We start from the raw sequence: 60,948 nt of genomic DNA on the forward strand, positions 1-60,948 counted from the left end.
GGTGGCATGGCACGAGGGGGCGCTTTGGGAAACAGTTGGTGGATTATTCGGTCTGGCCCTGCCTCTACCCCTGGACACCGCACTGCCTCTTGCAACCTGCCCTGCTGCTGCCCTTGCCTCCCCCTCTGAAGACCTGTCCTCAGTAGGCGTAGCAAACCAGGTGGGGTCAGTCACCTCATTGTCCTGCTGCTCTTCCTCCGAATCCTCTGTGCGCTCCTCCCTCGGACTTACTGCCCTTACTACTACCTCACTGATAGACAACTGTGTCTCATCGTCATCATCCTCCTCACCCACTGAAAGGTCTTGAGACAGTTGCCGGAAGTCCCCAGCCTCATCCCCCGGCCCCCGGGAACTTTCCAATGGTTGGGCATCAGTCACGATAAACTCCTCTGGTGGGAGAGGAACCACTGCTGCCCAATCTGAGCAGGGGCCCGAGAACAGTTCCTGGGAGTCTGCCCGCTCCTCAGAATGTCTCATTTTCATGGAGTGAGGAGGCTGGGAGGAAGGAGGAGCAGCAGCCAGAGGATTCAGAGTTGCAGCAGTGGACGGCGCAGAACTGTGGGTGGACGATAGATTACTGGAAGCACTTTCTGCCATCCACGACAGGACCTGCTCACACTGCTCATTTTCTAATAAAGGTCTACCGCGTGGACCCATTAATTGTGCGATGAATGTGGGGACGCCAGAAACGTGCCTCTCTCCTAATCCCGCAGCAGTCGGCTGCGATACACCTGGATCAGGAGCTCGGCCTGTGCCCACACCCTGACTTGGGCCTCCGCGTCCTCGGCCGCGTCCACGTCCTCTAGGCCTACCCCTACCCTCCAGCATGCTGTATTACCAGTAATGCAGAAACAGTATGCTGTAATTAAATGTGCCGCTTATTGGCCTGTGGTTGGAGGCTGACTTCGCTTACGGAACGCCAGGAAATTATTTGGCGCAAGCCTGCTGTAACACTTAGCTGGCTGCGTATGATTTTGAACTACTACACCCAGCACAGACAGACGCAGAACACTGAGCACAGTGACAGGCAGGCCAAATAGATTTTTTGCCCAATATTTTTTAGAAAAGGCCCACTGCCTATATTCAATCAATAATATGTCTTCTGTCCCTGCCTAACCACCACTTCTGTCCCTAGGGTATGTGACTGAACTGCAGAGTGTTGCACTATTAACTGCAACAGAGCGGTGATTTTAGAGCCCAGACAGAGCCAGGAAATTATTTGGCGCAAGCCTGCTGTAACACTTAGCTGGCTGCGTATGATTTTGTTGTAGAACTACTACATCCAGCACACACAGACCCAGAACACTGAGCACAGTGACAGGCAGGCCAAATAGATTTTTTGCCCAATATTTTTTAGAAAAAGCCCACTGCCTATATTCAATCAATAATATGTCTTCTGTCCCTGCCTAACCACCACTTCTGTCCCTGGAGTATTACTGCAGGGCGCAATGCTCTGCACGGCCGATATACCAAAAAAAAAAAATGTGCAACACTGCAAAAAGCAGCCTCCACAGTACTGCACACGGTTAGATGTGGCCCTAAGAAGGACCGTTGGGGTTCTTGAAGCCTATAATAACTCCTAACACTCTCCCTATAGCAGCAGCACCAGCAGCAGCACTTTCCCTCAGCTAAGTGAGAACGCATCTGTGGCGAGCCGCGGGAGGGGCCGATTTTTATACTCGGGTGACACCCGATCTCGCCAGCCACTCACTGCAGGGGGGTGGTATAGGGCTTGAACGTCACAGGGGGAAGTTGTAATGCCTTCCCTGTCTTTCAATTGGCCAGAAAAGCGCGCTAACGTCTCAGAGATGAAAGTGAAAGTAACCCGAACATCGCGTGGTACTCGTTACGAGTAACGAGCATCTCGAACACGCTAATACTCGAACGAGTATCAAGCTCGGACGAGTACGTTCGCTCATCTCTAGCAATGACGTAAAAAAATAATAATTTCCAAAAAAAAGTTTTTTATTGTGCAAAACTGAAAAAACCTGAAAAAATTTATTTTGGTATTGTCATCATCATACCAACCCACACAAAAAATGCATCATGTCATTTATGCTTCACGATTAGCGCAAAAACAATGGCAGAATTGATGTTCTTTTTCTCCCTCAAAAAAAATTTATAAAAGTTTTACAGTACATTATTATCTTATGTACCCCAAAATAGTAGCAACTCCAGTTCGCATGCAGAAAAACAAGCCCTCATTTGACTGAAAAATTAAGAAAAAGTTATGGCTTTCTAAAAGTGGGGATGAAAATTACTAAAAAGTTGTTGTGTCCTTATAGCCAAAAAAGGTGTGTACCTAAGGGGTTAATGACAGTAATGGCTAGCCGTACAGTAGGACAATTCTCTAGAAGTGCTTTACTATATAAACATATTGCATAGCTGGTGGGGATTTTTGTCATTCTTGTTCTGCAGCTCTTTTGTAATTGTATAAAACAAGTAGTGAGTGAGAAGTTGGCAGTAATCTACTAATTAATGTGGCAATGCCTTTGTGTGCCATGTAGCATCAGCATTGTGCTGTTATGTTTCCACCATTGCCATTTTATAAGGTGCTGTTGGCAAGCAATAAATGATAGGATGCCAGATGTTTAATAGAAAATGAGAATTCTCACTGCGTGAGGCAGTATGTCTATCATCACATGTATTCAGGGCATTGACAACACACAATACATGTAGCAAGATAAATAACAGGTTCACACAATTTTTTTGGCCTCCATTTAACGAATGCACCAGTGTATACGTTAAATGAAGGTTGTGTTATAGTAATAATATATGTATTCTATCAGGGGTGTACCTAAAAGTTCAGGGGCCCGGGTGCAAAAGTTAAGCTTGGACCCTTCCCCCCATACCCATACCTAAATCGTGCTGCATTCAACTGCAAAGCGAATTTCCGTAGATGATCTAGCCCCTCGGTGTAATCTTTGCAAACATGATGTATTTTCTGCACTACATGAAAAGTTGTTTGTAACTTTGTAGGCCACTCTCATACACACACTACTTTTTCGTTATTAGTGCGGCGTCTCGAGCAGCATGCTAACTGCGGTATAACGCTCTTGTTTTTTTAAATGGGGTTATTCAGAAACACGGTGTTTCTAGTGACACAATTTTCGAGAGCTGTCTGTTCCTATTTTTCTTTTTTGCTTTTTTAATGCACCTCCTCACCCATCACAATGATTGGGTGCATTAAAAAAGCTTTGCCAAATGCTGTACCATATGTCAAAAACGCCGTTCAAAATTTAGGAAAAAATACCACGATTTCTTAACACATGTGTGAGAGTGGCCTTAGAGGTGTATTCATGTTTTTTGTTGAACTTTTCAACCACAATTAAGAAAAACACATAAAGAAAACTGCATGCAGTATTCAAAGACCACATATGTTTTTAATAAATTGCATACACTATTAAAAAACCGCATGTGTTTTTGATGCGTTTTTTAATTGTGTGTAAAGTCTGCAAATATATACAAGGAGATGCATAACTTATATCAGTCGCAGACAGATAGATAGATAGATAGATATGAGATAGATAGATAGATAGATATGAGATAAATAGATAGACATGAGATAGATAAATAGATATGAGATAAATGCGATAGATAGATAGATGAGAGAGATATATAGATAGAAAGATAGATGAGATAGATAGATAGAAAAATGAGAGAGAGAGAGATGAGAGATAGAGAGATAGACAGACATGAGATAGATAGATGAGATAGATAGATAGATGAGAGATAGAGATAGATAGATGAGAGATACACAGACAGATGAGAGAGATAGATAGATATAGGAGAGAGATAGACAGACAGATGAGAGAGATAGATAGATGAGAAAGATAGATGAGACAGAAAGCTGGATGAGAGATAGATAGATAGATAGATAGATAGATAGATAGATAGATAGATAGATAGATAGGTAGATAGATAGATAGATAGATAGATACCCCGGACTACTTCTCTGTTTGAGGAGAGCAGCAGGGCAAGGGCCTCTGTACACTGTCAGTATTCACAGCAGGCTGATGACATCACTGCGCTCAGCTCCCGGCCATGGCTTGCTATGCATTGGCCGTCTGCTTTCTGCCTCCTCCTTCTCCTGTGCTTCGGCTGGTCCCTCCGTCTGCTGCACCACAGCAATCACACCGCTGGCAGTGCGACCAGCTGGGAATATAATGTATGTGCACTTGTATATTGCAGAAGGCTGCCTCTGGGCTCTCTCAGCACAAGGGCCAGGTCGCGATTGCGATCCCGGCGACCCCTGACGGTACGCCTATATATGCGCTTGTATATATATTTTTTCAAATGTTTCTCACATCAGCCTATGCAAACATGTATATCAAACTACTAATAATCACTTGACCGTGAGTATGTATGCTTGTGTGTGCTTCTCATGCTCCACCCCTGGTGGTGTCATTGCTTCGCCCCTGGTGACGTCATCACAGGTCCTACAACATATATAAAACACAGAGCCTGACTGACAGAAGAGCAACACAGTTAAGGCTCTTGGAAGGGCAGGACAAATATAACAAAATGAGAATACGACTAAGCCGTTATTATTTCAGACACAACTCAACGGTCCTGACAGGAGACACTGACCTACTGCCACCACAGAGATCCAGTGGGCTAAAAAGACCTGTGGTGACATCACTGCTGTGGAAGGAGCCATGCTGCAGTTTGGTAGAAAGTACTGTATACTGAATAAGCTGACAGCAGCTACCAGGGCTTGTGACTATGTCACCATCATGTGATCCCCTGTGTGGGTGGAGTCATAGATCATATGACCAGGGGCTAATCACTGTATCCTGCAGTCTGCTGAGCTGGTGATGTCTGGAAATCAGCATGGATGTAACACAGCTGTGTGTGTGTAATGTGTCAGTCAGGATGCATGTAGTAGAGCTGTGTATGTAATGTGATGTGTTTGTAATGTGTGGGGTCAGGATGGATGTAGTAGAGCTGTGTGTGTAATGTGCTGTGTGTGTAATGTGTGAATCCGGATGCATGTAGTAGAGCTGTGTGTAATGTGTAAGAATCAGAATACATGTAGCAGAGCTGTGTGTGTAATGTATGAGAATCAAGATGGATGTAGTAGAGCTGTGAGTGTAATGTGATATGTATGTAATGTGTGGGGTCAGGATGGATGTAGTAGAGCTGTATGTGTAATGTGTGGGGTCAGGTTAGATTTAGTGAGCTGTATGTGTAATATGTGGGGTCACCGTGCATATAGTAAAGCTGTGCATGTAATGTGTGGGGTCAGGTTGGATGTAGTAGAGCTGTGTGTGTAATATGTGGGGTCAGCATGGATGTTGTAAAGCTGTGTGTGTAATATGCTGTGCATGTAATGTGTGGAAATCACAATGGATGTAGTAGAGCTGTGTGTGTGATGTATGAGGATCATAATGGATGTACCATGTAGCACAGCTGTGTGGTGTATTGCGCTACCAGAAACACTGGTACTATAATTTCCTAATAATTACTAGTATATATATAGCCATTTTTTGAGCCATAGCCATTGCGTCTAAATGCACGGACATCCTGCAGTTTTCATGCACGATTCGTTCCTCATTCAATTCTAGTTTTCTAGAATTGAGCGATGAACTTTTATCAGTGGTGCAGGCTGCTATCACAGTCGGCAGCGCTGATAAGATTCTTTCAGCTTGTGTCCTGCTGGTAGTTCACAGCGGGACGAAGCTGTAAGCACGGAGAACAATGCAACTGTCTTGTTTGTATCGTTCGCCGAGCGATAGCGGCGGTGTCCCGCTCTGCCTGCAGAGCTGTTTAGTAGCTAATTAGCCACTATAGACTATGCAAAGATGATCACTCAAAACTGTTGTTTGAGCGATTTTTAAGCGATCATCTTTCAGTGTAAATGGGGTCTTAGCCAATTATGAATTGTTATAGCTTTAGGGGTATGTATTTCTATTGCTATGTCATTTGGAGTATATATGTACCAAGAGGCTATCAATAAATCAGAAATGTACTGACATTAATATAAGCATTGTGTCAGTCTCAGTGACTCTGCATGCATGCACTTCTCAATAACTAATTTGAAGTGAAGTCAGAGGGATATGAATTTTTCCCATAACGGTTGTGACAGATGTCTAAGAATGGCATCCATCACCTATAGATTAATATCTGTTTAACAGATCTTTTTAACGGATAAAGTGTGAGCTTTTCATGCAGAATCTGTTAAACGGATGTCATTATAGCGCATGAATGACAGATTCCACTAACCTGCATCTGTTTAATGGATCAGTCAGCCGTAGGTTGTTATTGAATCTGTTTAATGCATGCAAACTATCGAAAAGCCTATGATGTATCCATTAGATTAATGCCTGGAATGGATGCCCTACAATGCTATGCATCATTCATAGACTAATATAGTATTCATGTGACACAACTGCACAGGATGGAAGAGCTTAGTCTACTAGGATATTCCATCCTCTTTTGTCAATGGCATACTAATATATACCAGCCAAACGGAAGCCAAAAGGACATTCTTTTGAACTCTTACAAAGGACCCCTATGGACACATATAGTTTAGAAGTTTTCCCAACATAAATTATACAGAAATCACACAATGTGAACCCAGCATCAAAATATAATTTTACATCTTCGAATATAAATGCCTTAAAGGAAACCCGTCGTCATGTTTGCTATCTAAACCAAATGTAATATAAGTTATTTTCTTGATTAGGTGCCGCCATCTTGAGACATCAGCATTGACACACTTCTTGTGCAGTATGCTAATGCTGAATACACAGTCGGATGGGCGGATCAGCTCCCTCTCTGGTTTGGGCTCTGTCCCACCTCCATCTTGTAAACATGCCCCCTAGAGTGGTGATTGACATCTCCAGCTCTGACTGTTTGCTCACCAAATTTTCAGCGCATGCGCCATACTGAGGGATTGAGTGACTTACTCTTGGGGGTAGCACATCATGAATGGCATCACGCACATTAACCTCTCCCTCAGTGCAGCACCCCCGTTTTTGTGAGGCAGCAAGAGAAGTGGCGCATACAAGCAGGATGACCCCCAAAATACTACTTTATTCCATATATCCCAAGTTCTGAAAGCCCTCAAGTATTCAGGTAAATATCAACATAAAACTTTCAAACTTACATTGTCACCAAAACTTTTTTTCAGAATCCAGCCCTAACCTACGAAATTTTCTTCTGTACATAATATAAGTGGAATATTATCCCTGCCAATGAGAAGAAGTGCACCCTTAAATCTATCTGAATTTTGTCATCTGACTTTTAAAGGCAACCTGTCATCAACTAAGTTATGGTGCTTATGGTTTAGGTTACATGGAGTCCGAGCAGCCTCTTGACATACTTGCCCTGTCGCCAGTCATGCCGTGTTCCCCAGCAACGTAAGCATGTTCATAGCATGCATTGCCATTCATCTCTATGACAGGTTCCCTTTAAATGTTGCTCTTCTGTGTCACTCCCTCCACTATTTACTTTGCCAAACTTGGCTGTTTCCTACATTTCCTCTTGATATCATTCTGCATATAATGGCCATTCTGCCAATGAATTTCTCCTCTGTACTGTATCGCCTCAGTTGCTGTTGCAATACCAATTCCTCTTGATTGAAAATGACCCGTATTTCTTGCTTTTAACTCCTATACCCGTTTATATTGATACATTGAACTCATTTAATTTTATCTTGTTTTTTTAAGATTTACCATATCTTGTTGTTGTATACAGCGCCATAATGATAGCACTGTGTCAGCAAATATTAAGAACTTCCAGAAAACAAAGAGAAAAACATACAAGTACAGAGTTAAGGCCCATTTACACGGAGTGATGATCCCTCAAAAATCACTAAAGAGTGATCATTTGAGCGATCATCATTGCGTCTAAACGTGCGCCCATTGTGCACTTTTCATGCACTGCTAGCTGATCGTTAAATTCAATCCAACCTAAAAATCGTCATTATTATGCACCTTATCAGCAGCTCTCCACGGGGAGTACCGATAGCATTGTTTCTCGTCGGAGAACAAAAGAACTGAAAGCAGATAAGAGCCCTCGGGCTATTAACTGCTTTCAGCTAAGGCTTCATTTGCACACTAATAAGCTGAGTAGCTACTTAAAAGTTTATGCAAAATGATGGCTCAAAGCTGTCACTCAAACTGTCGTTTCAGCGATCTTTGAGCGATCATCGATCCGTGTAAATGGGCCTTTTTGTAGGTGACATTTTAAAATACTGTATAAAGTAACCCAAACTGGATTTATATGTTAGATTAGATTTGTCCTGTAATATGAATCAAAATAGGACAGGCTGCGATTTTTTTTCCCCCATGGGTGAAAACAGCTGTCAAAGTTTTACGCATAAAGAATATGCATGCAATACGGAGCATAAATACGCCAGTGTGAATGAGCTGGATTCACATAGGTGAGTGCAAAATTGGTCCGAGAAACTCTTGTAAAATGTAATTTTCACTGCAAGTGCAATACGATTAGCAAGAAAATCATATTGCTGAACATGCGATTTACATGCATGTTTTTCACGTGCATGAAAATCTTTAATTTTAAAAATTGCATGGCACTCACATGAAACTCCCATGTATATATGAATGCAATGTGATTTTTAACTTGTCCATAGCAAATAATGGGCACATTTTCTGCGATCTTGTGTCTCGCCATGCATACAACTTGTATTGGTATATCGCCCGTGTAAATCCAGCCTTACATGATAAAAATTGGTACTATTTGTTGCGTATTTAAAATCCCCATAGCCTATATTATTGGTGTATATTGCACACCAAAATAGTACATAGCACATAATACGCACTTAAATAAAAGCTGCAGGTGGGAGTAACCCAATAGAAGACAATGGGCTATTAGCACCGCACATTTGGGCTTAAAATGAATGCGTGTTTAAGCCTGAATCAATACTATGCACAAGAAAAGATAGGGCTTGCCCTGTCTTTCCCGCTTGCTGTTAATACCGTGTTTCCCCGAAAATAAGACAGTGTCTTATATTAATTTTTGTTTAAAAAGGTTTAACTTTTTTACATGTATAGCTGCCTGGACACTATTTAAATTGACTTTTTTTAATTAACTGTTAGCAGGGCTTAATTTTGGTGTGGGGCTTATATTTCAAGCATCCTCAAAAAGCCTGAAAAATCATTTTGCATCCTCAAAAATTCTGGAAAATCCTGCTATGTCTTATTTTCAGGGGATGTCTTATTTTCAGAGAAACAGGGTATTATGTGCTGGAGAGATAGGGCAGGACCTATCTTCCCGCAATCTTTTTCAGACTCCTGCACTATGGTATGGAGTTTGAAAAGCTCGAGTTGGGGAAAAAAAGTTTATGCATAACTACGCTCCGTACCTGGGAGGGTAGTTGCGCATATGGCCGTCTGAAATCGCCCTTATGCACATGAAAAATACACATTATTACACTGATGACATATGCTTGCGTAAACGAGCCTTTAGGGAGAGGTCTTTGGAAGCGTGGCAAAAGATGTTTCCATTAGGACTCACTCACATTGGCATATGTGTCCCATGTATTATGTGCGTATTTTTCACATGTCCCCCCAAAAATATATATATGAATACATCCCAAGTTTGCCTGATGCCAACTGTTCCACAGTGCTGCTGGGGAAATGCTGTATAGACAGATGTGAGAAAGTGGAGCTTTTTAGCACAAATGTACCTTTGGAGGTAATAAGAACACAAAATCTCCCACTGTCGGGGGGGCAAGCTGCATCCAACAGGCAGTAATAAATTTCCATACCTGATACAATCCCCTCTAAATTACCAAAAGAGCATGTCCATCAAGCCCATCCATAATACCCAATATGCAAGTTCCAGGATTGAGACCAATATCAGCAAGATATATGTTCTTAATTATCTCTAGTACCCAATTCCAAAATTACGCAATATTTTTAACAATATTTTTATTGACTTTTTGACAAATTTGTTCAATAAAGAAAACAAAGCAATATTTGAGTATAGACATATGAATTTTGATAGAGTCATAGGTTTCATGCACTTTTACACAGTCCCAGACCATATGCATTAATTCTGCACTATGCATGTAACATTCCGGACAGTCTGAGTTTAATCCAATACCCGTGTTAAACAACAGTAATGGAGTACAATAAACTCTATGCACTAAAGACAATTACAATACTCGTTAACTTTCAGATAGAGATATTATTGGAATCATTACCAACTGCGGCCCATTTATTTTCACTAATATGGCCTAAACCTTTTTCCAATTTTTCCTTTGCTTTTATTGGGAATTGCTGTAAATACTGTAGTACGAAAGCAGCTGTCTGTATAAATAAAATATTACACCCTTTGTAGCTCCAGAACACCAAAGAAATGTCACCAAAATGTGTTGAACTGTAAGAACAGATACAGACCGAGCCTAAGCAGAATTGTAATTGAAGGAACTGGACAAAATAGCTATGGAGAACATCATGAAGCTCTCTAAAACTGTTCAAAACTATAAACAAATTTAATGTCCAAGCGGGATGTACAGGATCCATAACTTTGAGATACTCACACAACCACACACATGTTAAACACCAAAAGAAAGTGAACTAGTAAACTGCAAATGGGACTCGCGAGCAGACATGATACAATGACTGACAAACACCCAAAACACTCACCTAACATACCTGCACACATAAACAGATGGAATTGCTACAATACAAGGTATTGGTTTGTATTTTGGCCAACGTACTTAAGCTCATGAGCCTGCCAACAAGGGTCCTCCTTGAGTCGTGGGTTCCTACTCTAAACAACAACTCCGTGAGTCCTGCCTGCAAACGGGGCAATGGTCCCAATAGGGATGGCTCCATGCTTGAGCCTAGAGGTCTGGCTCAGCAAAGATGGAAAACAATCTAAGCAGAACAGGACACAGTTCACACCAACACACATGGGAATGCATACCACACGGAACAGGACTGTTCCCACCACATGTCCTGTCACCAGCACAGACAAACAGAACATGTCACTGTCCACATCATACAGAACAACACACATGAATGCAAACACAAGGGTACTGGTAGGGGAAGGAGGAAACCAGCATTCCCTAGCCAGAGGGGCTGGTATTTATGTGCAGCAGACCGGTGGTGATTGGCTGGCTGGAGAACTCCACACCCAGCCAGCTCAATGATCCTATACCTCTGGCAGTGTGCTCCCATAGAACTACAGGTCCTAGGAGCACAACCTAGCAAAAAGACTCGCAGAATGTACCTGTTCCAAAAAGATTACCCCCTCTTCTCCTATGTTGAAAATCCCACCAATCTAAAACACTCTAGCAATTTAGGGTTCCTCCAGAGGGGAATGTATATAGTAAATCCATCTAGTTGCTAAATTCTACTTAGATGTATTCCATAATTTAATCATTAAAATAATTGTCAGATATAATCCCTTTTTTCCTTCTTTCATTCCCCTCTCTACCATTCCACTCCACCCCACCCCATTTCTTTATCCCTACCACTTCCACTGTTACAATTGAGATGCCAAAAAGTATATCTCAAAGTTTGAATTGCCAACCCAATTGCCAACCAATGTTGTGACATAACCTGGAGGGTTGTGCTTGCAAGGCATCCCAGAAATCTCGAAGAACTGAAGCACATTTGTAAGTAGGAATGATCCAAAGTGTTACCTCAACATTGTGCAAATCTTATTTGCAGGTATAGGAAATATTTGGCGGAGGTGATTGCTGCTAACGGAGGTTCTACAGGGTAATAAATTCAAGGGTTCACTTACTTTCCCTACTTGCACTGTGGATGTTTATTAAATGCCACAATAAAGACATGAACAGCAGGATTGTTTGTGTGTTGCTCAGTTTAGTTGGATTGTGTTTGCCTATAATTGTGATTTACATAACAATGAGGTCCCTCTCACACATACCACTTTTTACTGGGATGAGTGCGGCACCCCGAGCGCCGCACTAACCACAGTACAACGCTCCCATTAATTTTAATGGGGCTTCGCAGACCTGGACTCGACCGCAGCATTTCTAATGCCACGAATTTCAAGCGCTGTCTGTTCTATTTTTGTATGTTTTTGTGTTTAATGCACCTCATCACCCATCACAATTATGGGGTGCATTACAGAACACTGTCAAACGCTGTAAAATGCCATGATTTCCAGCGGCGTTCTCTGAACGCATGTGTGAGAGTGGACTAAGACCACATTTTATTAGTAATCAATTAAAAAAATCCAGGTAAAGCCATATTTACACGCAAAGATGATCTCACAAAATTTGTTCAAAAGATAGGATGATTGACAGTTTAAGCGATCATTTTACGTAAGCTGCTAATGGACACTAGTGTCAATTAGTAGCTTATTAGCTTCATTTGCATGTAAATGAGCCTTCCTGAGCTATATGCAGATAACAGCGAGTGGTCTGTTCTCTGCATACAGCCCCTTTGTTCTGCTGCGGGACTGCAGCTGAAAACAATGTTATCAGTGCTTCCGTGGAGAATCACAGCATGCGGACCCTGCTATCATCTGGCTGGCCGAACAATGGATTTTAAGCTCAACTAAAAAGTAAATGATGTTAGCATTTACACGCAACGATTATCGCTCAAAAGACATTGAGCAAATTTTGATCGATAATTGTTGCGTGTAAACGGGGCTTAATTCCAAAGGGTTCACATACTTTTTCTTGCAAATGTACCTACCTGCTGTTATGGCTTATTTCACCTGGGGGTGGGGGTGTATTGGCCACTGTTTCCTTTTTACTACCTGCTGTAAACTAAATAAAGCAAGTATAGCATAAGGTATTGTTACATCCATAAACATGTTTAACATGGATAATTAAGATGGAGAGTAAGTGACCATTGAAGCCCGGTAGACGTGTCACATTCTGTAGACAACCATTTTGCTGTCCTTTTTCTGCACGTGAACTAATCCTGTGCACAAGTGGCTGTTATCTCAACCAGCAGAACTTCAGGGGCCGCTGCATCCGTGACAGACCTATGGAAAATATATCATTGCTTAGCAAGTACTTATATCTGCAGAAGGAATTAGTTATTTTATCAGCTCGGTGGTGACGCACAGAATCTGCTGTCTAAAATTAACCCTTTCACAATTAAGCTAACTTCTGACCCTGACCCATGTCTATTAGCCTGTGACGAGCCAAGCTAGCAATCTACTGCACACTAATTAGGGGCAATAACCCCAAAACCGTCTGTCTGTGCATGGTTATCTTTTCCTTCTGGAGAAGACTCTGGCTTTGGCTCATATTCCCAGTCATTGATACAAAGCTTATGAAAGTTCTGACATTGACTTGCAGGAATGCTGCCTTCCAATAGGTGGGGATGCAGAGGTATTGCTCCATCTTTCCATTTGCATATTTCCCAGAGGAGCATGGATTGCCTTATAAGTCTCCTCACACCTTCTAGGTGCTCTCCTTAAGGAGAAACGATACCCTTCCTGACCCACAATTAAGCTAAATAATTATCAGCTGAGTTTTTCCTTTTCTTCTCTTTACAGTTAATATAACACATACCATACAAGATGATGTTTTACAGCAAACAACAAGTTGTATCGGGGTATTGAACAAGGATATCTATGCTTTTATCATCTCACTCTTTATTAAAAGCACTCACCTCTGTATTTTGTGCTGGCAAATAAGTAAACTACCATCCAAGCTCTACCCAAAGAAATTCATAAGGTCCATAGATGGTGGCTAAGTGCCTAACCGGGAAAGAGTAGAGACCGTGGAGATCGGGGAATGGTGTTGTGAGAAGATCCCTACCTCATATACCGGCCTGACTTAGAAGAGGGGAGATGGAGCCAGAAAAAACTTTAGGAAAATTCTCTGTAGGCTCAGAAGAGGCTGCTGTATGTTGTTGGGGCAAACGATAATGTGATCAATGGACTGGAACAGGCATCTCTGTAAAGTTAAAGTGACTCTGGTTTTGGGACAAAACTTTGTCCTGAGACTAGAAGGAGACAGCTATCTTACTTGCTATTGTTGGCTGCGCTCCCCTAGCCATATGAGTTTTAGGATAGCATTTTGGCATTTACCTTGTGCATCGCTGTATGAAGGTTTCATTTTCTTATGTACAGATATCCATGCTGATATGGAGGGAGTTGAAAGGTGGTATGAAGAGGTGGAGTTAGAGAAGGATGAGGGTGTGTGGAGGAGATAGACAAGTATGGATGTCCCACAACTCTTGGGGTTACCGTGGAATTTGGACCACCACTTTCAGATGCCTGTTTTACCTTCAGGACATTGAAGCAGTGTGCTGTTAACCCCTTAGTGACGAAGCCTGTTTGCGCCTTAGTGACGGAGCCAAATTTTGGAAATCTGACATGCGTCGTTCAACGTAGCATAACTCCGTAAAGGCTTTACATATCCCAGTGATTCTGACATAGTTTTTTCGCCACATATTGTACTTCATTTTGGTTGTAAAAAGAGACTGATATAATTTGTGTATATTTATTAAAAGTACCAATATTGGAAAAAATTTGAAAAAATTGTCATTTTTTCACATTTTCAACTGTAATATCTCAAATAGGTCCAAACATACTGTACAAATTTTTGATAGGATATATATTTCCATCTGTTTACTTTATCCCGAATGCATATTTGAAAAACTTTTGTGCTTTTTTAACCATTTTGATGACGTACAAATTTAACATTACTTTTCAGCATTTTGAGGAACACTTTGTTTCCCTGCACCAAGCCTAGTTTGCAAAGGTTCATGAGTGTCAGAATAATATGACCCCATTTTAAAAACTACACCCCTTAATGTATTCACTGAGGGGTGTCATGAGTATTTTGATCCCACAGTTTTTTTTCAGGAATTAATTCAATTTAGAGGAGAAAAAATAAAATGTCATATTTTTGCAAATATGTCATTTTAAAGACATATTGTTTTCCTATACTGCCCATGAAAATGAGGATTGACACCCCAAAATGGATACCCCTGTTTCTCCCGTGTTCAGAAATATACCCATTGTGGCCCTAATCTTATGTCTGGATGCACAACAGGGCCCAAAATGAAAGGAGTTGTCAGTGTCTTTCAGAACATAAATTTTGCTTGAAGGCGTTTTAGGCCCCATAGCACTTTTGTAGATCTCTTGAGCGGCCAAAACGAAAGAAAACTAAATTACCCCATTTTGAAAACTAGACCCCTTAACAAATGTATCTAGGGGTGTACTGTCCATTTTGACCCCACAGTTTTTGAATGAATTCAAGCAAAGCAAAAGGAAAAAAATGCGATTTCCGTTTTTTTGGCAATTCTGTCATTTTAAAAACAGCTTTTTTGTACAGCACACACATGGATGAAGACTAGCACCCCAAAATGGATACCCCTGTTTGTCCAGTGTTCAGAGATATAACCATTGTGGCCCTAATCTTTTGTCTGGATGTACAACGGGGCCCAAAATTAAAGGAGTAGACGGTGGCTTTCAGAACAGAAATTTAGCATGAAGGTGATTTAGGCCCCATTGCCCACTTGTAGAGCCATTGAGCGGCCAAAGCAAGAACCCCAACAAATGATCCCATTTTGAAAACTAGACCCCTTAACGATTTCATCTGGGGGTGTACTGTGTATTTTTACCCTACAATTTTTGAATAAATCTAAGCAAAGCAGTAGGAAAAAATTACAACTTTCATTTTTTTGGCACTTGTATCAATTTAAAAACTGTTTTTTTGTACAGCACACATAGGAATGAAGACTTTCACCCCAAAATGGATACACCTGTTTGTCCCGTGTTCAGAAACATACCCATTGTGGCCCTAATCTACTTAAAGGACACATGGCTAGGCCTATAATGGTAGGAACACCCATTGGATTTCAGGGTACAACGGAATAAATTCCAGGCCCCATCACCCACTTGTAGAGCCATTGAGTGTCTAAAACGATAAAGAACCCCCTCAAATGACCCCATTTTAAAAACTAGACCCCTTAACGAATTCATCTAGGGGTGTACTGCGTATTTGACCCAACAGTATTTGAATGAATCTAAGCAAAGCAGAAGGAAAAAATTACGATTTTAATTTTTTTGTCAATTTTGTCAATTTAAAAACAGTTTTTTTTGTACAGTGTACATAGGAATGAAGACAGTCACCCCCAAATGGATACCCCCGTTTGTCCCGTGTTCAAAAACATTCCAGTTGTTGCCCTAATCTACTTAAAGGACACATGGCAAGGCCTGTAATGCAGGGAACACCCGTTGGATTGCAGGGAACAACTGAATACATTCCAGGCCCCATTGCCCACTTATACGGAATAAAAATTGACACCTTAAAAAAAATCCCCCCCCCCCCGCGCGCCCTTTTCGGTGTTCCCAAATCATAGATAAAAGTAATAATGTGAACTGTGTAGTATTTCCAAAGACAGTGGTAATTCCGGAGGCTGGTTAGGATGGGTACATGGGGAAATAAAACCGTGTATCCCCCCCTCCTCTCATGCTTTTTGGGGGGTATTTTGTGACCCCAGCGGCAGGTATGGGGTGTAAAAAGTGACGCTCTGTGAGTCTCCGTAAGCTTGCGGAGGTGCGGCGGTCTCACACTGAAGACGCTCAACAAGCTGCTCCTGGAACTGCAGGAAGGTGAGCGTTCCCACGGCTTCTTGTAAATTACGTATTACAGGTAGTGGTCTGAATAACGCCGGGCTCACACGGCCGTAGGTGGAATCCGCTTGCGGAGGCCCGCAGCGGATCCCAGCTGTGAGCCCGGCTGTGACCCTGCGTACAGCCGCGTAATGTACTGCGCATAACTGCCTACTCACACAGGCGGTCATGCGCAGTACTTTTTTTGTTGTTGTTTGTATTTCCCGCACCATCGCTTAGCGATGACACGGGTACCCGCAGCCCATATACAATGCATTTGCGTATGGCCTGCGGGTATATCTCTGACCATGGAGCACAATGGGCTCTATGTTGCGGATATCCGCGGTAAAATAGAACCTGCTGCGTTCTCTTTTCTGCGAGTGGATTACGCAATTCCGACCCGCTAATGTGAGTGGAATTGTGTAATCCAATGCGTATTACCGCGGATCAGACGCATGTGGAATCCGTAATTCCTATCCTCTCATGTGAGACCGGCCAAAGGTAGATCGCTACCTTTTTATCACGTGACCGGGGTACGCTCAACAAGGTCACTGCTCCAGGCTCTCGGCGACCGTTGGTCGCTGGGAGCAAGGAGATTTTAAATTTCCTGGGCTCCCCGCCTCCTGCGCATGTGTCTGGTGTTTTGCTGGCGGTCACATGTGCAGAATCCGGGAAAGTTCATGGAGGAAGATCGCATCGGGGTGCAAATACGGAGGCCTCCGGTAAAAAGTTTCATCTCATCTCACCAATCACATCGGTGAGGGTGGATGAAGCATCACCTTTTTTTTACTTTTACATGATCGCCATTATCCATTGGATAACAGCAAACACGTGATCAGGAACTGCTCACCGCGGCTCCCCGTGAAATCTCCAGGCTCTCGGCTAAGTTTTGTAGCCAGGAGCAGGGAGATTTTAAATTACCCTGGCAATCCACAGCTTTTGCGCAAGCGCCTGCCATTTCGATGACGGGCGCGTGCGCAGAAGTTGGGGTAAGGTCCATGGGCCTTAGGTACGTCATTTCATCCTCCCTCACGGATATGATCCGTTGGGGGAGATGAAACGTAAGCTTTTTAAACTTTTTTAAACTTTTTTTTTTACTTATTACACTTGTTTTTTTTACTGTTTACACTTTTTTTTTACTTGGATAACAGTGATCATGTCCCCGGTGAAACCTCTCTGCTCCTGGCTACACATGGCAGCCAGGAGCAGAGGGATTTTAAATTTCCCGGGGCTCGAGACCCTCTGTGCACGCCCCGATGATTGACATCGGGCGCGCATGTGCAGACGGGGACTTCAGGTCCCGGAACACCAGGGACATCGGCGGACCTGAGGTGACTATTTTCACCTCCACTCATGGATCGGATCCATGAGACGAGGTGAAACTTGTACTTTTTTAAAACTTTTTTTAACTTTTTCGCAATCGCCGCTATCCATTGGACAGCGGCGATCGTGGGCCCGGTAACATCTCCTGGTTCCCGGCTACCTTCAGGAGCCGGAAGCCAGGAGATTTTGAATTTGCTGGGGCTCCCGGCTTTCTGTGCATGCGCGTGACGTCTTACGTCTGGCGCGCATGCGCAAAAGAGCGGTGCCGTGTCCCGGAGGACCCATTCACCGCGGAACTGCCCAGTTCACATCGATGACACTGAATGATCAAACAGCTCCTCAGACGAATCCATGTGGACTGCTTCGGAGGGTATCGGGGATTTAGCATTGGGTGAAGTAGAGGGGGGATGCTCATGGCCAACTGGTGCAGACTGACTGCTGTGTGCAGAACCAATTCTAAGAAATGGCAATATGCTTGCCTCGCCTCCTACAGAACGTGGAGCTTTTGATTCAGTGGGATCTGCTTGAAGTACCAACTTTGCCCGTCCTCTACCACCTCCACGGACATGTCCCCTACCTCTTACTTTCTTCATGTTTCCTTTTATTTATTTAATTTATTTTTGTTTATATTTTACTGTAGTTTTTTAGCTAACTTTGTAGTTTGCTGAAAACCACTGCCAGCTGCATATGGCCTGCAAATAATTCGTAGTGTCCAGACTGGTAACTTTGAACGCTATAAACAGAAAACTCTAATATTCTCCAAGACAAAGTGCATTTGTCTGTCTGCTTTGCTGCTGTATAAGTTGACAGCAGCAGAAATCTGCCCTCTCGCAATGTACAGCCCATGTTTCCTATAGGCATATAAACATGATGCAGCTTCTTTCTCTGCTCCATCCAATAGAATCCTGTTCAGGTTTTTGACTGGTATACAAGCTTTTACACTCAGCAGCAATATATCCTCTGCAGAATATCTGTCTCTAACAAGAAGACCACATATATGCATAGAATGCAGCTTCTCTGTCCTGTGCTCAACACTGTGCCTATATATACATGGCTAGTTCATGTGATGCAGGAGTCCAATAAACTGCTACTTATATGGAAGATGGCGGACATATTTGGTGACATCGTCAAGGCACCCTGGCTGCTGATTGGCTGCATGTGGACCTCTGCAGCGGACATCATTGGAAATAACCCAATTCGATTTAGCAAAAATCAGGATGATTTTTTTTGCCCTGTCTTGTCAAAACAAGCAACACACTGCAGCAGGACAATGAACAGTCTAGACAAACAAACAAAGGCAGATTTTTCTGAAAGCCCAGTCCCAGTAAACACATTTATCACTTAGCCGCAAGATAGCTGGTAAATGTACGATCACAGGGGGTCTGACTGCTCAGACCTCTTTTTTTCCCAGTGAAAAAAAAGTTGCATTTATAAACTTTATACATTTTTCTACTGTATACATATACATGTTTGTTTGGTTCCTAATTATATATTAGACACAAGAATGACATGTAATGTCATAATTTGAAGTAATACGAAACTTAATATTTGTATATTCAGGTAATTATTGTGGTAGTGCATAGATGAAAAAAAAATAGACAGCAAAGCATGTACATATACATGGAAGGTATTAGTGTATCTTGTCCCCACCACAAGTATGGGTGGAGATATAGTGAAGACTGTATCCGCCCCCTATATGCACACACGATGCAGATTGGTGGCCTGGAGAAGGTCCTAGCAGTGTGGGGATGTAGTTATGGCTGGGATGGAGGGTTAGGGTTAGTTTCAGTGTTAGGCTTACGTTATTAGCTTTAAATCCTTCCATGTGAGAGCTGGGCTGCATTAACATGGAAGCATTTACAGCTAATAATGTAAGCCTAATGTAAGACTAACCCCCCAGCCCCCAAACCCTCAGTTTCCCCGCTAGGCAAGGTATGCTTCCGGCTCCTCTCACTCAACCCCTCTGCCTCCTGTCACAGAGGCTGCCGGGGCTGCAGCCGTTAACCGCGGCTAGCTCCTCTCACTCACCCTGGCCGGTATCACTGTGGGGAGAGCGAAGTGGCTCCGGTGAGGTCACTGTGGGGAGACCAGAGTCATGAGTTGCAGGCCGAGGATGGGATTGAGCAAGCCATGCAGCCAAGGGACACCGGAGTGGTGAGTCACAGGACCTGAGCGTGCAGCCAATCAGTGAAGGGGAGCATCACCTGGCTGTCAAACAGCTTTACCCGTGTTCAGACCCACCTCTTCCGGTGTCGACAAGGTACAATAGTACCTACACGGAAAAAGATTATCTTTCATGCAGTAAATCATAAGTGTACCACTTCGACCATCCAAAAAATTGGAAGCTATACATAATATGTGATGGTGTGGAAGCTAAAGAGTCCCATTAATGCCTCATGAAAAGACTGGATTCATTTCTGGAGAATATACTGAGACTATTTAGGTAATCAATAGTTGATTGGTAGCAATCAGCTGTTTGCTGCTGTCTGTATAAGGAGCCACAAGCTGACAGCTCTCTACACATTGCAACAGCCTGGCATGCCCATTGAATTCAAGGGGATCAATGATTGCAATACCAACCCAGGCCGTTGCCAAGTGTACGGAGCTGTCAGCTTTCAGCTTCATACATACTGACAGACGTCTGGCAAACTGCTGATCGCTGACGATCAACTATTGATGACCTATCCGAAGGATAAGCCTATAATAATTAAGAAATGGACAACCCCTTTAAAAGGGTAGTACCAAGTTATAACAGGATAGGAGATAACATTATGATCAGTGGGGGTCTGACCACATTTGATCCCAAAAGTGGGGGTCTTGTTGGTCCTTAAGTGAATCAAATGGAGGTCATGCAGGCGCTCCACCACTTCGTTCACTTCAGTGACAGAGCTGGAGATTACTGAGCTCAAACACTTCAGCAATCTCCGGTATGGTCATTGAAGTACATGAAGCAGCAGCGCACCTGCATGACCTCCACTCCATTCACTCAGACAACCTTCCTCGGAATTAGTGGGGGTTCCAGTGGTCAGACCCCCACCGATCATAAGGCTATCTCCTATCCTGTGGATAGGTGATAACTTTATAACTGACGTTGCCAATTACCGACCCATCTCAAACCTCCCCTTTATCTCCAAACTACTTGAACGGCTGGTTTACTCCCGCCTTGTAAGCTATCTATCAGAGAACTCTCTCCTCGACCCCCTACAGTCTGGCTTCCGACCCCAACACTCGACAGAAACTGCCCTTACAAGGGTATCAAACGACCTACTGACAGCCAAATCGAGGGGCGACTATTCTCTACTGATCCTCCTCGACCTCTCCGCAGCATTTGACACTGTCGACCATAAACTCCTCCTCAGTATGCTTCGCTCCATCGGCCTAAAGGACACCGCTCTCTCCTGGTTCTCCTCCTACCTATCTGACCGCTCTTTCAGTGTCTCCTTTGCTGGCTCTACCTCCCCTCCTCTTCCCCTTGCTGTTGGGGTCCCCCAGGGCTCGGTCCTCGGCCCCCTTCTCTTCTCTATCTACACAGCCCCTATTGGACAAACCATCAGGAGATTTGGCCTCCAATACCACCTCTATGCTGATGACACCCAGCTATACACCTCCTCCCGTGACACCTCTGCACCTTTCCTCCAAAACATCACCAACTGTCTGTCTGCTGTCGCCAACACTATGTCCTCTCTCTACCTAAAACTAAACCTCTCTAAAACTGACTTACTGGTATTTCCACCCTCCACAAACCGACCTCATCCTGACATCTCCATCTCAGTGTGTGGCACCACCATAACTCCCAAACAGCATGCCCGCTGCCTTGGGGTCATATTCGACTCCGATCTCTCATTTACCCCATACATCCAATCTCTCGCCCGAACATGTCAGCTGCACCTCAAGAATATCGCAAGAATCCGCTCTTTTCTCACCATAGACACGCTGAAAACAGTTGTTGTTGCCCTCATCCACTCACGACTCGATTATTGCAACTCATTGCTGATCGACCTCCCCTGCTCCAGACTCTACCCTCTCCAGTCCATCCTGAATGCCGCAGCCCGGCTCATATTCCTGTCCAGCCGCTACTCGGACGCCTCTGCCCTGTGCCAGTCACTGCACTGGCTGCCCGTTAAATACAGAATTCAATTTAAACTCACTAGCTTCATCCACAAAGCCCTCCACAGTGCAGTGCCCCCCTATATTGCCTCCCTCATCTCAATCCATCACCCAGCCCGGGCTCTCCGCTCGGCAAACGAAACTAGACTGAGCACCCCTCTAATTCGAACTTCTCACTCCCGCCTCCAAGATTTCTCCAGAGCAGCACCAGCCCTCTGGAACGCATTACCAAAGGATACCCGGGCAATCCAGGACTCGAAAAACTTCAGGCGTGCTCTAAAAATGCACCTCTTCAGGGAGGCATACCGCATACCCTAAACCGACTCCTCTGTATACCACCTGATAACATGCTCCCTGACCTATTGACTGTAATCCCTGCTAGCTGTCATAAACTGCCCCTGCAGTCATACCGATTCTGCCGTCACACAGCTAAATGTCTGACCATTGTTTGTGTATAGAATCCCTCACTCTCCACCTCGCCATACAGTGCACATCTCCAGCCCCTTTACCTTCTGTATCACCCCATTACTTGTAGTATGTAAGCTCGTTGGAGCAGGACCCTTCCCTATTGTTTCCACCAACTGATTACTATGTAACTGTGGTTCTGTAATGTTTGTATTTTTGTCTTTCTGTATTTCCCCTGTCTATACAAGCGCTGCGGAATATGTTGGCGCTATACAAATAAAGATTATTATTATAACTTGGCACAGTCCCTTTAATGCTAACACCACTGAAGTCCAGTCTGTTGTCTGATGCTCACTGAAGTCATTACATGCTAGCATGCACTTACTAATGGGAAGAAGTATTTATAGTAATTCCTCTGATAACAAAAGTGAATAAAATGCACTGAAGCAGCAATTTCTGTATAATCTTGAAATGACTCTGTAAGTACTGGGAGAGTCCAGACCTTTTGACCTCCAGTAGGTGATAACCAACCTTATCTCAACTAAAGAACATAGAAATTTATACTCGACAGAGACCACCGGCACTGGAACGCCATAACACAGCCTCATTAGACTACTTTAGATAGGCAAAGGTAACAATCTATTTACATGAAGTGACTGCAGTGTATCAATGTCTTATCTTTAACCCTTTCCAATCCACTGTCTGACCTCTGAAGACATTATGATTTAAGGCTATACAGCACCGATATTGGAAGACATCTGTCGGCGGTTCTCTTACTGTATATTTTCAGCCTCTCTGCTGTCGGAGCCTATTCAACGTGTCACCTCATGCAGTACTGGCTTTGGCCAGCATATAGCTCTGTTGTATAACGGCAGAAAAACAGTAAGCCCCCTAGGAAAACCAGGATACAAATTGGATTGGAAAGAGTTAACAGTTTATAAAATACTATGGAAATGAAGTACACATTATATATATATATATAATGTTATATGTTGAAATGTAAATTTCCTGAGAGGTTTGCTCATTTGCATGGTGCACTTGTTATCAACTTTAATTAATTTGTGTAAAAAGGCAAAGCAATATATTTTACCGTACGACTATTAATGCACGAGTTAGCATTTGAAGAGCAGTTTTGTTAAGCAGCTTTCAACGGGAAGAGAATTGAACACGCTGACACATAATAAATAGGCTTTTTCTACACAACCCCCACATTGATTGCGCTCAGATTTCCTAAACCCCAGAATGTGCCACAATAAAGGACAGAACAGAATTTTAAAGTACATTATTCTACCAAAAGTAATTGGACACCTGAGCAAGAATCAAAAGTAGTATTTATTTACACATGTTCATACTTAGTGGGGTAGGACTCCTTCAGTCCTAATGACATTGGATACCCTCTTACTTGGCTTACTTTCTACTAACATCGTATACACTTCAGCTGGTATTACCTTCCATTCATCCTGCAAACATCTGGCGAGTTCTCTCAAAATGTTGTTGTCATTGGAAGGATGCTCTATGGAGTTCTAAATCATGATACTCCATTTGCAAATCAGATGGACATACCTGAATGTGGAGGATGCTGGGGAACGCCTTCTGCCTGAGTGTGTTGTGACAACAGTTTGGTGGTACGGCGGAGGTTCCATTATGGTCGGGGGTGTTTTACATGACATGGTCTCGGTCCATTGGTTGTAGTGACAAGAACCATGAACACGGAGGTGTACCTTGACACAATAATGTGCTGCTGACAATGTGGCAATACTCTGGGAATGGTCAGCAATACTTCCAACAAGACAACGCGCCTCGTCACAAACTCAAGGCTGGTTCACATTGGTTTAAAGGTGTGGATGTTCCACAGTTGGACTGGCTGCACAGAGTCCCAACTTGAACCCTGCTGAACATCTTTGGGATGAACTGAAACGTCTGTTGACTTCATCATAAACATGCATGGACACGTAAGTGTGCATGTTCATTTCAGTGGGAGGCAAGGAATCTCCTGCAGTAACAATGGATCGACAACTTGAAATCTAACATGCCCAATTTCCCATTCCTGCGAAATCTGCTATCCTTGGAAGATTTGAGAAGGCCTTGTACACATATCATCATCTCCTAGTCCCACTAACTAGGTGTATTTGGCTGATCTTTATCTCATGTATATGGCTGGCCTAAAATGCAATCGTCATTTTTTTTTTTTAAAGATCACCCCCTCTTGATCAAATACTGTGTCAAAGTCTCAGTGCATTAGGTGTGTGCCTTAATAAAAACAAAGGTTTGGTGCGGTGTTAGGCCTCGGTCAGACGGGCGTTTTTTGCCGCGATTTGCATGACGGATGCGCATCCGCAAATCGCGTGACTGGGGCCGAAAAATCGCCGGATAAATCTGCTCCTAGCCGCGTTTCCTTTGAAACAGGCCGGAGCACAGGAGTGCTGTCCAGCCCAAAATATAAGCCCTTCCCTGAAAATCATCCAAAAATGTGTAAAAAAAAAAATATATATATACTCACCTTGTCCCCGCAGACGAAGTTCAGCCGCGGCCGGCCGGCAGTTCACCTGAACTGCTCTGTGTAGTATTCAGCAGGCGGGGATTTAAAATCCCCAACTGCTGAATGGGCTGCCTCTGATTGGTCACAGCCCTCACCAATCAGAGGCAGCTCTCACTCATCCATTTATGAATTCATGAATGGGTGAGTGAGTGCTGCCTCTGATTGGCTCAGCGCAAGGACCAATCAGGGGCAGCTATCAGCTATTGAATGACAGCTGAGAGCTGCCCCTGATTGGTCCCTGCGCCGAGCCAATCAGAGGCAGCACTCACTCACCCATTCATGAATTCATGAATGGGTGAGTAAGTGCTGCCTCTGATTGGTGAGGGCTGTGACCAATCAAAGGCAGCCCATTCAGCAGGCGGGGATTTTAAATCCCCAGCTGCTGAATACTACTCAGAGCAGTTCAGGAGAACTGCCGGCCGCGGCTGAACTCCGTCTGCGGGGACAAGGTGAGTATATATATTTTTTTTTATTTTTACACATTTTTGGATGATTTTCAGGGAAGGGCTTATATTTTTAAGCCCTTCCGGAAAATTCATCACGCGCTCGCCGGCAGCCCATTGCTTTCAATAGAGCCAGCTGTATTGTCGGCTCCATTGAATTCAATGGGCAAACATCATTCTTCTCTGCCACAGCTGTTACAGCTGTGGCAGAGGAGAATGATTTGTGTAGTATATGTTCTCAATGGGGTCGGCGCTGCTGCCGCCGGCCCCATTGAGCGCATATACAGAACACAAGGAATCGCAGATCGGCGCGATCTGCGATTCCTGTTCTATAATTTATCGGACAAGCGCATAAAAAGCGCTCATGTGTCCGATACCATTGCAAAGCAATGATTCTATAAAATCGCCGGTCGCATGCGCAAATCGCGCGAAAAATCGCCCGTGTGACCGAGGCCTTAGCCAGTAGAGTCAGATGTGATTGTTCCCAGCAAGAGAAACCAAGTAATCTTGTCGATATGATACCTTTTAATGTCTAACAAAAATACATGATGTTACAGCGAGCTTGCGAACCTCTTGGGTTTTTCTTCAGGCTAAAATGGAATAGATCTGAAGAGGCATGAATATTTATACACACTTATGACACACATACTTATGACAAGGCACAGATATGGATGTGATTGGTTTGCACTTAAAAGAAATACTGCAACAGAGACAAACATTTTTAACTACGGTAGGCACTGATAAGGGAGTGAAAGTCTTATGGTCCCTGAATTTCTGTTGCGGGGTCGTCAGGCCAGGAATGCTCAACAGGTACAGAAACATTTTTAACTAGACACTGATAATGGAGTGAAAGTTTATGGTCCCTGAATTACTGTTGGAGGGGATTCACCAGGACAGCAGACTTATCTGTGCTATAGATGTCTTATACCTGCCGTTCACCCATAAAACCTCGGCAATAATTTAATCCTCCATTGAACGTGTCAAAAGTTGTTATAAATTTATACTCCCAAATTCTTCTGTGGCTTTGTGACTTGAAACCACCCTTCAGTATCATAACTCTCATATCTTCTATGTCATGTCCATGGTTAGAAAAGTGCTTGGCCACAGGTAATTCTGTTTTTCTCTGTTTAATTGTATGGCGGTGAGATCTCATCCTGGTTTTTGGTTTTTGCCCTGTTTCCTCAACATAAAGGCCCCAACACAGGACATTTACTACACATGATCAGGTTAGTATTACACCGGCTGCCACAAGGCTAAGTCCAGAGTGGGTGCAGTGTGATGAGTTGTTGAATGACGCTTCTTCTAATCAGACATAGCCTTTCCTCACAGCCTTCATTGGCAGAGAGACGCATTAGATGCTCCGACCCCTGTAGTGGTTGGCACTTGTAACTACAGGCATGGATCCCATTGACAAGCCCTAGCCACTGCACAGGGGTCGGAGCATCTGCCTCTGCTCCGACCACTGTGTATTTGTGGTGCTGTCAGAGGGCACAAAATCAGCTGATTGGTCGGGGTCCCAAGTGGTGGACCCCAGCCGATTAACTATTAATGACCTAATCTGAAAATAGGTCATCAATAGTATTTTTCCTGGAAAACCCTTTCAACCACAAAGCTGAATACGAATAGGGCAGAGTTTCAAAGGATTTTATACTAAAAGCATACTGAATAGGTTAATATATTCAAAAACTGCTTACAAATCACCTGCCCTTTACTAATACTTATATATAAATAAGTGATGGTTACATTTTAACTTTGTAAAGGTCATCTGAGCTCCCTGGTAACAGGAGGCCTGCCGAATTCTAAATTTACCTCCAGTATAAACAGTCATTAAAACATCGCGTAATTAAAAAGTGATGTAAACAGTAAGTTGTGAAAACAAGGTAGAATATTATAATTACAGATCTTGAATAACATTTTACAAGTAATTTTATGATTTATAAAATACTGGTAAATATAATCAGGAGTCAGGACCATGAAGATGGTTGGAGGGGCGGAAGTACCATACAGGGGGACCATGTGACTGCTACAGGGCCCTTGGAGAGAGGGGCCCCGCTCAGATTGCACCTTCTCTTTCTACTGTAAGACCGTATACAGGACTTCCTCCAAAAAAGAGGTGGAGAATTAGCTCAAGGGTCATTTTAAAGGGCATAAAGCAAAAAACAGGCTCTGGGTCCTACTGGCCTGGTTAGCGAAACTGGATGCTATAATGGGGCACCTCAGTTTACGTTTTCGTTATAAAGCCCCCTCACGTCTACATTCACTACTGCATTGTTCTATTATGAATCTGTATTATGCTTCCAATAGACTGCCGTAAACCTATACTGTGCTCTAAGAGTCTTGGATTTCCTAAAAATGTTCCACTGTATACTGTTTGGGCCTCGTTTACACGGCGACAAAGTGGTGCGATTTTGTCGCGTTGCAACAATGCAACGAACCTCATGTTCGTTCAGCCCATGCTTTCCAATGGGTTAATTCACACATGCAATGTTTGGGAGTGTGCGACATCCTGACACAAAAACCTCACTGGTCTCACGATATACCTGCGACTCGTGAGGTTTTGTAGCCTATGTCTCCCTATGGAGACTTCCTCTGTGTTCCATCGCATGAAAACCCGACTTTCGTGCGGTGTGATGCAACTTTGACAGTAAGAAATCGTCTCTTCTGGTTAGGTATTGAAAAGTCCCCGCCTTCTGGAAGCACTGCCTCTGATTGGCTGATGCTTAGCCAATCACAGGCAGTGCTTGATGAACCAATCACAGCCATTCATCGACCATGGTTCTTATTGGCTATCTCTTCAATCCCAGCTAGAAGAGAGAAGGAAGAACAGTGCCAGGGACTGGGAAGAAGGTGCATTGGAGCCCCAGAGAGAGCTTCTAAGGTGATGTATACTTAAAAAAAAAATTCTGAAGCTAGGGCTTATTTTCTGGGTAGGGCTTATATTTTATGCCCCCTCACCCCAAAAATCCGCGCATTTGGTGCTACAAAGTCACGCGACTTTTTAGCACCACATTCCACTTTCTATTGCTATAAAATAACGGTATCACTGCGGGAATCCGCAGTGATGTCGCACGGACCAGTGATGCGATATCGCAGCGATTTTCTCGCAAAAATGCCATGTGAACAGGGCCTTAAGGGTATGTTTACATGTAGCAGAAATGCTGTGGAATTTCCACAGTGGAAAAATCTGCGGCAAATTCTGCAGCATTTATGCATCCAAGCGATCGGTGCAGGTTTTGAATCAGAGGCGCTTCCGCAGTTGATTTCAGAAGATATCACAATCCCCCTCACCTCTACATTCTTCATGCTCTCAGCGCTTCCTTTACTGGGCACCCAGCAACCGCTAGTGAGCGCAGCACCGCTGTCCACTTCCACCTCACCTGACTAACAGCGCTGTACTGACTAGAGGACACCAGGTGCCCGATGAAGGAAGCGCTGAGAGCGTAAAGACTTTAGAGGTGAGGGGGAGCATGATATCTTCTGAAATTAGCTGTGGAATGCTGCTGATTTCGAGTCAAAATCTGCACTGATGCTGTAGATTTTGACTTTTGTGGAAATGCTGCAGATTTTGCTGTGGAAAATCCGCAACATTTCCACTATGTGTAAACATACCCGTAGGCTTTATTCACACGAGTGTATATCGGACGCTGTTTTCACGGCCGGACGAGATACGCTACTATCTGATGCATTGGATACCGATGCATCAGATCACACAGGCGATTTTCCGCTGCGTAAAAGCACCGGCTAGCCAAGTTAGCGCATTTCGGCCAGGCGCTTTTACACCTGGCAGGAAAAAATGGATTATACCTACCTGATAATCAGGTTTCCAGTAGTCTCCACGACAGCACCAATTGAGATTGCCTCCTCCTGATAGGACAGGAACATACTGAGAGGTTAAAAGCTCCCCCCCCTTCCCCACTTTCCTCAGTGGATTCTAACGAATTGCCGGGGTAGGAGCTCAACTTAAATTTTTTCCCTTAACCGGGATTTTTTTGTTTTTTAGAATAAAGTTATATTATATATATGTTTTTTTTATATTATATTACATAGTTTCTTTTCTATCAATTTAGGGGGGAGAAGGTACGGGTGCTGTCGTGGAGACTACTGGAAACCTGATTATCAGGTAGGTATAATCCATTTTTTCCCCCAGTCGTCTCCACGACAGCACCAATTGAGACGTACCAACTAAAGTTTCCCTAGGGTGGGATTGCTGCCGAGAGGACTTTGCGGCCGAAGGCCATGTCCTCGTCCTGCTGCACTTTTACCCTATAGTGTTTAACAAACGTGTGGGGTTTCTTCCAGACTGCGGCTTTGCATATCTGCTCGACCGAAGCTGAGCTATGTTCGGCCCATGAGGATGCTACTGCCCTTGTAGAATGGGCTTTAAGAGCTAAAGGGATTTCCTTCCCGAGGGCTTTATAGGACTCTATGATGCCCAGGCGGATCCACCTGGCTATGGAGCTTTTTGCTGCTTTGCTCCCTTTATTTGGGCCACTGAACTGGATGAACAAGTTCTTGTCCCGTCTCCAGTGGCTTGTCGCCTCTATGTAGCCTAGGACTGCTCTCCTAACGTCCAGGCAGCTTAGGGTTTTTTTCTTCCTCGTTTTTAGGTTTACTAAAAAAATGAGGGGATTATTATGTCTTGGGACCTATGACAATGTGATACTACTTTTGGCATGAAGGCAGGGTCCGTTTTAAATACTAATTTGGTGTCCAAGGTTTTCAGGAACGGGTGGCGAATGGACAAGGCCTGCAGCTCGCTAACCCGTCTTGCGGAGGTGATGGCTACTAAGAAAATGGTCTTGATAGTAAGCATTTTTATGGGTAGTGCTTCGATCGGCTCGAATGGTACCGCTATCATGGCCCTTAGGGCCCAATTAAGGTTCCAGTCTGGAAAAAGATTTATGGGTCTAGGCCGTAATCTAGTTGCTGCTGCCTGTTGACCCATCTGTTGTCTGCGAACTTTATGTCACATATGGCGCTAAGGGCTGCGACCTGGACCTTCAGGGTGCTTTGAGAGAGGCCCATCTCTAGGCCCTCCTGCAGGAACTCTAAGATTAGAGGGATGTCCGGGATAGAATTCCCACGATCCCTTCCCTGTCTCCATGAGGAAAACCTTTCTCCAAACTTTCTGGTAGATAAGGTGGGTAGTCTTTTTTCTGCTGGACATTAACATTTCTACTACTCTCTCTGAGAATCCCTTCTCTTTTAGTGAGGATTCCTCAAGAGCCATGCTGTTAAGTGGAGCTTGTCTAGGCTCGGATGGCTCAGTGGCCACTGCGATAGAAGATCTGTCCAGGTAGGGAAGATGACTGGGTCCTGGACGCCCAATGTTGCTACGAGACCGAACCAGCTTCTTTTGGGCCAGAAGGGGGTCACCAGGATTAGTGTGCATACCTGGGTTCTGAAATGTTGTAAGACTCTGGGGATCAATGGTATAGGAGGAAAGGCGTACACCAGCCCCTCTCCCCAGTCTTGGCCTAGGGCGTCTACTGCTGTCGGACGATCTCCTGGCCGGAGGGAGGAGAAATTGCTTACTTTGGCATTTTCCCTGGTTGCGAACAGGTGCAATTGTGGGGTCCCCCACTGGTTGATCAGGATTCTGAATGCTTTCAGGGAGAGAGACCGTTCTCCTGGGTCTATTTGCCTCCTGCTGAGAAAGCCAGCTTTTTAGTTTAGCGTCCCCTTCAAATGGGTTGCCGTGATCGAGAGGATCCGGCCCTCTGCCCAGTGGAAAATTTTCTGTGCGATATTTTGCAGAGCGGGAGGTATTGTGCCCCCTTGGTGTCGTATATGGGCGACCGTGGTGATATTGTCTGACAGTATCTTTATATGCTGGTCCCGTAGCGAGTTCCCTAACTGCTGTAGGACCTGCCATACGGCCTGTAGTTCCCTGTAATTTGAGGACTGTTCTTTTGTCCTTTGAGGCCATGGGCCCTGAAAGAACTGGTTCCCCACATGCGCTCCCCATCCCCAGGCGCTTGCGTCCGTTGTGATGTGAGTGGCTGGGTTTTGTAGCCAATGAACCCCTCTCCGCAGATTCTCTGGGGATGTCCACCAACGCGGGGATGTTTTCACCATGCTTGGGATGTACATTCTTGTCCCTAGGGAGGACTGCCTTTTGTCCCACGTGGATAGGACCGAGGCTTGCAGGGCTCTGGTGTGAGCCTGGGCCCATGCCACTCCTGGAATGCACGACATCAAGCTTCCCAGGAGAGACATGGCTTACCAAACTGTGCATAATCGTCTCCGTAAAAAGGTTTTGACTAGCCGTCGGATTTTTTGTATTTTCTCCTCGGGTAGGCAGGAGCATTGCGATTCTGAGTCGAGCGTTATACCCAGAAACGTTTTCTGTTTGTCGGGATCTAGGCTGGATTTTCCCCAGTTTATGATCCATCCTAAGGATTGGAGAAGTTCTAGCACTATCCTCAGGTGTTCCGTTAGGAGTTCTCTGGACTCTGCTATTATTAAAATACCGTCCAGGTAGGGTATTATTAGGACCGACTCTTCCTCAGGTAGGCGGCTACCTCTGCCATAATTTTGGTGAAGATTCTGGGTGCTGAGGAGATCCCGAAGGGCAGGCATCTGAATTGGTGGTGCTCTATTCCTTTGCCCATATCCACTGCGAACCTTAGGTATTTCCGGGACCCCTCGTGGATCGGTACGTGGAAATAAGCATCCTTTAAATCGGTGGATGCCTTGTAGGCTCCTTTGGGAATCAACTTTATTGTTGAGGAGATGGACTCCATCTTGAATTTTCTGTATCTGATGCGGGTGTTCAGAGGTTTCAGGTTCACTATCATCCGCTGTTTCCCGCAGGGTTTCCTTACTAGGAAGAGCCTGGAATAATGGCCCTGGGTTTCCTCGTTTTGCGGTACGGGGGATATTGCATTTAGTTGTTGCAGGTCCCCAACGCTTTGCCTTAGTAGGTGTAACTGTTGTTTGGAGCCTCCCGTGATAATGAATTTTCTTCTGGGGAGGGACACTAGTTCTATCCGGTATCCCTGCTGTAAGATCTTTGGGATTTATGGGCCTTCAGAGATCGCAGCCCCTTGATCCACAAAGCCCCCCAGCCTTGCCCCTACGGGGATGGCGTCAGGGTCTCTGCTTTGGCTCCCCCTGGTGGGGGTTAAAGAGGATGTTCCTTCCTCTGCCCCCCTTGGGGTAACTCCAGCGGCCTGTCTTGCCCTTGCCTCGGTAGGCCTCTGGCTGTTGCCTTGGGGCCCGGAAGAAGGTCTTCCCTCTCTGTGGCTTTTCTTCCGGGAATCCCTTCTTTTTGTCGGCCGCCTTCTCTAGAATCTTGTCAAGGTCCGGTCCGAACAAAACTGGCCGTAGAACGGGAGGGCGCATAGCTTATTTTTTGAGGCTAGGTCGCCTGACCACGATTTCAGCCATAACTCTCTTCTGGCTGAGTTAGACCGGGCTGTAGCTGTCGCTGAGAGTTTGACAGTCTCGGCCGCGGTGCCGCTTAGGAAATTTGTTGCCATACGCCGGATCGGAAGGGAATCTAGGATCTGTTCCCTCGGCATCTTATTGGTTAGGTGTAGCTGTAGCTGTTCTAGCCATACCCCCAGGGTTCGCGCTACACCAGTGGCTGCGATCCCTGGCCTAAGTATGTTTGCCGCTGCCTCCCCTGATTTCTTAAGAAGGCCCTCAGCTTTGCGATCCATGGGATCTTTTAACTGTGCGGCGTCCTCAAAGGGCAGGGTCGTTTTCCTGGCTACTTTGGCCACTGGGACGTCCACCTTAGGTACCTCCTCCCAGCTTGCGCAAACTTCCTCCTCGAATGGGTACCTTCTTTTTACCCCTCTAGTGGAGAAGGAGCTTGCGTCTAGTTTTCTCCACTCTTTCTGGATTATTTTGGTGATATTCTTGTGGACAGGGAAGGTATGCTTGCGCCTCTCCCCTAGTCCCCCAAATATCTCATCTTGTAGGGTACGCCCTGACTGACTTAATTCCCTTAAATCGTCCTGATGGAATAAGTATTTTTTGTAGTCCTCCTAATCTGAGGACTCCTCGCCGCCTGTTCCTCTTGGTCCGACCCGATAGAACTCTCAGTGTCGGCAGGCTCGTCAGGAACTTACGCCCTTTTCTGGCGTTTCGCTGGTGGCGCCAGGTGTGACGTTAGGGCTGATCTACCTCTTCTTTCACCAGCTTCCTAACGTCCTCCTGATTCCTCTTTAACTAGCCTAGCTGCGTATGCCTTGCATAGAGGCCTCTGGTACGTAGCTGGCAGTTTTATCCCGCATTCCACGCATTTTCTGAGTTTTGTTCTGGGGGGGGAGGTCTTTTTTTAACCCCCTGACAAATAAAGCATTTTTGCGTGTAAATATGCAATTTTTCCATACACAATACACTGGATGTTTGCATTGTATTTTTTGCGGGTAAATATGCAATTTTTCCATATACAATACATTGGATTTTGCATTTTGTATTTTTTTCCGCACTGGCTACTTACGGCCGCTGAGGCTGAGGTTTCAGCTGTCTCTGGGGCTGGAGCACTCATTACTATACCGGTGCTGCAGACACCCTGCGACCTGTAGTGCTGGTTTGTTCTGGCTTCTCTCAGGTTCCTATTTTTTTTTTTTTTTTTCGCGCTCCTGCGCTAAGCCCCGCCCCCTCCGCTCCTGATGCAGACGCGATGACGTGCAGGGAGAACGAGGGGGACTGAGGCTCCCGCTTTGTACCCCCCATGGGCCGCCGCGGGAGGAACCTGGCCCGGGGGTTACCACCCCATGTGGCGTCCTGGGAGTCGTCTGGCTGGGAAGGGAGGACAGGCTGACCCACTGCCCTCCGATCCGCCCGTGAGTAGGCTTCCGGCTGGCTTCTCCACCAGCTCCTCTCAGAGATCCTGCCTCCTGGCAGGACAGGAAGACACTGAGGAAAGTGGGGAAGGGGGGGAGCTTTTAACCTCTCAGTATGTTCCTGTCCTATCAGGAGGAGGCAATCTCAATTGGTGCTGTCGTGGAGACGACTGGGGGAAAGATAGTCCTGGAACTATCTTTCCTACCCGGAATACGTCAGCTGCTGCATGGGCTCCTATGGGAGCTAAAGACAGCGGCCGGAGAAAGGAGGTGGGAGTTTAGCAGCGTGACTCCTAAACTCCTTCCCTCTTCTCTCTTCCTCTCCGCCACTTGCTGACTGTCTGCAATGGAAGGGGGCGGGAGCTAGTTGCTAAAACAGTTGCTAAGCGCACTAAATCCCGCTCTGTCTCGCCCCCTTCCCTTGCCAAGAGTCGGCAAGGGAGCGGAAAGGGCGGGTCCGGGCTGTCTGAACGGGCGCACAAACTGCAGATTTGTGCGTGCGTTTTTATGGTGCCGGTGGGCAAACGTAAAAACACCTATGCCCCTGTGTGAAAAGAGTCCTTATGGTGGTTTCACACAGGCAAGAATAATTGCGCAATTTCCGTGTGATACAAGTTAGTAAAACAGCAAATTATGAAATCAATGATTTACAATGGTTTCCTTCCCATTAGCAATGTTTTCTCTTTTGCGATGTTGCAAGAGCAAAAAATCGCGGCATACTCTATCTTTCTGCGCAGTGCGTTTTAAAAAATCTCCCATGTTTCCCTATGGAGTCTCCTTTTTATTGCAATGTAACAAACTTGCGTTGCAATTTTAACATTAGAAACTCCTATTGACTTTCACTAAAGAAAAAGTGTAGAAAAAAAAAGATGCGGCAAAATCGCAATCGCCCGTGTCGAACTAGCCTTAAACAGGTGTTCTCCCATAGAAACACTGTGATGAAGGGTGACTATGGGGATTCATGAAGGCATCACTTGAGGGCACACTAATAGCCATATAGAGCATAGTAGACGTTTTGTGCCCTGCAAATATATCAGAAAACTCCTGGATGAGAAACCTTTGATGACAGACAGAGTGATAGTTTTTAACAAATGTGGTGATGGAGACACTGAGGAGACACCGGAGCTGTTACACTGACACAAGCCACCAGCTGTGCGAATTGTCATGTTGTCACTACAGCAGACCATAGTTCTCCCAGTGTGCGGCGGCCATGAGTTCTGGCACAATCTCCTTGTACTTACTATATTAATATTGTTCAGAAATCACCAGCTTAGAAAACAGTGTGCAAGCAGGATGCCACCTACCTCATCATCAATGTTCATTATTACTTACCCGATCAAGGCGAGACAGTTAGTAATAGTCTCCTTGTTATAAGAAGCTTTATTATAGTTAATCAGTATGGCGATTTTACAGGCTAAGGGCTCCTTCACACGGGCGTATTTGCACACAGAAAATGTATGCGCAATATACAGTAAATAGATACTATTGATTTAATCGGTTTGTTCACATTGCTTGTATTTCAGTCACACAAAAATAGCGCCGTATACCATACTTTTCTGCGTATTTGTGCACCAAAGGTCCCCACAGAAGTCAATGGGGATGCAGAAATGCACGTGTAATACCCAAGGAGATGCGTAAGTCCTCTGGAAAAGTAACACATCTAGAACTAAATAGCCATTTCAAGCGGTGTTGTGTGCAAATGAACATGGCCTGTGGGTGGAAAAAGTACAGTAAAATATGCCTATACACAGGGAGAAAAAGAATTGTTCGTTCCACAAAAACGCAGCGCAAAGGCACATACGATTGTGTGAAGGAACCTTAATTCCACTCAAAACCTGGACTCTCAGGTGTGACTACAGTTACAACTTCACCTTCCCAATGTCGCAGCACACACTCTAGGTTATACGGAGCTGTTGGCAGGATCCTTATACTGAAGAGTTAATAGTCATCAACGATTAACCAAAACTGCAAAAAAACAAATGAAGAACAGTAAAAAGAGGCTGACACACTGCCTTTTAACCGGGTTGCCAAGTTTGTGCAGCCCTCTTTACTTACTGCCAGTCTTCGGGGAAGGGGGGTGATCCATGCTGGGACCACCTCAGTCACTTGTTATAGCCATAACACCACAAGTTCATGTTCTGCTTCAGATAAGATGAACATTTATATGGGGCCTATTACAATCTTTGGGAGTTCACTGGTTTCAATGGACATCTGAGATCCTAGAAAGCCTCCTTGCAGATGCAGATTTTGTAACCATATAGATTATATGACTACTATATAATGCATCCGCAAATCCGCAGCAAATACCTCCCATCACTTCCTATGGATAGCCGCTGCTTCCTACACACAAGAGAAAATCAATTGCGGAGGAATAATCGCAGCATGCTACATTTTCATTTGGGCTCTACATGAACATTGCAGACATGTTGCGGATTCTGTGCCGTCGCGGGAAATAGAAACTGTAAAAAAAATCTGTACTGCACACGTGCGACGGCGAGCCGCCCAGTCGACCTTCAGTACAGAAAAGATGGCAACAGAGCGAAATCCAGCTCTGCCGTGTGCAGGCGGCATTAGATGACAGACTGTATGAATTTCCACCCACTCGGAGAGTCCAGGGGGTAATATTTCATCTTTTGGGGAGCAACACAAATGCAAATACACATATGTAGCATGCTTCGTAAGTTACATGTTGTCATATTACTACTGACAACCTGTTCTCACAATCAGTGAGAAATAGCTAATTGCTGGAGACCCACAGCTCAGGTAAAGGGAGTGAAGTCCTTTATGACCCTCCCACCTCCATCCCATAAGACAATGTCCAGCCCCTCTGCCCACGCTGGGCAATCAACTGATTGCAGGGTCCCCAGTGGCTAGCTATTGACAACCCGTCCTTTAGATCATCAAAAGTATTTGCCCAGAAAACCCCTTTAATAAAAATTGCATCACTGATTGTTTGTCATTTCTGGTGGACAAAAAAATGTTTTTTCCTCTATCATCCCATTTATTCTTTTAAAGTGAATCCGTCGTGTTGAACATGGCAGATGTACTTTAAAATGCTCCTCACTTGCAGTTAAAAAATGCTTTTATAGCTAAATGAGAAGTGGACTTACCCGGTGCCAGAAGGGTTAATCCGGTGGTGAAGGAGTTAACCCCTCTGCACCTGTTGTCCACGTTAGCCTTCAGCAGGTTTCTTGCTTCTCCATGTTTCTTTTTGGAGCGGCGTCCAGGGATATCCTTGCACCGTGTTTGCAAACACGGTCCGGCTGGATTAGGGCGCCTACCCACTTGCGTTTGCGATTTCCGTGCGTGAAAAACGCAGCGTTTTTGCGCGTTTTTGCCGCGTTTTCCGTTAATTTCCATTGACATTCATGGGTGCATTAAGAGAAAAATAAGGACACATATGCAACTGACAGTTCCTATGTAAAAAATTGCAACGGACCGAAAAAAAAAAACGCAAATGGACAAGAACACATTCAATTCTAATTGCTCTTCAGAAAAAACGCAAAACGCAAAGGAAAAAAAAACGCAAGTGGGTAGGCGCCCTTACTGAGTATAAAAGTAAAAATAAAAACTATCCCGCGCCTTGGCAGAAAACCAATCTTTTTTATTCTTATTAAAATTATAGTTTTAGGGCGCCCACCCACTGGCGATTTTTTTTCCTTTGCGTTTTGCGTTTTTTCTCAAGAGCAATTAGTATTGAATGTGTTCCTGTCCACTGGCGTTTTTTTTCTCGTTTTTCACGCACGGAAATCGCAAACACCAGTGGGTGGGCGCCCTAAATAAGAATAAAAAAGATTGGTTTTCTGCCAAGGCGCGCAATAGTTTTTATTTTTATACTCAGTGTTGAACATGGCGTCACATCTGCAGGAGGAGGTGGGCATATTGACTTATAGGGGGAGAATTTTCTTCCCTTTTCTGGGCTAGACTTTTTGATTGGTACACCACTCTGCACCACTTTCCCGAAAACAGGGAGGGTGTGGCTTATCAGTGGGGCGTGGCCAACATACACTGACACATTTATGTGTAATATACGCCAGAAAATGGTGTATATTATACCTGAAATCTTCTCCAGCCCCAGCACTGCACGCCCCAAAAAAAGAAATGAAAATGAAACCATTTATATCAATAGGTTATATTTATCTCTTCTCATTCTGGGATTAGGTGTCCAGTGGGCGGTCCTAGCGGTAATCGACAATCTTCCCTATATAAGTGCAACTACAGAGATAGCCCACTGGACTCCTAACCCCCGAATGAGCAGATAAATGAATAAACTACAAAGTATACTGGACATTTTCATACTGACAGGCTCTCTTAAATGGGAATCTGTCACCATCTTTTTGAAGCCCTCTCTCCATAAGGTAGTGCCTGTCACAGTGATTACAGTGATATGTCTGCTGTGTGTATCTGTGCAGTAGTTTAGGAGAAACTTCCATTTTATTAGTAGCAGCTAGACACAGAACTAGTCCTGCATATTCATGAGCTGCAGGCTGGCCACTCCCACCCCACCATCTAGCCAGTGATTGGCAGCTCTCTCACTTTGCACAGTAATAAGCCATAAGTTGTCATTCAATGGCTGAAGGTGGGGTGGGTGGAGCTAGTCTGCAGCTCCTGAATATCCAGGACTACTTTAAGTAGTCTTGCATGCATGTGCAGCTACTGATAAAAGGCAAGTTCCTTACAAACTACTGCACAGATCCACACAGCAGACTTATCACTGTGATCAGTGTGACAGAAGCGCCAGAATAGCAGACCACAGGGCTATAGATGGAGGCAGCGCATGACAGGGTTAACGGGGAAGGTAGGGGTTAACAAAAGGTGAGACTGGTAAGTAGAGAAAGGGGGGGGAGCTAAGTGGGGGAAGCAGATAGAAAGTGCGGGAACAGCAGGAGGAGGGGTCAGTGCAGCAACGGACAGCAAGGAGCAAGGAGCAGAAGCACAGGCAGAGAGGAAGTCCCACCCACCCGCCCTTATTTCAGTAATTGGGGGGGGGGGTTTCACGGGTTAGTTAGCCTGGGGGGTGGGGAGGTTAGCGGGTTATATGTCATAGCAGCGTTTAAAGGGGGGGATCCTTGGAGTCAGCTGTAATAGGGGTGGGGTGAAGGCGGGAGCTCTGAGCTACCTCCCCCACACCCATCGTTCATAGGGCGTATGGTAGTCTGTCGCCTCTCAACTCTGTCAGGCCGGAGTCCCTGCAGAGACGGTGGAGCTAGCATCGGAACGGCTAGCGGGTCTCTGAGTCGGGAGGTCGGCGACTAGGGGCAACCGGGTGTTCCTTCCCTCCCGAGTCGGCTGTCTTGTGGCGGGAGGCGGTAGCGGGATAGAATTTTGGTCTCCCGAGTCGGATAGGTGGAGTGCGGCGGGAGGCAATACAAAATTCGTCCCTGTGGGTGAGGCGACAGCGGTGGTTGAGGCTCCAGGGACTTCCCCCCCCAACATTTTTTCTAACGGGGTTTTTGGTTGGTTGGACGGGTTGTTTATTTTAGGATGTTTTTATATAAATTGTTAAAAAATTTTATAATAAATGGCTGCTGTGGCCAAATTTATCCAAAGTTAGAAGTTGTAACGTGTTTCTTTAAGGTGGGGAAAAGGGGTGGTTGGGTCAGGTCACAGGGCCTAGATCCGTTATACCCGCGTCATGCCACTATCTTGTACTGCCCTCAGATTGAGTTGCAGATAGATGGTGACAGTCTCTTGAACATTGAAACCAGTGGGATGACTAATACAATGGAATGAAATGAGGGAGATCAGTTATGACATCCATTTTTAAAAATTATCTCATTGATTTCAATGTTAAGATTTCTGGTCGGGATGATGGAATAGGATGATGGAATAGGATGATGGAATAGGATGATGGAATCTTTACAGTAATAGATAAGAAAAACGAAGTCATGTCTTTTTTAAATTACTCATGCAGGGTGAGAATAGCCTTGTGTCTTCAATCAGACTGGATGTCTCACAATTGCAGTTTATGGAAAATCTGCTTAATATTCCAGAACTGTGATAAAATACTGTATCTGCAGAAGCAAAAACATACAGTTTGTCCAATTATTACGTCTAAGTATCATCGAATACAAGTCATTTAACATACCGTATATAGTACTATATGGGTTTCCCATCAAAGACATTTCTCTCCTATCCACAGGACCATAGGATAAGGGATGAATGCCTGATTACTGGGATTCCAATTACTGGGACCCCCATCAATCCTAAGAATTTCAAAACTTGAATGCCCAATGCTAATGGAGAGGCTCGACCACTGCTGCATTCACTATCGTGGGACAGAAGGAGATCAATGTGCTCAGTCATCTCCCTTCATCTAATGGAGCATAGTGTCAGACATGCACACCCCCGTTCCTTTCACAGGGGGCATTCAGGCTGCGCCGTTTTCAGGATCCCTAGGGGTCTCAGTAGTCGGACCACCATTGATCAGACATTTATCACCTATCCAGGGGAAATAAACTTTGTGTGTCAATTCATAAAATGTTGACGGGGTTGTTCAGTTACCAGACAACATCCCTTCAATAGCACTCATTGTGGTAATACAACAAGCTGAGCAAGATCCAACACTGCAGTCCGCCGTGGTCCAGGTGTCCGTTGTGACAGTTGATATCACCGGAAGTCAGGCTACTGCCGCAGCCAATCAGAAGTGAAGCATCATCGCTCGTTCTACTGGCATCAGCGCTTACATCCTGGGCGGCATGAGACCAAAAGAGCCGAGCAGTGACGCTGCAGCCTCTGATTGGCTGCGGCAGTTGCCTGACCTCTGGTGATGTCAGCTGTCACAACAGACATTGGGACCACGGTGGGCTGCAGTGCTGCATCCTGGCAGCAGAGGAGGAATAAGTACTGCTCAGTTTGTTGTATTACTACAGTGAGTGCTATCGAAAAGATGCTGTCTGGTAACCGGATAACCCCTTAAAATACATCTGCTTGCTGTCATTGAATAGAAATCTGTATTTTTTACATACACAGGCTGAAAACTATTTCTCAGCAAGCATTTAAAGTGAAGCAAAGCTCTGGCTTGTAATGAACCAAACACTAGTGTCAGTTGAATATGATCAGAACAGGTTTTTATCTACATTCAATGACTGCAAGCAGAGTATAAGTAGGGCCTATTTCATATATTCTTATCTGCACAATCACGAATGATAAGAATAACACATACAGTATCATCACCAGGACTTTTTTTTAACTATTTTGCTTTAGGATTCATTGGAGATTTGGAAAAACAATGCACTGACCAAATGTCAAAAACATCAACTTTTAGAACCTGTAACAAAAAATAATCTCAGTTGAAACACAATGTTGTGAAATGTATTTATTCCTAATGGAGCCAAGTCTTCAGTTTCTTAGCCACGATATTAAATGACCCAATAGCTGCATTGCATGCATATGACCCTGCTCAGCACCTAGTTCTTCTGCAGTTTCTGTGCTCCTTTAAGGTGGCTTCACACATGGCACTCTTTGGGAGACGCACCTGCAGTTTTTTGAACAAAAGTCAGACGTGGATGGAGCAAGAAGGAGAAGGAGTAGTCCTTCCTTTATAGTTATCATTCTTTTTTAATCCACCTCTGGCTTTGGTTTGAAAGACTGCACCAAAAATCTGCAAGTGCGTTTTCTAAAAAATGCTGTGTGTGAAGCTACCCTAAGGGACCTTTAACACAGGACAGAATTGCCTGCAGGAAGCAGCTCAGATGCAATTTTGTCAAGCAATGCAGATTTTGTTGCGTTATTAACTGTGGAATGTCTTACGGAATTTATTGAGGTTTTTTCCCACAGACTTTAAATGCAGAATTACATCTGCTGTATTTATAAATCCACAACAACAATATCATAATATGTTCTTAACTCTGCAGGAGAAAACTTTTCCACTGCGGAATTTACTCTTGCGGTTTTGAACTAAAGACATGCAGTTTTAAACAGGTGCGGAATTCAAGCCCCATAGGGATAACATTATGACGCAGAAATGTCCACATGTACTAATTCTGGCCTGTGCAAAAGGTCCCTAAAAGTCACATTCTTCTCACAATGTCCTTTTGGGAGTACGTATAAGAAGTTTTCGGAATGCTTTCCTGAAGTCTCTGTTAAATACGGTGTATATTACAGGATTAAGGCTGCTGTTGCAGTAACCGATCCAGAAGAAAAAGTTAAAGAGAGCAGCTGAAATGCCACATCTCCCTCTACACACAGACTCCAAGCTGTAAGTAAAGAAAAATGGGAACCAGCAAATGACAAAGCCTCCAATCACCACCGCTAGGACAAATGTTAACCTCTTCTCCCTCAGCTGCTGCAGGCGGGTCTGAGAGATTGAGATTGATCTGTCTCGTCTTTGCTGTCCTCTGCTCATGGTCCATGAAAGCCTTTTAAGTTTTGCATTATTGCCAATATTCGCAGGACCATGATCTCCTTGTTCGGAGAACCTGCGAATTGAAGATGTGCTCTCCTCCAGGTCCATTTCATCTGCATCATGGCTGTTGTGAGGGTTGTGCTGGTCTAAACACTCTTCGTGGTAACATATACCTGGTGGAATACTGTTGCATCCAGAAAGACCGTTCTTGAGGTGGGACACTGTAGATGCCCTGTGTTTGGCTACCCTATAGATCCGGCAGTATAGGAATATCATAATGAAGCATGGAAGAAAGAAGGAAACAGTGCATGAAAACAAGACATACCAGGTGTCATCATTGAGGTCACACTTCCATTCTTCATTCGTCTTCAGCAATGGTGGGAAACAGGTTACTGCAGATACCACCCAGATAATTGCAATCATACTCTTAATCCTTTTGGGTGTGCGCCTCAAGTTGTAACTTACTGCTTTGGTAACGGACCAGTATCTGTCAATGCTGATGGCACACAGGTGAACTATGGAAGAGGTGCAGAACAAGATGTCTAAAGCCAAGTACATTCTACACCAAACATCTCCAAAGTGCCAATAGCCCATGACCTCTTTCGCCAAGGAGAATGGAATGATCAAAGCTCCTACAAGAATATCAGCTGATGCCAAGGAGACCAGGAACAAGTTCTGTGGTGCTCTAAGAGCTCGACTGGTAAAAATAGCTAAAACCACCAGAATGTTCCCAATAACGGTGGATAAAATGATAGCCCCCACAGCGAGAATAATCAGGGCGCACTCCCATGCTGCGTACGGCCAACTCTTTAGTTCCTGCTGGCTGCTGTTTCCAGAAACATTGTAGACTCCAGCAGATAAAGTTGTAAACTCCATCTCGGTCACATGTTAATGTCAAGTCAATATATCAGGTGGGTCATACAAGTAGTCCAGCAGAAGATACATGAATTGGGAAGGTCAGTAGCCAGGGCTGCGAAATATTAGTACAGGTATCATGTGTTATAAGCTGCTACTCACAGATCCATCCCATCAGGTGAGTTCTCCAGACTTCATGCATCTGGGGGGAGATGTCATCTGCTCAGTAGATAGTCATGGTCGTTACATTTGTGCTACAATGTAGCAGATTGCTTGTCCTAGTAGGCTGCAGACGGGTACATTTCCTTTTGTGCTTCAGTTTAGAGTCAGAAGGGAGTAAGAAGCTGCTTGAAGTTTCACAGTCCACAGATCTTTGTCCTTGAAGACTGCATGGAGCAAATGACAGCCTTGGCACTAGATTGCCCCAGTTCTTGCAGAAGGCTCTTGACTTGTTCAGGTCTACATGCAGGTGAGCCTAGCTGGCTTCTAGCGAGCAGCATTAGAGCGGAGCAGCCTGCACCACCCCATACAAGTGGTGGGAGGGAATGAATGCTAGCAGTCAGCTCTCCCATTACTGATAGATTAGAGCGTGCTGAATAATGCTCTGACTCTACTAATGTCACATACACTCAGATTCACAGAAACCTTACGGTCACACAGCTGTCAACTATATTTTCCCTTGCATTTCTATTAATATGTACTTCCTCTGCGCAGAGCCCTATAGAGGTGAATGCCCTGTGGAGACCGCAGGGACAGATCTTTGGAAATATGTACATTTCTGGAACACATTTCTCCTGAGAATCTCCCCTAATTTCCTTTCCAATAATGCATTTGGGGATCTTCTGTAACATTTATGAAAAATAGATATTTTCCACATGCAAACTAAGTTCCCAGAAAATGCCGGGGACTACATTTCAACAGAAAAGTTATAAATTGCAACGCTAGACGTAGGCTAAACCTTAGGTAGGTGGGCAGTAGATCGGAACCTAACGGTAGATCTCCAACAGTAAATCATAATGCTTTCAGCTGGCCATACTCATTTTCAACTAGGGCCACATCAGCATTTTGGTTGCCTTCAAAGGAACCGTTCATAAGAGCTTACTCACACGGTGTATTTGCGCTCTGTATTACGCACGTAATACGGACAGTTTAAACATCATTGATTTGCATTGGAGTATTCAAACATGCGTGTATTTTACATGCATGAAATAAAAACGCAGTATGTTGCATTTTGGTCTGTGTTATGAACCGATATTGCGCCTTAGAACGTAAACAAATGAACGCATTTGTGCACATGAAAATCACGTCCACAAAACGCGTTGGATAAAAAAAATTCATTTCAGTGAGTTTGTTCTCATGAGCCTGTTGCTCGCACGCATTTCCTATGTGCATGAAAAGATAGGACCTGCCCTATCTTTCCACGTTTTAAGCAGCTAAACTACAATAGAAGTCTATGGCAGGTTAAAAAAAAGCAAGGAGGAGGGTGTGATACTGCGGGAAATGCAGGGAAAGGAAGGCAGGTGGACCTTATTATTATTATTAATAATAATAATAAACTTTATTTGTATAGCGCCAACATATTCCGCAGCGCTTACATAGACAGGGGGGATACAGAAAGACAAAAGTACAAACATTACAGAACCACGGTTACATAGTAATCAGTTGATGGAAACAATAGGGGTGAGGATCCTGCTCTGATGAGCTTACATACTACGAATAGTGGGCTGATACAGAAGGTAAAGGGGCTGGAGATGTGCACGGTATGGCGGAGATGTGCTAGGTATGGTGAGATGGAGAGTGAGCGATGTTATACACATAGACAATGGTCAGACATTTAGCCATGTGACGGCAGAATCGGTATGACTGCAGGAGCGGTATATGGTGGCTAGCAGGGATTGCAGTCGGTAGGTCAGGGAGCATGTTATCAGGCGGAGTACAGAGGGGTTTGTTTAGAGAATGCGGTATGCCTCCCTGAAGAGGTGCGTTTTCAGAGCACGCCTGAAGTTCTGCGAGTCCTGGATTGCTCGGGTAGCCTTTGGTAGTGCGTTCCAGAGGACCGGTGCTGCTCTGGAGAAGTCTTGGAGGCGGGAATGAGAAGTTCGAATTAACGGGGCACTCAGTTTGGTTTCGTTAGCAGAGCGGAGAGCCCGGGCTGGGTGATGGATTTAGATGAGGGAGGCGATATAGGGGGGCGCTGCGCTGTGGAGGGCTTTGTGGATGAAGGTAGCGAGTTTAAATTGAATTCTGTATTTAACGGGCAGCCAGTGCAGTGACTGGCACAGGGCAGAGGCGTCCGAGTAGCGGCTGGACAGGAAGATGAGCCTGGCTGCCGCATTTAGGACGGATTGGAGAGGGTAGAGTCTGGAGCAGGGGAGGCCGATCAGCAACGAATCGTAATAATCGAGCTGGGAGTGGATGAGGGCAACAGTAAGCGTTTTTAACGTGTCCACGGTGAGAAAAGAGATATTAGGCTTCAATAGCCATTTAAATCTACAGAAAGGGAGTATCACGTGTGCATGTGAACTGGTACGGCGAGCACAAATTACAGTACTATGCACAGACATGCGTGCTACAGTCTGATTATTGCCCTCTCTAAACCTTGTTCATGCACAAACACGCTGCGTTGCAGTAAGCGTATTTGCGCATATGTCCGTCTGTTTAAGCCTTTAAAGTCAATGAGATTGTGTAAATAATCAGTGAATATGCATGATACATGTGTAAATCTGTGGGACCTTTTTGCTTTTTTTTTTTGCGCATGGGAAAAAGTACCCCTTAACATGGTTATGGAGCTCTATGCGCTATGATGGGGTTTCTCCCCTTCCATGTCTTCCTACCTTAAAGGGTGGCTAGGCAGCTGGGTAGGTCTGACAGAATTGTGCCACCACTTGTGAGCTGCTAGACAGTACGGTGTGAAAGTGGGCCAGAGCTCAGAATCCAAGATGGCACCCGCTTCCTGTACTGGCGCCACCGCCTCTGCCATGCTGGCTGTGTTATCGGGTGAAAGTGGAGATTTGGCACTTCTGCAGCCAGACCTTGTCTCAGGACACATATAAAACGACATGGCGGGCCGGATTCAGCCCGCGGGTCTTGAGTTTGACCTGTACACTAGAGTGGTCAGTTTTCTCAACGCCGTGTCTTTCATGTCTTGTCTGCGAAGGTTGTTGACCTGGATGGTATTATATGTTAATGCAGAAAGCTGATGACCTGGGCTTCAGCCTTCACCAGTGACCTGGGTGCAAATCTGTTGTTTTACATAAAACCATAACCAATGGCTGCCGCTGACAATGACTATAAGAGTCCAACATGGCAGTTCTAATTTTTCGCAGATCTGTCCCATGGTCAGTGTCTAACAGACTTTCGTGTCATGCAAAAAGGGTGATCAAGAACAGTAATTATAGAGGACTGAAATAACTAGTGTGTTAGTTTAAGGCCCAAGTTACAAAGTTGTGTCGGAGAAACTCAGGTGCATCTTGCATTTGACTGTACTTTGACACCCATCCATGTGCTGTCTGACCTCCACAGGCCCGTTGCCTGTTCTATTCTAATCTGCGAAACCGGGCAAGAATAGGACATGCAGTGATGGTCCTTGTGTGATCTCCGATCCATTCTTGGAGGGACCTTCAGGACCCCCTTTCTCCCAATAGGCAAGGATCACAGTGGTTGGACCCTCCACTGATTGTAAAATTATCCCCTGCGATAACTTTGTATCTTGGTACAACTCCTTTAAGGTCTGGTCTACCTTGGGCCTTCAGGATGCAGCATTTTTTTTCATCACAGCATTCCAAGAACTATAAAAAAATGTAATTTTCCCACTTATGTATCTGGGCTTGGTTTTTCAATGATGGTATTTGGATATATATCATAGCTTTTATACATTTTCTTTTTATGTGGTGAATGAGAAAAATAGTGAATCCGCTATCACTTCTTCGCTTTTCATTCACATCATGCACTATGCAGTCCAATAACCCTGTCCTATGAGACTATAACGTGCACCATAGTTGATGGGGCTCAAACAGAGGCGTAACTTGATGCTTCTGGGCCCCAATGCAAAACATGTAACCGGGCCCTCAACTATAATGCTTTAATCATAGTACTGGGCTCCCTATATGAAGAAGAGAGGCCTTATGGGCCCCCTAAGGCTCCTGGGCCCGGGTGCAACCGAATCCCCTGCTTCCCCTACAGTTACACCCCTGGCAAAGAACATAACAAGTTCCCTTTACCACCAATTTGGAATCACATATGCAGTATTTTGAGCCAAACAAAAAGAAGGAAAAGTCTAAAAGAAAGATTTGCACCTCTCACTTGTTTTGTATAAAACAATCAAAAACTCCCATTATAGCTGCATGTGTGAATCCAACCTTAATGCATTTTAATAGGCTGTCAGTATATTTTTTAAAGTAAATGTCCTCCCCTAAATAATTTTTTTTAAATTTTCATTATTTTTAGAAAAATGTTTCTGATTTGTTTCTTTAAATACCTCACTAGCCGTTGGCTCTCTGTTTTTCTCATACAGACCGCCACTAGAGGGAGCTTACTGATAATTTTGTATTGCTGTGAAGCTGTGGCCTGTCCTGCTCCTCACTGTTGTGTCCTGGTTTTTCAGTCACTTATGCACATTATTACCTTTAGTGGATAAATGGAGTAGACGACCAGTAAAAACTTTTTCAGTTGGGTAAAGAGGGCAAAATATCAATAGACCTAAAAACAAATAAGTCGCCCTGAACTTTTGGAGTTCGTTTACAAAGTGAACGTTATTAACCCTTCCTCCAAACATGCAGTCCCACGTGCAAAGTTTTCAGTAGTTGAAGTGATAAGCGCCCTGCGTGCTGTTTTATCTCGCCCCGTACATATGTTCTTGTAGATTGCCGGCTTTCTCACACATCCCGCATGCTGCCTGCAAGCTTGTGATATGGACGCCGCACAACACGAAAACTAAAAATAGGATTCAAAAAGGTCCCTTTCTGATCCTGTGCTGCTCTCTAACATGCAGCGTTACCACTAATTCCCACAAGTGTATCTTCAGTCCGTGTCTACAACTGATTAGTCCTGACAGTATGCGGCCCCGGAGTAGTCAGTGCGCTAAATCACACAAAAAACGCAGTATACATTACATTTACACGGAATGATTATTGTTAGAAAATCAGTGGATCGTGTGGATTTGAATGATGATTGTTCAGTGTGAACATGGCCACCGATGGACCGATAATTTGTTCGCTTATCATTAGTCATTCATACTATGCAGGCGTAAAAATCTTTGTTCGCTCGTTACGTGTAACTGTCTATATAAGTAGTTCACATGAGCAAACGGGCGAGCTCTGTCATAGTTCGTACAAGTTATCTCTCTGTGTAGAAGGAGTATTAGGGCTACCTCACACAAACATAGTTGTGCGTGTATTTGCGAGTGCAAAATTTGCGCACTGAATATGCAGAGAATAGACCCCATTGATATCTATGGGCTCATACACATTTCCCATGTGAAAATAGGACTCGATCTATTTTCCTACACATTTGCTCAGCAAAGGTCCCTATAGAGGTCTATGAGGGGTGCGTGCAATGTGCATTTGGATGCGCAATGCACTGCGCAATTTTGCTAGAAAAAGCATACCTGGGACTCTGTAAGCTAAATAGCCATTTAAATCAGAATGTGTTCTTCTGCAGCGTGCAAATGAACATGTTCTGCAAGCGCAAAAAGTACAGTAAAATGCGCAAATACGTGCGTAAAAAAACTCAAAGATTTGTTCATAGCGCAAATGCATTGCATTGAGGCATGTGCAAAAACAAATGCGCCATGTGAAGGAGGCCTTATTCTGATCTCATTTGCAGATAGGACTTGCAGGACGTATAAATGCAGACGACGTAGGTGGAGATACGGTAGCGTGATGTAATAACACTGTGAAGGAAGCGCGATCACAGGCCATTGTGCGATTCCACGCATTATACTGTACTTTTCCGCACTGCTGGGCCCGTTCACGCCTAATTAGTCCCCGGTGTTATTGATTAACACCACAAAATCACACTATGCAAACATGGGTGCATTTGCGCACCCCCATAGACTGCTATGGTGCCTTGGGTGCGCAAATGTGCACAGAAATAGAGCATGTTGTGTATATTTTCACGTGCACAAAAATTGAGCACAAAAACGCAGAATGTGAAAGAAGTCACTGAAATCAATGGGTTCTATTCTATGGGTTAGATTTTTATGTCTGCATAAAATGAAGAAAAAGCAAATGCTTTACAATTTGTCATTCGATCATTGGCTGCGTGTACACTGAAAGATTATTGTTCATTTTCGCTTGTTTCACCAATAATCTTTCCGTGTAAAAGGGCCTTAACAATGCAAACAATTATTTTTATACACCCGCTATCAGAGGCGTAACTTGAAGCTCCTGGGCCCCAGTGCAAAACCTGGAACGGGGCCCCCAACTATAATGCTTTATTCATAGTATGAGCCTTATGGGCCCCCCAAGGCTCCTGGGCCAGGGTGCAACTGCATCCCCTGCATCCTCTATAGTTACCCCCCTGCCCGCTATACAGAGGACTGCTGACTAGTATAAATCACTGTATTCAGAATGATGGCTAAAGTCCTGTGAATATTACTAGGAGCTAAGTTTGGTGCAGTAGAATATAGTTCCCCAGGTAACTTAGTCCTTCCCAGTTCCTCTTTATGTCCCTGCCACAGGCCGTATATATACAGTTAGGGCCAGAAATATTTGGACAGTAACACAATTTTCGCGAGTTGGGCTCTGCATGCCACCGCATTGGATTTGAAATGAAGGCTCTACAACAGAATTCAAGTGCAGATTGTAACGTTTAATTTAAAGGGTTGAGCAAAAATATCTGATAGAAAATGTAGGAATTGTACACATTTCTTTACAAACACTCCACATTTAAGGAGCTCAAAAGTAATTGGACAAATAAACATAACCCAAACAAAATATTTTTTTTTCAATATTTTGTTGCGAATCCTTTGGAGACAATCACTGCCTTAAGTTTGGAACCCATGGACATCACCAAACGCTGGGTTTCCTCCTTCTTAATGCTTTGCCAGGCCTTTACAGCCGCAGCCTTCAGGTCTTGCTTGTTTGTGGGTCTTTCCGTCTGAAGTCTGGATTTGAGCAAGTGAAATGCATGCTCAATTGGGTTAAGATCTGGTGATTGACTTGGCCATTGCAGAATGTTCCACTTTTTTGCACTCATGAACTCCTGGGTAGCTTTGGCTGTATGCTTGGGGTCATTGTCCATCTGTACTGTGAAGCGCCGTCCGATCAACTTTGCAGCATTTGGCTGAATCTGGGCTGAAAGTATATCCCGGTACACTTCAGAATTCATCCGGCTACTCTTGTCTGCTGTTATGTCATCAATAAACACAAGTGACCCAGTGCCATTGAAAGCCATGCATGCCCATGCCATCACGTTGCCTCCACCATGTTTTACAGAGGATGTGGTGTGCCTTGCATCATGTGCCGTTCCCTTTCTTCTCCAAACTTTTTTCTTCCCATCATTCTGGTACAGGTTGATCTTTGTCTCATCTGTCCATAGAATACTTTTCCAGAACTGGGCTGGCTTCTTGAGGTGTTTTTCGGCAAATTTAACTCTGGCCTGTCTATTTTTGGAATTGATGAATGGTTTGCATCTAGATGTGAACCCTTTGTATTTACTTTCATGGAGTCTTCTCTTTACTGTTGACTTAGAGACAGATACACCTACTTCCCTGAGAGTGTTCTGGACTTCAGTTGATGTTGTGAACGGGTTCTTCTTCACCAAAGAAAGTATGCGGCGATCATCCACCACCGTTGTCTTCCGTGGACGCCCAGGCCTTTTTGAGTTCCCAAGCTCACCAGTGAATTCCTTTTTTCTCAGAATGTACCCGACTGTTGATTTTGCTACTCCAAGCATGTCTGCTATCTCTCTGATGGATTTTTTCTTTTTTTTCAGCCTCAGGATGTTCTGCTTCACCTCAATTGAGAGTTCCTTTGACCGCATGTTGTCTGGTCACAGCAACAGCTTCCAAATCCAAAACCACACACCTGGAATCAACCCCAGATCTTTTAACTACTTAATTGATTACAGGTTAACGAGGGAGACGCCTTCTGAGTTAATTGCAGCCCTTAGAGTCCATTGTCCAATTACTTTTGGTCCCTTGAAAAAGAGGAGGCTATGCATTACAGAGCTATGATTCCTAAACCCTTTCTCCGATTTGGATGTGGAAACTCTCATATTGCAGCTGGGAGTGTGCACTTTCAGCCCATATTATATATAGAATAGTATTTCTGAACATGTTTTTGTAAACAGCTAAAATAACAAAACTTGTGTCACTGTCCAAATATTTCTGGCCCTAACTGTATGTACGCGGTGTGTTCAAAAAGGATCCAAACTTCTCCCAGCGCTTCTGTCACTGTCGGAAGTGCCTCTTTTGAGATGGCGTGTAGTTGGTCCGTCACACTCTACATGATGCTTCTCTGGACTGAAATCTGGTTCCTTTCTGGGGCATTTTCAGCTTGGGGAAAAGCCAGTCTTCACATGGAGCTGTATCGGGAGAGTAGGGAGCCTGACAACGCACAGGTGTTTTGTGTTTGAGCAGGAAACTCTGTATCAAATGTAAAGAATGTGCGAGTGCATTATCGTGATGGAGCTGCCAATTGCCCGCCACCCACAGGTCTGGCTGTTTGCGTCTCATTGGTGATGCTTGTGCCGTGTTTTATGTACTCCTGATGAACCACACCACTGGAGTCAAAGAAGACAGTCAGCATGACTTTGACATTGCTGCGAACCTGCCTTGGTATTTTTGGCCTGGGGGACGTTGGATGCTTCCATTGTGATGACTGCATCTTGGTTTCTGGTTTGTCCCTATAAACCCAGGACTCATCGCCAGTGATTACTGTGTGGAGGAATTTAGGATCACTGTTCACAGTCTGCAGCATGTCCTGTGTGATTGTTTTTGGCTATGCAGCATGTCCTGTGCGATCTCCAGACGGAGTTGCTTCTGCTCGATAATTAGCAGATTTGGCACGAACTTTGCTGAGATTCTCCTGAAGATCAAATCCTCAGTCAAAATGGAATGAACGGATCCAATGCTGATGCTCACCTCTTCTGCAAGTTCTCTGATCGTGATTCGACGATCCTGCATCACCAGGGTCCTTATTTGGTCAATGACGATCTCATTTCTGGATGTTTAGGGCCGACCAGTACGTGTTTTACTCTCCACTGATGTGCGCCCCAAAATCCAAGCATGCGCATTAGGGTCGCCTAAATACTGCACCAAACCACGTCTCCCTAGCTTCATTTGTTTATGCACTAAAAATTAAGGTTGGATACTTTTTGAACACACCTCGTAAATATATATATAGACATGAACATATATTGGTACACCATATGATCATATGCATTGGGGGACTGAGGTTGTTTTCTAGATTTAAAGATTATGTCTTTCAAGAGACTTGACTAATCTGCAAGGGTCAGGAGAATGGACGCACGGTGAAGCGTTGTTAATCTATAATTTATAAAATGTCACTATCACAATCCTGATAGAAGTTTTCTACTTTTGGCATCTGTGTGGAGCCTAGAAACATAGATAACAGAGAGATTCTGATTCAGTAAAGTCCCATTTACACGCAAAGATGATTGCTCAAAATTCGTTCAAAAGATAAGGACAATGACAGTTTTGAGCGATCATTTTGCATAAAGTACTACTGGTCACTTAGTACTTTATCAGCTTCATTTGCGTGCAAATGAACCTCCAGGAGCTGTTCCAGAACTCAGCAGAAGGTCTGAGCTCTGTAATTAGCTCTATTGTTTAGCCAAGGGCTGCTAAGAGAAAACAATGTATTCTCTAGCTCCCGCATAGATAACAGCCTGCTGGCTGTTTTCAGCCACAGGCTGCACAGGAAATACAATGTTATCTTTTGCTCCCAGCATGTGGCCTGAACGATGTTTTTTATGCTGAACTAAAAATCATCGTTCAAAAGAAAAGTGCAATGATGGTAGCATTTACACACAATGATTATTGCCCAAAAGCCATCGTCTTAACGAATTTTGAGCGATAATCATTGAGTGTAGAAGGGCCTTAAGAAACCTTTTACAAGGGTGGAATTAGTCTGCAAGAGGCACTGAAACACGTGGTACATTCCACACCAAAATCTGTAGGGCTACTGCACAGAATGCATTCTGGTGGTTAGATATTGGTTGGCATCTACCAGGACCTACTCACCAGCAGAGAATTCTCTGATCTCGGATCTCCTGGACTGAGTACTGACTAGAAAGTACTTTCTATTCAGGCCCAATTTTACCTACAAATCTCCAGTATAGCGATGGGGAATAATGTGCCGTCTACGTACGCTGTTCATTTTATCACTATGTTTGAAGATCTATTCGTAGATTCTCATCCCTTATTTGCTAAGAATTGTACGCTATTGGTATGTTTATTGATGGTGTTTTTCTCAGTTGGAAGGGCGATAATTCAAGTCTACAGGGTTTTTTTCTGCACTGATCTCCCCCTAACCCCACCATTTCTTTCCCCATGACATCAAGTACCACTAAGACCACGTATTTGGGTGTGGAACTGAAGATAATCAATAACAAGACCTGGTTTGACATCCATTATAAGCCAACAGATAAAAATAGCTGTACATTTCTCTACTTCACATCCCAAAGGTTTGATTAAATCCCTCTCTCACTCTCAATTTATGAGGGTAAAAAGGATTGTTCCAGATCCTTCTACCACTGAAATGCACTTAAAAGAGATGTCTGACAAACTCAAAGGGGTTATCCACCTGCTACTCTCCAGGAACATTTGCAGGTAGTCTCCAATATCTGATAAAGGGCCCTATTACAACCTAAGTATGATAAACAGAATAATAATAATAATAATAAAAAAAAACTTTATTTGTATATAGCGCCAACATATTCCGCAGCTCTTCATATCCCATAGAACCATAGAATGGTAGAGTTGGAAGGGCCCTCCAGGGTCATCAGGTCCAACCCCCTCCTCAGTGCAGGATCACTAAATCATCCCAGACAGATGTCTGTCCAGCCTTTGTTTGAAGACTTCCATTGAAGGAAAACTCACCACCACCTTTGGCAACCTGTTCCACTCATTGATCACCCTCACTGTCTAATATCTAATGTGTGTCTCCCCCCTTTCAGTTTCATCCCATTGCTTCTAGTCTTTTCTTGTGCAAATGAGAATAGGGCTGATTCCTCTGCATTGCGACAGCCCTTTTTTGCAAGCCATTGGTCACCACCTTTTGTGAGTCCATTGGCAGGCTTTGTCAAATTGTGCATACACATTGGCACATCCTGAGCAGGAGTTTACTTCATCTATTCTCTGACTCGATGTTAATGGTGTATCGTAGAAGCTGGAATTTATGGGACGAGTTGGTGCATTCAAATATTCTAGAAGCATGGTACAATAAACTGTCTTCTTGTAATCCTGGCTGTTTTCCATGCCTAGGATGTACCAAATGCCTTAACATACAGAAAGGTAGCTTATTTTCCCATCTGCGCACAGACAGATATATTTTTAAATTAAAGGGCACTTTATCTGTGATTCCAGCTTTGTCATCAAATGCCCATGTGGGCTTGGATGCATGGATCAAACAAGACAAAAAATGAAGGAATGCATTTCAAAATACAAGTCAACCAGCATATCATATGCGGGTCTACAGGTGATGCCCCCTTTCTACTTTCCTGCTCCATACTTTTGTCTCCTCTTACCCTCATGTTCTTGGTACACTTGTCACATATTTATCTTTATTTAGTACTTTCTTTCCTATGTTTTTTTTCTCTTTTTCCATGCCTTCTTCCTTCGCTTTGCTTTCCCTCATTCCATTTTTATTTTCTCAATTTTTCTTCTCTGTTCTCTCTCCTACCTAGCTTGCCCAGCCATTCTCATGTTCTCTACCCAGTTCCCTCCGCCCGCCTTACCAGCATCTACTTCTGCCCTCCTCTTTGCCCCATAACTTGGTACTTCAATGGTATCTCTGTCTCCTTGCCTATTCTCCACTTTTGCCTCCTCCTCCTTTCCCTCCATGTGAGGTGCTCCGCCCCATAATGAAACACACTACTACCTAATTTCCAGCCCAGAGTGACACGAATGGTGTCACTTCTGGGGCATCAGGATGTGCAAACGTCTGTCCTGGATGGACTATTTAGGGCGGCTGTTTACAGGTGCCCCTTACCACTGCAATGACTTTGGGTCCCCCTCTCTCCTCCCTACACAGGTTTGTTTGTACATTATGACTCACCCACATGCTGAAGACAGGTTCCTGCTGTTTTTTTTAAACTTGTTTTATTGAGAATAACAGAACATATTAAATTATATTACTCAGTAACAAACCTGAGTGTAACGGGGTTCAAGTCTACAAATCGGCTACAATTACTTAAAACAATATACACAATATAACAGCATATTTGTAAAGATAGTTTGCAGGATATTCTGTTCATACCTGTGAAGGGCTAAATGGCACCTGGATGGGTTGAAAACCTCATTTGGCCCACCAATTGCTGAAATGTGATTTGCGTGTGGGTTGTGGTTAATGAGCCGCGCCAAATTCCCCAGATTTTGTAGAATTTATCTTGGCACTTTCTATTTTTGTATACTATTTTTTCATATGGTAGAATAGGATTGACAAGATTACGCCATTGGGGGAGCGTCAGGGTTGTCTATCCATCCAGTACAGTGCTACAGCCTTAAAGGCTAGAAACAGCACCTCACCAAGAAAAACACGGAAATGGAATTGCCACTGTTCTTCATCCAGTATACCTAGCAGACATACAGCGGGGTTTGGTGGAAGTGGCACCCCCAGTAGTTGTCCCAGGAAGTCTGTAACCTCCGTCCATAAGGAGTATACCACTGGGCTACTCAACATCAGATGGTTAAAGTTAGCGTTGGTTGTCTGACAGCGATGATACCAACTAGAGATGAGCGAGCACCAAAATGCTCGGGTGCTCGTTATTCGGGACGAACTTTTCGCGATGCTCGAGGGTTTGTTTCGAGTAACGAACCCCATTGAAGTCAATGGGCGACCCGAGCATTTTTGTATTTCGCCGATGCTCGCTAAGGTTTCCTTGTGTGAAAATCTGGGCAATTCAAGAAAGTGATGGGAACGACACAGCAACGGATAGGGCAGGCGAGGGGCTACATGTTGGGCTGCATCTCAAGTTCACAGGTCCCACTATTAAGCCACAATAGCGGCAAGAGTGGGCCCCCCCCCCTCCCAAAAACTTTTACTTCTGAAAAGCCCTCATTAGCATGGCATACCTTAGCTAAGCACCACACTACCTCCAACAAAGCACAATCACTGCCTGCATGACACTCCACTGCCACTTCTCCTGGGTTACATGCTGCCCAACCGCCCCCCCTCCCCCCCACAGCGCACACCAAAGTGTCCCTGCGCAGCCTTCAGCTGCCCTAATGCCTCACCACCCTCATGTCTATTTAGAAGTGCGTCTGCCATGAGGAGGAACCGCAGGCACACACTGCAGAGGTTGGCACGGCTAGGCAGCGACCCTCTTTAAAAGTGGCGGGGCGATAGCCCACAATGCTGTACAGAAGCAATGAGAAATAGAATCCTGTGCCACCGCCATCAGGAGCTGCACACGTGGGCATAGCAGTGGGGAACCTATGTGTCACACACTATTCATTCTGTCAAGGTGTCTCTGCATGCCCCAGTCAGACCGGGCTTTTTAATTCATAGACACAGGCAGGTACAACTCCCTATTGTGAAGTCCCTGTCGACCGACAGCATGGGTGGCTTCCTGGAACCCACCGGCGGTACATAAAAATATCCCATTGCAGTGCCCAACACAGCTGAGGTAGTAATGTCGTGCTTAATGCAGGTGAGCTTCGGCCCACACTGCATGCCCCAGTCAGACTGGGGTTCTTTAAAAGTGGAAACAGATGCATTTATAATTCCCTATGGACCCACAGCAGGGGTGGGTGCCAGGAAGCCACCGGCGGTACATAGAAATATCCCATTGCATTGCCCAACACAGCTGAGGTAGTAATGTCGTGCTTAATGCAGGTGGGCTTCGGCCCACACTGCATGCCCCAGTCAGACTGGGGTTCTTTACAAGTGGACAGATGTAGTAAAAACTCCGTGTGCACCTACAGCATGGGTGGCTCCCTGGAACCCACCGGCGGTACATAGAAATATCCCATTGCATTGCCCAACACAGCTGAGGTAGTAATGTCGTGCTTAATGCAGGTGGGCTTCGGCCCACACTGCATGCCCCAGTCTGACTGGGGTTCTTTACAAGTGGAAACAGATGCATTTATAATTCCCTGTGGACCCACAGCAGGGGTGGGTGCCAGGAAGCCACCGGCGGTACATAGAAATATCCCATTGCATTGCCCAACACAGCTGAGGTAGTAATGTCGTGCTTAATGCAGGTGGGCTAAAAATTTATTTGATTACACTGTAGGCGAGGGCCCACAAAAATTGCTGTATCAACAGTACTAATGTACCTGAAAAAAATTGGCCATGGCCAACCAAGAGGGCAGGTGAAACCCATTAATCGCTTTGGTTAATGTAATGTGGCTTAAGTGGTAACTAGGCGTGGAGGCAGCCCAGTTTAACGAAAAATTGGTTCAAGTTAAAGTTCCAACGCTTTTCAGAGCATTGAAACATCTAAAAATTGTTTCGAAAAATTATGAGTGAGCCTTGTGGCCCTAAGAAAAATTGCCCATTCAGCGTGATAACGTGAGGTTTCAGGAGGAGGAGCAGGAGGAGGAGGAGGAGGAATATTAGACACAGATTGATGAAGCAGAAATGTCCCCGTTTTGGATGGTGAGAGAGAACGTAGCTTCCATCCGCGGGTGCAGCCTACGTATTGCTTACGTATCACTGCTGTCCGCTGGTGGAGAAGAGAAGTCTGGGGAAATCCAGGCTTTGTTCATCTTGATGAGTGTTAGCCTGTCGGCACTGTCGGTTGACAGGCGGGTACGCTTATCTGTGATGATTCCCCCAGCCGCACTAAACACCCTCTCCGACAAGACGCTAGCCGCAGGACAAGCAAGCACCTCCAGGGCATACAGCGCTAGTTCAGGCCACGTGTCCAGCTTCGACACCCAGTAGTTGTAGGGGGCAGAGGCGTCACCGAGGATGGTCGTGCGATCGGCTACGTACTCCCTCACCATCCTTTTACAGTGCTCCCGCCGACTCAGCCTTGACTGGGGAGCGGTGACACAGTCTTGCTGGGGAGCCATAAAGCTGGCCAGGCCCTTAAAGACTGTTGCACTGTCTGGGCTGTACATGCTGCTCGATCTACGCACCTCCCCTGCTACATGGCCCTCGGAACTGCGCCTTCTGCCACTAGCGCTGTCGGATGGGAATTTTACCATCAGCTTGTCCGCCAGGGTCCTGTGGTATAGCAACACTCTCGAACCCCTTTCCTCTTCGGGAATGAGACTGGGAAGGTTCTCCTTATAGCGTGGGTCGAGCAGTGTGTACACCCAGTAATCGGTAGTGGCCAGAATGCGTTGAATCCGAGGGTCACGAGAAAGGCATCCTAACATGAAGTCAGCCATGTGTGCCAGGGTACCTGTACGCAACACATGGCTGTCCGCACTAGGAAGATCACTTTCAGGATCCTCCTCCTCCTCCTCCTCCTCCTCAGGCCATACACGCTGAAATGATGACAGGCAACCAGCATGGGTACCGTCAGCAGTGGGCCAAGCTGTCTCTTCTCCCTCCTCCTCATCCTCCTCATCCTCCTCCTCCTCCTGAACGCGCTGAGATATAGACAGGAGGGTGCTCTGACTATCCAGCGACATACTGTCTTCCCCCGGCTCTGTTTCCGAGCGCAAAGCGGCTGCCTTTATGGTTTGCAGGGAACTTCTCAAGATGCATAGCAGAGGAATGGTGACGCTAATGATTGCAGCATCGCCGCTCACCACCTGGGTAGACTGATCAAAGTTTCGAAGGACCTGGCAAATGTCTGCCAACCAGGCCCACTCTTCTGAAAAGAATTGAGGAGGCTGACTCCCACTGCGCCGCCCATGTTGGAGTTGGTATTCCACTATAGCTCTACGCTGCTCATAGAGCCTAGCCAACATGTGGAGCGTAGAGTTCCACCGTGTGGGCATGTCGCACAGCAGTCGGTGCACTGGCAGATTAAAGCGATGTTGCAGGGTGCGCAGGGTGGCAGCGTCCGTGTGGGACTTGCGGAAATGTGCGCAGAGCCGGCGCACCTTTACGAGCAGGTCTGACAAGCGTGGGTAGCTTTTCAGAAAGCGCTGAACCACCAAATTAAAGACGTGGGCCAGGCATGGCACGTGCGTGAGGCTGCCGAGCTGCAGAGCCGCCACCAGGTTACGGCCGTTGTCACACACGACCATGCCCGGTTGGAGGCTCAGCGGCGCAAGCCAACGGTCGGTCTGCTCTGTCAGACCCTGCAGCAGTTCGTGGGCCGTGTGCCTCCTATCTCCTAAGCTGAGTAGTTTCAGCACGGCCTGCTGACGCTTGCCCACCGCTGTGCTGCCACACCGCGCGACACCGACTGCTGGCGACGTCCTGCTGCTGCTGACACATCTAGATTGCGAGACAGAGGTTGAGGAGGAGGAGGAGGAGGAGGAGGAGGAGGGTGGTTTAGTGGACGAGGCATACACCGCCGCAGATACCACCACCGAGCTGGGGCCCGCAATTCTGGGGGTGGGTAGGACGTGAGCGGTCCCAGGCTCTGACTCTGTCCCAGCCTCCACTAAATTCACCCAATGTGCCGTCAGGGAGATGTAGTGGCCCTGCCCGCCTGTGCTTTTCCACGTGTCCGTAGTTAAGTGGACCTTGCCACTAACCGCATTGGTGAGGGCGCGTACAATGTTGCGGGAGACGTGGTCGTGCAGGGCTGGGACGGCACATCGGGAAAAGTAGTGGCGACTGGGAACTGAGTAGCGCGGGGCCGCCGCCGCCATCATAGCTTTGAAGGACTCCGTTTCCACAACCCTATACGGCAGCATCTCAAGGCTGATAAATTTGGCTATGTGGACGGTTAACGATTGAGCGTGCGGGTGCGTGGTGGCGTACTTGCGCTTGCGCTCCAACACTTGCGCTAGCGACGGCTGGACTGTGCGGTGCGAGACATTGGTGGATGGGGCCGAGCACAGCGGAGGTGAGGGTGTGGGTGCAGGCTATGAGACGGTTGTGCCTGTGTCCTGAGAGGGAGGTTGGATCTCAGTGGCAGGTTGGGGCACAGGGGGAGAGGCAGCGGTGCAAACCGGAGGCGGTGAACGGCCTTCGTCCCACCTTGTGGGGTGCTTGGCCATCATATGTCTGCGCATGCTGGTGGTGCTGAGGCTGTTGGTGGTGGCTCCCCGGCTGATCTTGGCGCGACAAAGGTTGCACACCACTGTTCGTCGGTCGTCAGGCGTCTCTGTGAAAAACTGCCAGACCTTAGAGCACCTCGGCCTCTGCAGGGTGGCATGGCACGAGGGTGTGCTTTGGGAAACACTTGGTGGATTATTCGGTCTGGCCCTGCCTCTACCCCTGGCCACCGCACTGCCTCTTGCAACCTGCCCTGCTGATGCCCTTGCCTCCCCCTCTGAAGACCTGTCCTGAGTAGGCGTTGCACACCAGGTGGGGTCAGTCACCTCATCGTCCT

The 60,948-nt window shown here is 45.2% G+C and overlaps 1 protein-coding gene across 1 annotated transcript; it reads right to left on the reverse strand.

Moving 5' to 3' along the window:
• Positions 1–41,454: 41,454 nt before the first annotated feature.
• Positions 41,455–43,910, reverse strand: LOC136611505 (alpha-2Db adrenergic receptor-like). Its single transcript, XM_066591167.1, has one exon. It carries the CDS (start codon positions 43,372–43,374, stop codon positions 42,175–42,177), a length of 1,200 nt encoding a protein of 399 aa, XP_066447264.1. The 5' UTR covers positions 43,375–43,910; the 3' UTR covers positions 41,455–42,174.
• Positions 43,911–60,948: the final 17,038 nt, after the last annotated feature.

The sequence above is a fragment of the Eleutherodactylus coqui genome, chromosome 2 (assembly GCF_035609145.1).
Source record: "Eleutherodactylus coqui strain aEleCoq1 chromosome 2, aEleCoq1.hap1, whole genome shotgun sequence".
NCBI lineage: Eukaryota > Metazoa > Chordata > Amphibia > Anura > Eleutherodactylidae > Eleutherodactylus > Eleutherodactylus coqui.

Excerpts from the sequence above, each read along its gene's own strand:
- LOC136611505 (XM_066591167.1), bottom strand. The coding sequence starts at position 43,374 with ATGGAGTTTACAACTTTATCTGCTGGAGTCTACAATGTTTCTGGAAAC.